A 72,089-nucleotide genomic window follows, 5' to 3' on the forward strand; every position below is an offset into this window, starting at 1 on the left:
TTTTTTTTTTTTTATACATTCAGTATAGTTTTACACAATCATTGGGCTGGAAAACATCAAAATAATCTGACAACACTGTTTCCACGTGAGTTTGTGATCGGATTGGATCAGATTGACTGGAAATCTGATCAAATCTGATCCAATGAGATCTGATCCAATGAGTCTTGTAGTGTATGATCCCCAGAGTGTGATGCCCAGTTTTTGTCTGTAGTGATTTTCAAAGTCAGTTAGTGTGTGATGCTTAATATTTTAAAACCTGTTCAGATTTTAAAAGTCGTGTAGTGGAATCCAGCCTTAAGCCATTTGTAGGTTGATTTCCAAAACAGCATAAACACTGTAGCTCTATGGTGCTATAAAAAAAAATTGTGTTTGTATGAGCAGCCCAGCATAGCGACAATGGAACTCAATAGAACATTCTTATTAAAACAGTTTGGAGAAAATTTTAGTCAACTTCAGCACCACTCAGAGGACATTTTACCTTGGAGCTGCCTTGATGGTGTAATGAATCATGAAATGTCATTTTGCAGAAATGTCGCCAGTCACGTAATTTTCATCAGGCTGGCAGAAAGGGGGAGTATTTAGGAAATTTTATTGAAAACCAATTTTTTTTTTTTTAGAAATTCTGTTTGACTTATTAAAAAGTATGCACTTCATCGTTTTAAAAAAAATCAAAAAAATATTTTGTTTATTAAATTGATAGGCATGTCATGCCTAGCTTTTGCTGATTTGTCATTTTGACAAATTTGAAATCTTCTGAAATTCTTGGAATCCATCTCACAAGTAAATGCTTCACTTCCACACATGCACATTTGGGAGTTGAAATAACAGGAACAAACTGTATATGTATATATGCATAAGGGATAGTGTTGATTTTATTTTGGACTTTTTAACTTTTTTTTTTTTTTTTTTAGCTTTTTGTCAGTTCACTGTAAATAGTCCTGTGGTGTTACAAATGAATTTTTAAAATATTCCATATAGTCTCTCAAATAATATATAAATATACTATATATATATATATATATATACACTCACCGACCACTTTATTAGGTACACCTGTACACCGACTTATGCATGTGATTATTTAATCAGACAATCATGTGGCAGCAGTGCAATGTATAAAATCATGCAGATATGGGCCAGGGGCTTCAGTTAATGTTCACATCAACCATCACAATGGGCACAAAGTGATTTCAACCGTGGCATGATTGTTTGTGCCAGACGGGCTGGTTTGAGTATTTCTGTAACTGCTGATCTCCTGGGATTTTCACGCACAACAGCCTCTAGAGCAGGGGTGTCAAACTCGGTTCCTGGAGGGCCACAGTCCAGCAGAATTTAGCTCCAACCCTAACTAAACACACCTGAAGCAGCTAATCAAGGTCTTCAGGAGTGCTTGAAGATTACAAGGAGGCATTCTGGAGCAGGGCTGGAACTAAACTCTGCAGGGCTGTGGCCCTCCAGGAACTGAGTTTGACACCCCTGCTCTAGAGTGTATAGAGAATGGTGCGAAAAACAAAAAAACATCCAGTGAGTGGCAGTTCTGCAGACGGAAATGACTTGTTGATGAAAGAGGTCACCAGAGAATGCCCAGACTCTCTAAAACAGTACAATTAGGCAATATCGGCTGTCAATTTCCTTTAGTTATGTGATTGTGAAAATTGTGTTGGTGCTTTGTATTTTAATCTTTAAAATATTCTTTGTGTTAGATTCACTAATCACTCCATCACTCTATCACTTTTTGCTATGAATGTCATAAAACATAGGTTGTATGTTAATATTTTTCTAGTATTTGATACTACAGAAATGTCTCAAACTGAATCATAATTTGAGTGCATAAAAATATTATTCTTGCTGAATGTTTGTTTGTGAGCTGTTGTCTGTGAGCTTTATTGTCTATGTAAGCAGAGTAAAAGATAGCCTGAGTTTTGGGTTCGGGACAGAGGGCTTCTGGGTGGCTGGATTCAAAGCATGGGGTGGGTTATCAACTTACATTTTCCCCTGGGACAGCCACAAAAGATGTTAGAAAAGATGTTAGGCGATGGACTGGGCTCTCTCAATGAGAACCACATGCAGAAAAAAAAAAAAAAAAAAAGCAAAGGGAGGAGGAGAAGAGGAGGAGGGGAGAGTGTGTGACTAAAGACCCGTCTCAGAGACAGGAGTGAGCACCGCGTGGATCTCTCCTCAAAAGTTGAGCGTTCAAGAAAGAGTGTGAGCATTTGTGTGGGAGTCTTTGTGAGTCAGATTCAACGGAATACAAAACTTCCCAGAATTCCACAACAAAAAGCCTGAAAAGAAAAGAAGGAACAATGTCAAGTGCAATCATGAGACGAAGCTCCAGCAAACAGGGTTTGCAGAATCTTCTGAGGTGAGGAATGATTTTGTATACCAGCCTACTTTTGTATTGAGGAATTTCAGGTTTAAAGCTCTCTGGTGTGATGATTGGTATAGCTTGTTTTTCCTTTGTCCTTGTTATCTTGTCATTTTCAGGGTCAATCATTCATAAAAATGCTCAATTAATATGGGTTATTTATGTTTGAAATGAAAGCTTATTTGATATTACAGCTTATTGCAATACTATTATTTATTTTTTTAAGAATTCTTTGTTGTGGAGGGCATTCACTTTTTGTCTATGTTTACATATATCTTAACTTTTATGGTTTTGGCAGAGGCTTTCTCAACAAAGCTAATTACAGGACAATGCATTGTGTTTGTTATGATTACTTAAATAGTCAAATAGAGGTCGAGACCTAAGACAAAACCACGTAAAGTACAATTAGGGTGAATCTCATGAAGCCTGTGAAGAACATGTTTGGGTCATGTTTTAGCCCAAAATCAAAAGAAAAAATTAGTCATTATAATGTGCTTAAAGCAACTAATTAAGATTTTAGATTGTTTTTTAAGCACAATTAAGCACATTTCACCCCACAAATTCGCATTACTGTAATGCAAAAAAAAAAAAAAAAAAAAAAAAAAAAACAATATATATATATATATATTGAATTAAGTATTTATACATTATGGTAGCATTTGTTGTACTACCTTTAATTTATTAATTCATTTTCAGTAACATACAGTAGGAAAAAGAAAATACTCTATTACATAAGTGAGTGAAAGAACACAAAATAAAACGTCCACACACCTTACAGTAATACGAATTTGGGGAGAAATTGTTGTGAAAATGAAATAGGCTTTATTTTCTCTATGCAAATTTCTCGTTTTTCTTCTATGGATTTTGGGGTGAAATATGACCCGGACACATTTTCTTGAGATTACAGTCTCAATAAAGATTAAATAGAATTTAAATCACATTAATTAGTCTGAGTGATGGGGAAATGCATTATATTTTATGGTTGTAGCTTTGATGTTTCCACAACAGCCAAATGTTTATTATACCTTCACACCTTGTTGTCTTTATAGAGAAGAGTGTCATGTAGTTTATTGAGGCTTTTATAAGCAGGAAATTTGTGAGTTCCAGACAAGAGTTATTGAGGTGCTACTAGATTGTGGAGAGAAAAGTGAAGAAGGGGCATTGTGTTCACTCAGGCCCCATAATTAAAGTTAAGGGGATCCGTCTTGCTGACCTGCATTAGGAGTGACATACAGTGATATGACTGGCTGTAAATGTCTATAAATCTGCTGTAAATGTGATGTAAACCAACTATTAATTAGTAAACTACAGTTTTGTTTACCAAAAACAAGCCATTTCAAAATGTCACAATGTACAAGTTCAAATACAGACAGCTTCAACTGCCAACAACCCAACTCATTTGAGAGTCAAAATAGGAGTCAAAAAACATTTGATGTAACATTTTGGGAGTTTACTATCAAATGTTAAGTAATACATTTACTATCAAACATGTACTAACATGTAATTAAGGTGTCTGTTATTCATGCATGAATCCATATGACTTCAGTCATAGTTAAAGTTAGCTCTTCATTAGTTCTTGATTAGTCTATGCCTTAACTTATCATTAATTCATGCTGAAGTAAGAATTAAATCAGGTATTAATACATGATTATTCATGTACCCTTATTGTAAAGTGTTACCCCATTTTAAATATTGCATTATTTATCGCAAAACTGCATGCTGTTAAACACAATGTCCACGTACGTGGACAATAGGACAAACTTTCCATAAAAATCCCATATTCACTGTGCATTATCACATTGAGAATCAATGGATGCATCCAAAAGCTGGAAATTGTTGCTTCCAGAGAATGTATACGGAGTTAGGTTGAAAATAAGATGCATTTCAAACTATTCTGAGACCAGTGAAGACAGACAGCACACTGGAGGTTAAGTCATTCACTAATTAGGGAGCAAAGTAGCATCCTTTAGCTTTCCTATGCAGCCAAGTGCATTCACTTCTAACATCTGGTAAAATGTTCAGTTTCATGCTGCAGATGATGTTTGCACACATCAACATGGTTGGCAGACATGGGACACTGATAATCAGTACATGGGTTTAATAATTGTTCATGCAATTTTTTTTTTAACATGGTGTGCAGTGATTTGGACAATGTTGACCATTACTTTGAATTAGAATTAAATATGCTAATTTCTGATTGGTAAAATGCTTCAGCACTGGCTATTACTAGTTTGTTTGATGTGCAAAGAGAGAACATTGAGATTTTGTTGCCAAACAACCATTTTTGTTGTAACATAAAAGTAAAGTCAAATAATTTTTATTTGTACAGATTTTTTATTTGTGCTTTTCCCAATAGACATTCATCCAAAGCAGCTTTACAGAAAATCAGCTGTAACATCTGTAATGTCTCAAAAACATGAATGATCAACACTCCTGGAAACAGAATAAACAATTTGATAAAAAATAATCAGACTTTCCATAGCTTGGTATTATTTAAAATTTCACAACTTAGTCCCGCTGTCCACATATGTGGACATACATTTTTAGGAAAACTATTTGGTCTAAATTATATATATATATATATATATATATATATATATATATATATATATATATATATATATATATATATATATTTTTTTTTTTTTTTTTTTTTTTTACATGTTTCTTAGGGGCTACTACTTACAAATCAAAAAAGGGAATAGAAATTGTAAACAGCAGTCAGGCTCGCATATCAGGAGATTAAAGTATCTGACTAAAATTGCTGTACACCATTATTGCAGGTAGAGCTGTAAAGGTGATTGACTTTGCCTTCTCAAAGAAATTCCTCATTCTTGAAAGAAACGAATCTGTTAAAGTTTCAGGACTCAAAACCTGGAATCAAAACTGTATTTGGTAAAATTAGCAGTCTCCTCTATCAAAAGAAAATTTTATACAAGTTAATACAGGGGAAAAAAGATAAAACTGGAGTAGAAAATCAGTGATGTTTCATTGGTTTTAACTGGCATGAGAAGTCTCTCTCATTGTGGTCAAAGCCGTGACCCCCTGATCCGGGGACCTTACGCAAACCACCCTTCTGTTTACGATACTCTGATAAGAGCTGCAGGAATGCAGAGGGCTTAGCTGTTTGACTGAAAGGGGGAATAAACTTTACCATCCCCGTGACAGTGTGCTTTTCTGAAGGTTCACCATTTTAGAGTAGAATAAACACGGCAGGGCACCTCTGGGCTGCGTTATGTTTAGCTAAGCATTACGAGAATTATTTTGTTTCTTTCTTGATGTTGTCTCAACCAGACGTCAGCCAACGCACTGTGATGGAGTCACTGAAATGGTACAAAATCCAAAAATTGTATGTGAAAACAAGGTCTTATGGCATATTTGAACAAACCCCCCATGTAATTACGCAAACAGAACACGGTGTGGCTTTTAGAAATAGGTCGTGTTCCATTTGGAATTAATAAGGTTCCAGATACTCAGATATCATATGGTGACTAGCTGTTGCAGAGTAATGGATTGGAATGTGTGTAAATATGTCCCAGCCATATATTAATAGGATTATATGAGTAAATACTGTGCAAATACATCAGCTCTTTCTATTTTTTTATTTTATTTGATTTTTTTATTTTTTTGTGAGAAAGTTGCATTTGTCTAAACTTTCATGTGTAGTAACTCAGGAATCTATCCTCTCTTTTTTAAGTTTGCTAAGAAATAAATCTATTCTAGCACTCTCTGATTAAATTACATTATTACAGATGTCGCAGTATTCATGATTCAACACATCCCACGGCTTAGATGACTCGTTTGAAATTCCTTCAGTTCTGGATACGTTGGAAAACATGAATGTGATGTTGTGACCACACACTAGATGAAGATACTAAAGTTTGTCAATAACTCGCCTTTACTCCTATGCTATGATGACATCATCTGACTCAGAGGGTCAATAAACCTCCCAGCAGTCACTGCAGATACAAAAGGCCAGAGGAAGAAATACTTGCATCCATCACTCAGATCTCAAATAGCAGAATTTGTTTCCCTGTAAACAAGCACAAAGGAGAACACTGAGAACAATGATTTGTTCTTTCATAAAAAGAGGATCAGAAAACAGTACAGTTGAAGGATCAAGGTGATACGGTAGAATTTTTTCATGGGCAGAATTACTTTCCCACTCTCCAGATTTTCATCTGATAATGTGTACATGTTAAAGTGTACAGTATGTTAACATGTTTTGTTTGCATATGGCTCAATCTGTAAAAGATCTATATTAGGGTATTTCTCAGAACAGAGGCAGAATTGGGCTGCTGGCATTTTGGGTGTCGTCATTGCCACCACAACCCGTAATCACTATCATAAGCTGTTACGTGCTGGTGATGACTATGCTTGTGATGACATCTTTGCAAAAAAAAAAAAAAAAAAAAAAAAACTCACCTCATGGTGCCTAGCAAGTCTAGTTGGATAGCTACATGTAAACTACAGTAAATTAAATAGTAAAGAAGGAAAAAGTAATCAAAATTAATTAAGTTAACATAAATATTGCTTGTTTGGTGTTGACACATAGTAAGTGTACATGCCTATCACTAAGAATAAAGAGTAAATTTTCTTACCTTTCTGGACATCAGAACACCAGTCTTCTTTCTTGACAGACATGTGCTCCACTAGGATCTCAAGTTACTATAGCTACTGAATAAACATAATGTTGAAAAACTTTATTTCAGTGCATTATGAAAAGTGTGTTGGTAATGACGGATACATTAAGGGACAGGTATAAATGAAAGGAAATAAAGAACAAAATCCAGATGTACAGTACACCTAAAATTTGCTTATAATCTTAAACAATGTTTAATTAAAATAAACAAATGAATTGCAAAATTTTGTAGGAAATCTTTAATTTAAATATGGCATTATATTTGAAACTCAGGGTTGGGAACAACACCAAAACATGCATTTTCTATCATAATGTACTAAAATTATTATCTTGAGACACAATAAAAAAGTCTAGATCTGTCTTTGTCTAAACTGACTATGAACATTTAAAATAGTTGTGTGAAATGTGTTTTTCCTAGAAATACATCCCAGGTACACAAATATGCCTGTAATCTGAGATAGTAGTAGTAATGCAGTTCCTAGTCCTGTCTTTGTTTGATCAATTGGCAGATTTTACTGTTTGAGAGCCAAATTGTTTACACTTTTTGAGGAAATCAAATTACAAATGGCTTACTTATACTTGTCTATGCATTTTAAGATAGGATAGTAGTGTTTAACTTCGACAAAATGACACATTTCCGCTTTAAAAATTAGGGTTTAGAGTTGGAAAGGGAAACCCGAGTCAGAGGTCAACCTCCAGGTGACCTATTTGTGACTGACCCATCTAACTCAACCTGTCCACTGCAAGACCAGTCTTGGCTGGGGTAAATAAGGTCAGGCAACAATGGCGAAAAACATTACCCAATCTGCCAACCCCTCCAAATTCTTCCTGCTCTGAGCACTCAAAGGAGGTGATACATGTCGAATGTTAGCCAGGGTCTTTTCTTTTCCCTTTCTCTTTCACTTTGTCTTTCCTATTTTATTCAGAAATAGCTCTGAGATACATTTTGTCAATCTGTGTTTGACATACACTTAGAACGACTGAAAATTTGTTTTAACTTTCATGAATTTTGGAAGACGGTATTTCCAGACAAGATGAAGGAAAAAGAAAAGTAGGCAGGTTGATAGTGGTAAATAAATCAGATGTTGAATGACATCATTGGCAGGACTGACATCATTCAAATTACTCTTGCCAAAAAATGAAGTAATCTCTGTTGAGTGATTAACAGCATATAATAATCAGAGGCACTGGAAATGTGTGTGACACATCAGATCCTGCCGTAAGCCCTTTGTGAAAGTGCACCGGTAGTTTCAATATGTGGTTTGCTCTCCACTAGTTGAAACTGGACTTTCCTTTGTCTAAATCCACCCAGCTATCACTAGATTTTAATACAGATGACTGCAGAAGAAATGAAAGAAAGGAAAAGTAAAGAGGTAACCGGAGGAAAGAAGTCCTTGGCTATTATCACACTGCGACCAATTTAGATTTGTTTTTCAGATCTGATATTTAGGGCTGACTTTTCACACTGTCATTTTGTAAGTTATGAAATTGGATCAAAGTGTTTTGGAATCTACCACCTTAACTTTTTTTCTTGATCATATATGGTACTAAATCTAATCTCAGCACCTTTATTGAATGTCTGAGCTCCTCTTAATCTTGATATTTCATCTGAATATCAACATTTGTTAGAAGAATTCCATCGAAACATTTTTGAGGTTAAATGATCAAATGTTTTGTCATTGGAAAATAGTGATCTCTGACATTCTATTATGCTGGATATTAAAAGTTTTATGTCTATTTGTTAATGGGAGATCTGAGGACACAGTAAAGTATTTAGATTTTTGAAATAAAAAAATATTGTTTTTATTTTGATCTGACAAGATAAAATTAGACCCTTGGGGTAAGATTGCCCCCCTTAAGTACTAAGGTTTGTTACCACCACAGTAACACAGAACATGCGTTAGTATGTTCAGCCAGACTGCACGTTGGTAATGCGTTGGCCAAACGCTCGCAACTGCATATGTGGACTTGCTTAAAGTTTGTTTCTTGCCTAACAAATCAGAGTCAGTACCCATCATATACTACGTGATATTCTGTAAAACTCTGATTGGTCCAATATCTGTAGACTGGAGCTGACAAGCACAGACTCGGCTCGATTGCAAATAGGGGCTAAAATTTTTGTTAAAGTCGATTCATGTAATCAAACTAAGAACCCTCTTCAAAGAGCTATTTTTCGTATATAAGGTTCTTGAGTCAGCTACATGTTTTTTTAGCAATTAAAAAGATCTTCAGATCAGTGTATGTACCAGTACATTGATGTTTTCTAAAGAATTACAGCATAAAAAATATCTCTGTGGAATTTAAAAAGGTTATCCTATGGCTTCAGGCTATAAAACCTTAACATTTTTTTGAGTGTTGATGAAGCACTGTTGATCTGTCAACATATGCTTTTATGGCTAGTTGTAAAACCATTTTAACAGTCTGCGACCTCAATGGTAATCTGGCCTGAAATTCTTTTGATGGTCATTAGTGACCTGTGTGCACCCTTAATTGATGCAGAAGCCAGACTAAGACTTTAAGCCCTGACTCAAGATCCATTATGCTCTAGGACAAGCCAAGTTACTGCTTCCTGCCTTTTACATTTGTAAGAAATTAGCAGGACTAAGCACTAGCAAATACATCTTCATGCACCAATGAAATCAGTTTGTTTTGCTTGCTTTTCCAGTTTGGTGTAAGCACAGATTCTCTGGCCAAGCGTAGAAAGTTTACACATGCATCTTCACACAAGCACAGACTTGAAGAGGGTGTACTTGTGTATGCATCCATGTTAGAGTTTGCATTTGTTTACAGGTTACATAAACATAGAGATTCCTCAACGTCTTGAGGGTGAGTTTGCATGGGTCTCCATTCTCCATCACTCAACCACCGGTGGTGGTGAAAGCCAAAGCAGATGTTCCTCTGGCTCCTAATCTCCACCAAGGGACTAAACAAACTGTTGTTGGAGACATCTTTTAAGAAGTCCATATATCATTGTCAGTAACGCTTTTCTGGGCTATGGGTCGTTCATCATATTGGTCGACAAAGAAAAATGGTTGTAACGAGGGGGTCATTCTCATTTCTATTCCTGCAGAGTGACAGCCCAGCGGAGTATCGAAGATGCAGAAGAGATCGAGAGAGAGAGACGGCGTAGGATCCGGGAGGCCTTCCGAAATCAACACAGCCTGTCTGGATCTACAGGGTCTCCTCAGGACAGTACGAGCCCACCTGAGGCTAGCCTGTAAGTGTAAAACAAGCTTCATGTTTCTATCCTTCACACTTCACCTGGTTTTTGTTTGGCTTGTTCTATTGCAGATTTCCATCTAAAATACAGAGAACAATGTAGCCTTTCATGCTAGGAAGCATGTTGTCTGACTTTAGTCTGCTTGCTATTGAACAAGGAGGAGGTATATAGAGTAATGCCTGGAGAGAGCTATCTGTTAGCAACTTATCATAGCCATTTATCTCAATGGTAGTTGCTTGGCTGGTACATGCAAATTTCGCTGTTGGTCAGTTCTGGGCACATTTTTTTGAGCCAATCACCTGATATGTTAATGCCATGTGACTAATAACTCTGGAGTCACTGGAAAAAGGGGACTTCAAGCAACAGATGCAAACAGGTTGGCTACAACGATTACAAGGCCATAGCCAAGAAAACCTAGATTTACTCTTTGAACAATATTCGCCTATCAGTGTTGATGACTGCAGTTAACTATGAACTTCTGTGGTTATAGCACCACTTAGCGGTTTTGTGCTGCAAATGCAACATATGAGTTTTGAGGAGGATGTTCAGGCTACTTAATGTGCTCGCCACGTGTCATCTCTTGTAACGCTAACGTTAATGCTACCAAAACAGTAAAAATCGTGCATGCACACAGAATGCCTACAGCTGTCACTTAAAGTCCCTAATGATGTCTTGACAATGCTGATTTGCTGTTGGAACTCACAAAGTTTCAAGACTTCACGAGTGACAATTTGACAATTTTCACTTTTATGAGCCCTCCAAAAATCTGTCACTGGTAAGTATTTAAAATAATGACATATTTTAGATTTATAATATGTTGCTTGAAAAATGTCATATTCTTTAGAATATGTGGCTACAAAAGATGATTTTTGCCCACATAATGGTGTAGTTACGGCATCTACCAGCAGGGGCTAACTGTCGATGCTAACCAGTTAAACCTTCCTGACCCTGTTCTATTGACCCTTAGCAAAACGCTGCATACCTTGGTTACTGTTGCTCAGATTTCAGCGAAGAGTGCTATTATCAATTAATCTAGTGCTTATAATGTGATCAAATTGAATGGATATTTTCCTTACATGGGCTGGAAATGCCCAATGCAATTGACATTGCAAAGCATGTTATTTCCTATTTTTCCGTAAGGAAATGGGTATTAATGAGTAACATGATTAAAAACTTCAGAGACTGTGAATCAGAAAAGATTTGTTTAAAGATTTGGAAAAAGGGGAAAATATACTTCAGTATGTGCCCTGGCAACAATGTTTTACCATATTTTTACAGGATTGGTCAGTAACATTTATAAGGCAAGGCTTAGCAAAGGGTCAGTTTAGTTCTATTTCTGTCTCCTTTTCCCTCAGCCACACACACATGGACGGGGTACAGCTGCCCTCACATCATTACCTAATCTCTGAAGAATTTTCAGCTGGGCAAGCCTTTAGAAAAGGGTTTATGTCATATCCCACACCATAGGGCTTTGCTTTTAATCAAAGCAACATTATGGAATGTCTGTCCCTCATATTTTATTGGCGTAGAATTAAACACATCTCTCTGAGCTCTCTGATTAAACTTGTTTACAGTAGAAATAGGTTGTCTAGTACCACTCTGTAATTATGCTTAATTATAAAAAAGACTAAGTTTCGCTCTTGGCTTGGAGACATGTGAATCATTTTAAGAACTTGTTAGATCTTTCTGACATAGAAAGAGGTTTATAATAATGCAGGGGAGTTTTCAAACTGGTCTCACACAAATTACACCTTGGTGTTGTAAATAATCTTTCACATTTAACTGGAAAATTTTGTATTGAATTCTATTGACTGATTGTTGAGGTTAAGTCGTTATGCTTTCCTGAACTTCGGCTTAAATAATCTTGTGGAATGTGCTCTGCATTCCTTTCAAGCAGCTACTGGGAAGATGAAATAGACTTTAAATCAGGGCTTTTCAATGAACAGCAAACAGTGACAGTGCAGCTGGTTGCATTAAAAATAGCTTGATCCTTTATTATCCCTATTTTGAGTTTTTCAGGTGCGTGTGTAGTTTAAATGCTTTGTGAACCTTTTGAGTAATCCCTTAAAATTATTTACCATGGTAACAATAGTTTCCACCAAAAACCTCATAGTTACTAAATTATTGTTCCTGCAGTAAAACCAGAATAAAATTACGTGGGATTTTCTTCATATAATCTTAGAGGGGCACATACTGTACGTGGGGTTCATTCTTGCATTTAGATTATGCTATTTTTTAATAGAGCGCAACAGGCTATTCATAAAATCCTCCATAAAAGAGCCATTAACCAAACTAACCAGCTCCGAGGTGAATCACAACATTACAGACTTTGTTTTGAGGCAATAAAATATTTGAAAATTGGACAAAAGTACAAGGCTATGTGTAACGAGACTGGCGAGGATGGAGGATTTAAGTGCAGCTTTTAATGGAAACAAAAGATGAACAAAGTAACTCAAAAATGAAAACAAAACACAGGGAACCAGATACAGAACATGACAAAACATGTGAAGACTGACAAAGGAAACAGGGAAAACTAGGGCTTAAATACACAGGGGCAAACAAGGGAACGAGGAACACCTGAGGAAACAATGAGGAGAAAACCAATCATAAAATGAAACTAAGGACTACAAACTAACAGGAAACAGGAACTAAACAAGAATTTCAACATAAGTAAATGCAAACACAGGGAAAACGTGACAGAGCCCCCCTTTTAAAGAGAGGATTCCAGACGCTTCAAAAAAAAAAAAAAAATTGTCCATGGGGTGTGGGGGAAAACAGGTAGTTCAGGGGGGCACAAGGGGCAAGGGGAGCAGAGGAACAAGGCAAAGTCAGGGAGGCTTGAAACTAAGGTGGAGCCGGAGGGATGGAGAGCCAGGGCGATGCTGCAGGCTGAGAGGACCAAGTAGACCAGAGCAGATCAGGCAGGCAGCCAGGAGACCAGAGCAGATCAGGTGGACAGCCAGGAGACCAGGGAGACCAGAGCATATCAGGCGGACGGCCAGGAGACCAGGGAGACCAGAGCAGATCAGGCGGACGGCCAGGAGACCAGGGAGACCAGAGCAGATCAGGCGGACGGCCAGGAGACCAGGGAGACCAGAGCAGATCAGGCGGACGGCCAGGAGACCAAGAAGATGACCTCAAGGTGGATACTGGGTCAGGAGTCCTGGGAGGCGGCCGCAGGGCCGAGACTGGGTCAGGAGGCCTGGGAGGCGGCCGCAGGGCCGAGACTGGGTCAGGAGGCCTGGGAGGCGGCCGCAGGGCCGAGACTGGGTCAGGAGGCCTGGGAGGCGGCCGCAGGGCCGAGACTGGGTCAGGAGGCCTGGGAGGCGGCCGCAGGGCAGGGACTGGGTCAGGAGGCCTGGGAGGCGGCCGCAGGGCAGGGACTGGGTCAGGAGGCCTGGGAGGCGGCCTCAGGGCAGGGACTGGGTCAGGCAGCAGAGCCGCTGGAGGAATAGTCTGTGGGGGAGCAGACGGAGCCGCTGGAGAAATAGATCATACAACTTGGAGACAGGGGCTGTGGAAGGCTTCGACAAGGGAGCCAAGGACGCAGGTTTTGGCCTGGGTTTCCTGCCATAATCCACTGTATAAAGGGAACTGCAACGTTCCAGAGCCTTCTCCACATATTCGCCGAGCATCCAGTGAGAATCAGCCGGAGGCATCAGTTCCCTCAGTGCACTATTCAGACCGGCCTGGAAGAAAACCACCAGAGAGCGGTCTGGATAGTGCACTACATTTGCCAGCTCTAAAAACTCACAGACGTGATCCTCAACTGGACGGTCCCCTTGTTGAAGGAGCAGAATTCTGAGAGCCGCTAGATCCATTTTTTGGTCAGTCTTTCTGTAACAAGGCTGGCGAGGATGGAGGATCTAAGTGCAGCTTTTAATGGAAACAAAAGATGAACAAAGTAACTCAGAATAAAAATGAAAACAAAACACAGGGAACCAGGTACAAAACATGACACAACATGTGAAGACTGACAAAGGAAACAAGGAAAATAAGGGCTTAAATACACAGGGGCAAACAAGGGAACGAGGAACACCTGAGGAAACAATCAGGGGAAAACCAATCATAAAATGAAACTACAAGAGGACTACAAACTAATAGGAAACAGGAACATGGGAACTAAACAAGAATTTCAACATAGAATTCAATGCAAACACAGGGAAAATGTGACACTATGTACTTAATGTCTTTCACAAAGGTAAAACTACAATCCCATGAAGCATTGCGAAAGATGTAAATGAATAAAAAATGACAGGAATATATCAAACTATTGATTTTAGGTTGTTGATAATAAGTATAGAAACAACATATTTTATGTTTATTGCTAAATATTCCGATGTGTATGATTAGAGAAGTTGTTTAAGGGTAAAGGGAGACTGACTCGATTTCATCACTCACAGTGCGTCATGGGAGTGCGCGATTGCTCCGAGGCAGAATTTGTGGGCTTCGTTGGCCGCAGTTCTCTGATTGATAAACCGTTCTCTACTGTACCATGGGTAATGTAGTTGTTTACCATTAATTCCGCTAGCAATTTCGATTTTTCAACAATGAAGTCGAAATAACACAGACGAATGGCTTCAACAGAAGCATATACCATTGATAAACAACTTCAGAGCTCAAGGTAGGTCTGTCTTGAAATATTTATAAGTTATTGTTGAAAATCAATTAGTCTATGGAAAAATAGAGTGGGATTTTTACTTCAGAAACCAGACTATTGCACTATACAGTTAAGCTTTTCAGAGACAGTTTAGCTGAGACGGACGCTGGAACGCTCAATGGGGCAGATCTAGAAAAATCCCTCCTTACAGATAAAAGAGCCAATCATCTTTTCATAGAGACATTGAATGACAGTTAACTCGAGAATGTGGACGTGTATTAGCTGGACCAGCCTGAAAACTAGCATTTTTTTTAACATGATCTAAGCTAAATAAGTGCAATTTATGATACTTGTATCTGTACATACAAGCTGTACTTGCCGCTTGTTTCAATAGAAAATAGCTGCTCGGGAGTATTCCCAAGGTGGCCGCCGAGTGGACTGACTTGCCTTGAAAGGGACTTTGTTCAGAACATAGTACCAACTTAATGCTTACTGTGCAGTGCACACTGTATTTTTTTTAACAGATTATTATATGAAACAGAATGCAGCAAAAAACGTTTCAACTCTTGGCAGTCAAGAAATAATGAGTCAAATAAAACATTTTAAAAATTGCAGATTACTGAATTTGTCACTCCGTAGGTATACTATTCAATTAAATGTGCTCCCATGCACATTTTGGCAAATGTAAGAGTCTGTCTGGGTACTCCAAACATACGTAAAATTTGCATACTGTGCAAGTATACATACTTTGTACTGCAGAATCTGCAAATGTTGTATGTTAGTAGTTATGTGATGCTGTTTCGAACATACTCTTAAAGCACACAATCGCATCTGACGGATCTCATTCTTCCAGCACCTCGCACCTCAAGCGTTCATTATTAAGGCGCAATGTGAAGTTAAAAATGATTCAACATTAAAAATGCGCTTCAAGACCTTTGCATTCAGTTCCAATCCATTGTGCTCCATCTAACTACAGTATTTTTGAGAGTGTTCAAAAACTTTGCCATTTTTATATATTTTTTTATTTTATGACATCGGTGGCTAATATCACATTTTATTGTAACAGTAACTCTGACTATCCAGATGTGTATCAAAAAATATAATTTTCTATTTTGTATTTGTTTTTGTTTTTAGCATTTATGAAGTGGAGTAAGTTACAGTATATATGAACATAGCCCATATTATCTTGATTTCACTCATTTCGTCTCTGTGTATAGTAGGCTACCATCGTCTGGTTGTCCCTGGCAAATGAAAGAAAACAACAAACAGCACCTTTCAAAATCCTCACACGCACCTCAGACATCTGTTTTTGAAGTAGCGTGTTTGAAGTTGGTCTTTCGTGCTAATGGCTTGGCACAGTGACTTCAGAGCATAGTTTCTCTCGTCAAAGTAACACCAGTACAGGTGTGTGGGCCATGAGCTGCTTTCACTGACTGGAGCCGTTCATGCCTGAGTGAATGTTAACTTGCCCAGACCCCTGATAAATGTGATTAAATAGGTCTGTCTTTCATTCTTGTAAAAGGGTCCAGAGCCTCACCCCAAAATAATGGAGTCTAGGATGCCCTAAAGAAGAATGAAAAGTTCAGTGTTTTTGTTCATTTTGTGACAGGATGATCAATTGTACTTTACCTACTTTGCTCTGTTAAATTATTTGGATTAATCTCTGTTCTTAGTAGGGAAAATATTTTTCTTCAATTAATCTTCAATTTTCTTCAATAAATGGGTGTTCTAATAGTATTGGATGCAGGTGTCTCCTGAAATGAAAAAGACCCACTCACAACCAAACAACTTGTGTGTTATGTTTCCATATGATAGCTTTGCATAAGGAAAAGACCAAAATTTTAGTTATTGCTCACTAATAATCTAATTTGACTTCATTTTACTTAAAATTTAATTTGCACTTGTGCAAATTTAAACTTGCTGCTTCAATTCGTGTCCCACCAGATTTGACTTCAAACTCCATCTGTCACGATGCGTTATTGAACTCATTGGTGTAAAACATTGGTGAGCAAACCTGAGGTGTCAAGTTTGAATATAATGTAAGTCGAATGAGATACTGGATGAGAGCTATGGTGAAAGCCAAGTGTTTCTATCAAATAATGACTTAAATGCTCTTACAAAAAAAGAGTTGCTGAAATGTTGCCACAAATTTGCCACTCATTATTTCCACATGCAAATGAGCTTTGCGGTAAACTCTTCATTGTCGCCAAATGTTTGCTGCTATTTCACCACTACCAGTGAAGAGCTGTAAATTTCTGCCAAATATTTTTTTTCCAGAATAATTTGTAAGGGTTAAGAGCTGGAATAAAGCACACAAAATGAATGGACTACTTTTATGGAACTCTTTTGTTGCTTTACTGCCTTGTTTAGATCTTAACAGTCGCTGGTCAAAAATATTAGTGAGAGAGAGGGAAAATGGGGCTAGGACCTGACACAAACTGAATTCAAACCAACATCTCCCACATGAGCACCACAGCACATGCACTAAACAATAGACAACACCACAAAAATAATCTGTTAAATTTAGCTGTTTTTTTTATTTATTTATTTTTTATGCAGCTATGAAGGTGACCTCAGCACCTTCAAACCCAGCAGCCCTATGACTCTGGATGAGGATGAAGGCTTCAGCGACTGGACCCAGAGGCTGGAAAGAGGAACACGTCCTAGACCAGAACAGAACGGTCATGCGGAAGAGCTGCATGAGGAGGATAAAAGAGCGAATGCAAGATCTAGACAAAAGGAGAAGACCAGTTTCACCACCTCAATGCAGCATCACCAAACTCAAAACACAAACCAAGAGGATGAGGTAGAGGGACAACGACCAGCGAGGAAGAGCAATGAGAGGGTGAACAGTCAGAGTCCAGAGGAATGGCATGAAGACATCAGACACATCAAAAGAACTCAAGAGGAAACAAAACCACCAATGGTGAACAAGGTACCATGAGAAGTGTCATTATATTAGAAGTACTGTACATGTTGCCTTTTATTATTGTGTCTAAATCAATGCCCTCATTCACAGATGAAAGAGGAGAGAAAGGAGGTGAAGGTGTCATACACTTCTAAAGTCTTCCTACAGCAGGATAGACTGCCTAATGGTAATGGAGTAGCAGCTGTTGAGGAAGTGACATCACATTTGGTCAAAACCAAAAGATCTCCAAGGTAATGTGCTTATACTGTATTAATTATTGTGTTTTTTTTTACAACTGTGTAAACTTTGTACAATTGTGTATTGCGATTAATTGTATATTTTGAAAGACTTTATACATACTTCTTTTCCTGTCAAAATGCATTTATTTCCTTTTTAGAAAAGAAAACAACAAAAAATATGTAACAATAATGCTTTATTAATTTTTTTTCAAACAAAGCATTCCACAGTATAAAGACAGAAATGCACTAAAAATGTATAGTTCAGAGGTTCTTTTCTCCATCACTTGATCACTGTTGATAAACCACACGGAATCGCTGTTTTATGTGTTTGTGGTGTATGCCAGTCTAACGCCCCTTGACACCTTGCAAAGGTTTTGCCCTATTCCAACCAGTGTTCAGAACTCACACGGAGCTGATTAAAATGTTAGAATCTAACCTGTTAAAATAATTGCAAGCATTGACGTGTTAATTTCGACAATTCTTGTTTCTACACACATTTTCACCACTCTTTGGATGAATCTCACAAAACCACGTCTAGGTCACATTTCACCTAAAAATAAATAAATAAATCTCCGACCGTAATGCATCTAAACATTTACTTTTGAGTATTTTTGTAATTCTCATTATTCTTAATGCCAATTGCCATTAAAGGGATAGTTCACCCAAAATTACAATTCTCTAATCCTTTACTCTCCTTCATGCCATCCCAGATGTGAATGACTTTCTTTATTCTGCAGAACACAAACAAAGATTTTTAGAAGAATATCTCAGCTCTGTAGGTCCATATGATGCAAGTGAATGGTGATCATTCCTTTGTAGCTCCAAAAATCCCAGAGGCAGAATTGTGTGGGTGAGAAACAGAACAATATTTAAGTCCTTTTTTCCCTCTAAATCTCCCCTTTAACTTTCAGATGTGAAAGTGAAACTAAACATGCACCACATGAAAGTGGAGATTTAGAGTAAAAAAAGGACTTAAATTCTGTTTCTCCCCCACACCTATTTTATCGCTTCTGAATATATGGATATAAACACTGGAGACATATGGATTACTTTTATGTTTCCTTTATGTGATTTTTGTAGCTACAAATGTCAGATCACCATTCACTTGCATTGTATGGACCTACAGAGCTCAAATATTCTCTAAAAACCTTTATTTGTGTTAAGCAGAAGAAAAAAAGTCATACACATCTGGGATGGCTTGAGGGTGAGGAAATGATGAGAGAATTTTCATTATTGGGTGAACTATCCCTTTAATGCATAATTCTTCATCTAAATCAGCATAAAGGTGGTATTACAACTAATAATACCAGGACGTAGACAATGCATTACAAGTCTAAACAAGTTTCAGGAATGAGAACAATATTCTTTTTTATTTATCATTTTTTTCCCCCCTTTTCTCCCAATTTGGAATGCCCAATTCCCACTTCTTAGTAGGTCCTTGTGGTGGCGCGGTTACCTCAGTCTGGGTGGCGGAGGACAAGTATCAGTTACCTCCGCTTCTGAGGCCGTCAATCCACAGATCTTATCACATGGCTCGCTGTGCATGACACCGCGGAGACTCCGCATGTGGAGGCTCATGCCACTCTCCGCGATCCATGCGCAACTTACCACACGCCCCATTGAGAGTAAGAACCACTAATCGTGACCACAAGGAGGTTACCCCATGTGACTCTACCCTCCCTAGCAACCGGGCCAATTTGATTGCTTAGGAGACTTGGCTGGAGTCACTCAGCACACCCTTTTTTCCATAAAATGTCTTTTATATAAAAAATGTTCCCAAAAAAAGAAAAGGAATATAAGTTACATCAAAGGTTAAAAGGCTGAATCTCACAAAACCTGTGAAAACATGTCCAGGTTGTATTTCATGGCTCTTTTGAAATAAAAGACCTTGTTGCTCAAGGCTATTGCAACTTATTTTACATGCGAAAAGGTTAGCAAATCATAACAGAGGTCATTAACATATAGCTACAAAAAGTGTAGAATATGGCCCTGTTAAATTTAGGGGCTTACATCATACTGTAGCTGCCAAAAATGTGTTGCCAGAGAATTTCCAGAAAGGCTATAAAGAGAGTTAGTTACTATGTAATTCTTTTTTCCCTTTCACTTAAAGGGATAGTTCACCAAAAAATGAAAATTCTGTCATTATATACATACACCTTTGTCATTGTAAACCCACATGACTTTCTATCTTCTGTGGAACTCAAAAGATGATGTGTAGCAGAATGTTCAAACTGCTGTTATCTTCTCCTCTCCTGCAGGATCGTAGGAACAGATCAAGCCCGTGAGACAAAGAAAGAGATGGACACAGATCTGGAGGCAGAGCTGAAGCTCGAGAAGATTCGTCATAGCCACCAGGAGAAAGAGAGTCAGAAGCTGGAGCATTTTCAGCAACGTCATGCCGAGGCTGAACTGGAGTTTGAGGAACTGAAGAAGAAGAGAGAGGAACGCCACAAAGCCCGTGAAGAGGATGAGCGTAGGAAAGAGGAAGAGGAAAAGCAGAAACAGGCCAAAAAAGAGGTGGCTGAGCATGGAAATTTGCAAACACAAAAATGTTGTTCCATTTTGGTTGCTGGAACGTTTACATCTCCAATGTTATTTAGAAAAATATTTAAAGGTTGACACAACATTCCTGAAATTTCTCTCATTATTTATTCACCTTCATGATATCCAAGGTGTGTATGACTTTCTTTCTTCACCAGAACACATTTGAAGAAAAATAGAAAAATATCTAATATAAGCTCAGTAGGTCCTTAAAATTTCTCTTTTGAAGCTCCAAAAATCATAGACAAGCAGCTAAATCATCATCCATAGGACTCCACTGGTTAAATTAATGTCTTCTAAAGTGATACGGTTGCTTTTGGTGTGAAAAAATATAAATATTTAATATTAAATACACGGTCTCTCGTGTAAAATATTCACGTTGCCATGATACCAATGTAATCTCATTTTCTCCACTCGGTTGAGACTTCCAGGATAAGCACACAAACGCACCAATGTGAGTAAAGAAACAGATGAACACAGATCTAAACCAAAACTAATGAAGCTTCTATACAGCATTCCTCCTTCTCACTTGTAAACAGCGCTGATCTTCCGACTGTGTCGCACGTGCATCAGTTCTTGCGTGTTTCAAATGCCAATGCGATTATGTCACATGTGCTTAATGCTGAAGACCGGAAGCATGATGATCTTTTTCACACCAAAATTGATTGTGTCGCTTTAGAAGACATTAATTTAACAGCTGGACTTGTATGGATGATGTTTATGCTGACTGTCTGTGATGTCTGGAGCTTCAAAAGAGAAATCTCCATTCACTTGCATTTTAAGGACCTACTGAGCTAAGATCATTTCTGTTTTTCTTCAAATGTGTTCTGGTGAAGAAAGAAAGTCATACACACCTGGGATATCATGAGGGTGAGTAAATAATGAGAGAATTTTCATTTTTGGGTGAACTTTCCCTTTACCATTCTAAAAATATTGATTTGTAATGTTACAATAGTGAGTCATCTTGTTAAATATTTCTAAAACACTGCTTTATACTCAAAAATCTAATGTTTAAAGGACGATGAAACAATGCGACGAGAACATTTTCAAATTTTACTCCTTGTAAGTTTGATCAAATACTAATATAATAATAAGGATGTTCCATTGACATTATTTAAAGAATGTTTGTTCCTAACATTTACACAACCTTTATAAAATAAAAGCCAATATTTTTGGAACGTTACCTCTTAGCTGTGAGGATTCACACACTTTCATTCTTTATAAATATCTGAATTTCCTGACAAACAGATCTGCTTTATACTACAGTACTGGAGTGCCAAGATAAATGTGCTATTATTAGATTATAAGTGCCCAGTTGGAGCTGTGTTCATAATGCAAAACTCTGTGGCATGTTGTACAGGGGGAGAAGAGACAAATGAAGGAGATCGAGAGGAGGAGGATGGAGGCGACAGAGAAGAGAATGAAGAATCTCAACACTTCTTCCACAGATGGCGATGACCCATATAACACTCTAAACCCCATAAATCCAACTTTCAAAGTAAATATACATATTTTTAATGTTGCAAAGTCTGCTCAATCTAGATATCTTTTTGTAACCGCCACAACTGAAATGATCCCAGTAAGTGAACATAACAGTCATGATAATAAATAAACCTGTTCTTTTTATAGATTTCCATTTTATTGAGTAAGTTGCTTTTGCTTTGATGTGCAGTGATCATAAACACAAGTTTGCATTGTTTATAAGTGTTTGAATATTTTTTTCACTCAAGTGACAGGCATGCATATTCACAGGCCTTGACCTTTGGTTTAAAGATTTAATGGCTTTAGTTTATTTTAGAAGGTTTTTTTTTTCTCTAGCTAAATTTTAACACTAGAGCTTTTGGTGCAAAACTCGGGTGCCCACTAAGGATGTCTGTTTAAAAATGGATGTCTAGTATATGGTTCACTTATACTCTTAGACTCTAGTACAGTTCATAATTTACTGTATATGAGAAAAATGTGGACTAATTTGCAAAATCTTTCATGCATAATCTTTATTGATGACATATAACTTATCTATTATAATATCATGGATTTCTCATAGTAACTTGACTCCACAGAAATGGCATACTTTGCATTTTTTGCAATTAATTTGCTTAAGAGGGATGCAAGTGCCATGTCAAGTTTTAGTAGTAAAACCAAATAGACAAAGAAATGGGAAAAAAGCAAAGTGAACAATGCTTTTCCATTTTTGGCACCATCTCCTCCTGAGTCGTTACTTAGTTACAGTGGTAAACAGCTGCGGCCTGTACTCATAGTGGTACTCGCATTTTGATGACACAAATGTAGCAAGCTTCAGAGCCAAATAATATTAATGTGAAATGACTGGGGATAGGGGGAGGGGGATAGAATCAAACTCGGGTTTGGACCAAGCAATTCAACTAAGTGTGAAAACAGCCCTAATCTACATGCACCAAGCTCTAAATCTATTTGAAGAGTGTAATTTGTTTAATTTCTAAACTTTGCTTGGAAATGATGGGCTTTTAAAAATACTTTTCTGTGATTTTCATTAATGGAAGTCATGTTGAATTTATTATGAAGTCTTTTGAGATGTTTTATTTTTTATTTTATTTTTTAAATTTTCATGTATTAAAGATGTTTCGTCACTCATTTGGGTGACTTCATTGGTTCTGACACAACTGATGAGGCACCTTTGATGAATGAAGAAACACTTCCAGATGGCTCCAGAAAATATTTTGCAAGATGGACTGTGATGACCTGCATGATTGAGTATCTTCATAAACATATTTACTACTGGACTTGCCTTGATTTTTAAATACAGTTTCAAACATAGAGTGGGTAGACAAAAAAGTGGAAGCATAAAAAATGAAGGTAGTTTAACTGAAGCAACTAAATCATAATTAGTGGCACTTGCTAAGATTTATACTTTGGGGACTTGAGGATTTGAAGTGGTTTTGAACTAACCCCTGAATTTAAGTTTTAGATTCTTGTTGAGGAAAGGTGTACTATTACTTTTATAAGTGATCTGACTTACGATTTTGTCCTTGTATGTAAGACCTGAAAAAGGAACTTTAGCCCTGTCTAGAGACTAGAATACAATAAAGACTTTGGTCGGGCTCTTTTGACTTGGGTCAGTAAGCATTCACTTAGAAACCACCAAGAAATGCCCAAGCAACCACCCAGAACACTCTATCAATCACACAGCAACATGCTAAAAAAAAACATGTTAGCATAGCATAGTTCCGGCAAGTTTTGTACAGGGATGAACCACTCACATTTTCTTCAGAAAATGCTAAATCTAGTTACAAATATAGCGTGAAAGCCACTTTGGTTGATTTGCCCAGAAGTTTGCGACGTCTGTAAAAAAGGTCTGACAATTAGCCCTTGTATATGTGAGTTTTCAAAGCAACATTACTTAACTAACATAGTTCTAAAGAGACCAATAGTCATTCTCTGAATTCATGTCTGAAATACTAACATCTACAAACTCATTAGTGTGTCAAGGGGACCAGTCTAAACATTTAAATCCAACCTACAGTAAGAGGAAAATGACTCGGGCCCTCAGTGAGCCAGTCTAAACATCAACTTTAGGTCATGAGCTTAACAAAGTTGGGATTTATAGCTGGGTTAGTTTTTTTTCACTTGTACCCTTGGTCAACCCACAAAGATGCATAACATGGTGTGAAGCACTAAACTTGGATCCCTGAGGAATGGAAAACAAGTAATATAGCCCGTTGAGCCATTTTGAACCTGCTTCCTTCAACAGGTTTATATTTCCTATGGTGGAAACTTGGCTCTCTAATGATCCCTGATAGCACACACACATCACCCAGATGTCTATTTGATGTGTGTTTGGAAGACATATTTTTTAGGTTGTTTGCTCTTCTGCAAAACTTCTATAAGTGGTCTCCTCTCGGATGTCAATAAGATATACAATACATCCGTCTCTGAGATGTTTATGATTAAAAAAAAAACATCTTTTTAAGATGTTCAGCAGATGTTCATTAGAATGTGATACTTTCCAGATGAATTGCTCTTAAACAGATATCTCAGAGATGTAGGTGTGCTTTCTGGGCTGCTCCCATGTACCAAAATAATAAAAAACCTAAAAGCACTGTTAAACAAATGCAAGATTTATTTAATAGAAAACAAAGACAAATCAAACATCTTTTATAGCCTCTCTAGGTCTGAATATCTTTGAACATTTATGGCAAGTTCTATAAGACAGTGTGTCTTTCAAGCAACTAGATACGTTTCTTTTTGAATAATGCAATATCTCATAAATTGATTTCAAACATAACACCAATGTTATTAACTGTATAAGATGACGTAAATGTACATCCATCGAGAGTCAAATTATATTCTAGCATCTTATGTTTAGAGGTTCTTGGTCCAATAATTAGTAACCCTGTTTTGTCAGAATTGAGTAGAAGGAAATTTCTATCCATCCAGTCTTAAAATAGCTAAATTTAATCAGGTCTTGCGGAAATTTAAAGCTAAGTATCATCAGCGTAACAGTGAAAACTAATTCAATAATTCCTGATAAAGTCTCCCAGGGGAAACATATAAGGAGAAAAGCAGGGGACCTAAGACTGAGCCCTGTGGCACGCCACACTTCTACTTGATCTGAAAACTCCTCATTTACACAAACAAAGTGGTAGCGGTCAGATAAATAGGACCAATCTAATACCTAATACCTGGGGAGAAAAGGGGGAGAGAGAAAAAAAAATATAGCCCTAGTTCCTATAGGTTTGCTATATCTGTACAGTATATACAGTATATATATATATATATATATATATATATATATATATATATACACATGCATATAAATTAAACTATAGATATTCTGTGCAAAATTAAGACACATTTTAAAGTATAGTATTTAGACATGTTAGACAACGTTAGTGGAACATGTGATGAACTACATCCGTGGTTCCTCTGCTAGTACACCTTTGTGACCCTGAGGGGAATTGACTTCATACATCCATTAAATATTACCACTAACCACTAACCTATTTGTCCAACCAATGGAAGTCAGGGGGAGTGTTCAGGAAACCTGCTAGAAAACATTCATCTTTTTTGCAATTTGGTTTAGTAACACTGGCGCAGAAATGACACTACATATAATAATAAAAATAATAATGAATAATGAAATAGTGAAATGTCACCTTCTCACCTCTACCCAACTGTTTGATTGTTCTAAACTCTTCTAAACATTTTTATTCCAGATCACAGAGAGGACAGTGTCTTTGAATCGATCTTTAAAGAAAAGGTAAGTTCATTCAGCAACATAAAATCTTAATAGGTGAGCATGTCCACATTTTACTGGACATTCTTGGCCTCTAAGCTCATTGACTATGTGCTAGAAATGGCAGATTCTTGAGTGAAAAAAATTACAAGTATGTTGGCAAAAATGGCTGCTGTCTTAAAGTAAATATTGACATAGGTGGCATAGGTCATCCCAATACTTTGTAAGTCCATCGCCTTGTCAGTGATGATTTATGGGTTGGCTACCTTTAACCAGATGTGAAGTTTGCGTTTTTTCTTTTTTTTTTTTTTTTTCTGATGGCTGGTTAGATTTTATAAAGGATTAAAACAAGACTGCAACCAGAGACTATCAGCAAATAAACAGATAATTAAGGACACTGTGTTAATAAAAGCCTTAAAGCTGTCTAAGGTTAGGACAAGGGTGCAACACTGCAACATATACTGTAGTATAAAGGAACTGGACCACTTCCTCCATTTTAACACCAGTACAGTCATGATGACTGGTACAGTTTAACCGTTTTTCTAATTAAATTAAATAAAATTTTCTTGGACTAATAGAAGCACTGGTAAACTATAATGAAGACTGCTCTTACTTGATAATAAAAGATGATCTAGTGTGTGGGATCCCCCTTAAGACATTCGGTGATTTATCCCAAAAGCGCTTTTTAAGTGCTAAATGCGCTTCCCATTTGTAAAGCGCGGTACACGTACATGATTTTAAGTGTTTTAAGTGTGATTTTATGATTTTTAATGCATCATATGCACCAACCAAGAATCTTTTTTTTTTAAAAACAGTAACAGCTTTAAGAAGACTCAGAGACCTGTACTGCTACCCAAGATTGATGACAAACTGGAGCAATACACACATGCAGTAGAGGTGAATTTCACATGATTTAAAGTGTGTTGTCATGCCTGGCTTATGGGGAGACTCTCAGTTAAACCATTATTTAGAGAAACAAAAGGACTTTCTGAGAAAATGTAAACTAATGGATCAAATCTTTGTTATTAGCAACATTAGTTGATATTAGATTAAATGGGATATCTTTCATTACCTCCCCTTGAGAAAGTTTATGGTTACATCTGTTATTACACTTTTGTAGAAGCAATTTATTGCTCTGATTTACTTTAAGAGACAAATCGCCATAATACTGTATGCATGACCATTGCAAGATATTCTGGGCCCCCTGACTGTATATTGGTCAGGACCCCTTTCCTATTTAAAAAATAAAATGTAGAATTTGTTTTGGGGCCCCCTGGACCTGTGGGCCCCTAGAATCGTTACCACCTTTCACCCCACTCCACTACAGCCCTGATTGTATGTTTCAGAGCTCCTTCAAAGAACCAAAGATGACTAAGTCAGTGGTGGTGGATGTGCCCTGCGTCTCTGCACCAGTGGCCTCTAAAAAAAACTTGTTTGAAGCCGGAGAGGCCTGGATTCAAACCACCCCAAAAGGCACGCCTTCAAAGGTCAGAGACACTCATTTATTGACTCACAGCACAACTAACTTGACAGAAAGATTATTGGTTCTCATTTCTTACCTCTTTAATTCAAATAAATAGCAAGTAATAGTTGGTCTGCATGATGGAAACTTTCAAGTACATTTCAAACTAAAGATAAATTGGCTATTATAATCATGCCTTTAAAAATAATGAAGGAAAACAGTGATGTCAGAACAGTGGACGGCACTTCTAATATTACTTTGTAGGAGTATTAGATTGTGCAATTTTGTGGGTCATAAAGTGGCCCCAGTGTTGCAGCAGCAGCGTGAGATAGGTCATGTAGTCATGTAACATGGAACAACATCTATTCTATACACTTTCACAATCAAATACACTCACACCCACTGGGTGTCAGAGCTTGACACACTTGGAACATCAACATCCAGCAACACTCTATGGAATTTTTGGGAAACATTAGCTGAATTAATCACATTTAGCTGCCACTAACTGTATGATAAGGAAATAGTGGATGTCTCTCAAAACATACTCGCACAGGAAAACTGCGTATTCATTTCAAATGTTTTGCCACCAATATTCAGACCCAATGTGCTGAATTCTAAACAAGAAAGCTGTTTTGTTCTTAGGACCGTTATGGTTATTGTTAGGTTTAAGGTTAAGGAAAACCACTGTTGTGACTCACTTTCTAGTGCCTAAATGGGCAGCTGTTTACATAAAACTAAGTTCTATCTGAAATTAAACCTCATAAGTAATTGAGATGCTCTGCATACAGTTTAACAAAGTTGCTATTTCGTGCGCTATGCGCATTGCAATCCTCATGAGCCACTACTAGTCTCGATTACACACACTCACAGCTAGTTTATAATGTTAACATAGCTAACAAGTACAAAACTACATGCTACAAATGTTTCAGTACTGAACAAGAATATACTTACAATATTGATATTTCATGTCCACCATTTCGGATGAAAATTTCTCTGAACTTGTTTCAGGGCATCATGGGATTTCCTAATTCATGAAGGATATATGCAATGTTGCATATATTTTATGGTGGCCAGAATAAGCTGTTTTAAATTTCAGTACCTACAATCTGAGACTGCTTTTCACTATGATGCCTAAATAAGCTAGGCATTTTTGCTTGGTTTGGAGCCACCACAAGTTAATCTGTCAGAAATAGCCTTGAGTGAAGGCAGCTATTACAGAAATAATAACACTGTGGAAAAATTTTAAACGAAGTTGAATATTTCAATATTTGAAGAAGATTCACACCTCACATGAAACTGGCCTGACAATAGCCATAATGTAGACTGTTTGACAGGGCACACAATGAACATTCAGTGCTACAAGGCTAAGAAGAGCTAAATATTCCATGCAAACCCTTGAAATTTACAGTTAAACTCCCATTGACCTTATACACAGATGCCACTTCCACAATATAACTTTACACTTTTCCATTTCAAAAGAAACTAAGTGTAACTTTATGCACTGTTATACATTTAGGATACTGACTGTGTGAAAATGGGAGTGGCAAACCTGATCAATCATTGGGTGAAAGGAAGTCCGGAGGGCGGGAACAGACACTCCCCCTCCACACCATCTGTAAGTTTATTAATGAACCTGTTCACTGCCCTTAGTGTCTTATGTAGTGGGCAAAGTTTTGCCTGAAAATAAATACATAGCTAACTAAACAATAACTTAGTACATGTCTTTTCACCTCTGTTCTTAATTTCTGTCCTTTTTTTTTTTTCATTTCATTCATTAAATGTTTCTTGTTTACAGTGTATTTAAAATGTATTTGTATATGCCATGGTTTAATAGAAATGCTAATTCTATTAAAAATGGGTTCGAGCAAAACAATGACTGTGTGAACAGACGTTCATCAAATATACAGTCAAATCATAACAGTATACATTCATAGTGCCCCCTTGTGGGAGAATGAGCTACACCTCTTCAACATTTTTCATAAAATCCAGTTTATCAATCATCAAGTTGTAAAAAACTTTTCTTTGATGTGGGTTTGTGTTTTATAATGTTGGTTTAGGCCTAAAGAAAAAAATATTCAGGTCATTAAAGCAAAGATTTAAAGAACATCAAACGTAACTTTAGGCCACACAATTGCATAATCAGGCTTTTAATTAGGGTGATTTAACATGACAATTCAGTGCGATTAATTATTTTCAGCAGGGGGCAGCAAGCGAAACTCCAGCTGGATGGATCGCAATTCTGAATGCAGGGATCTCAAGATATGTTTTTTTTTTTTTTTACATTTTAGACTGCATTTAACTTGGCACAGCGACCTAAAACACTGTTTATGACATGACACAACCAAAGTGAGATGCTACAAAACGTCTGTCTGATGCATGTGTACATTGACTTGTCCTTAGAAAAGCCCTTATAATAAATCTGTTTCAGACAGATTGACTAATGTAATTGCTAAATAGATTGCTGTGAATATTGCCTTCTAAAGCCACTTTTTCATGGTCTTATCAATGCTTTACTTGTCTGCCACAATAATGCAATGTAAGATCATGCACTGTCCTTCTGAGTTTACCATGACTGTTTTTTGTTTTGTTTTTTTCATAGTGGCTAGATACTGTATGTCTATGAAGATATTAAGTCTATCAGGCTATCTCAACTTGCTTATCCATTGTTGAGGATTCATCTTGGCAAACCCATCAATTGTATAATTGTGGGGATGATATTTTATCACACACCACATCATTACTACAAAAATGTTACAGCAGAAATAGCTGACAAATGGTGATCTGTTGGCTTAACTGGACCTTTTAATTGTTTTATTCATAATTGGGTATCCGTATACTTTTAACTATCTTACATATTTGCCTTCCCTCAGCATGGGATCCAAATACCTGGCTGACCCTTGTACTACTCGGAGATTTAGCATTTTGACAATTCCTGGTTTATGTTACAGGGGGTGATGGGGGTCAAACAGCAGGTTTAAGAGTATAAAGGTAATCTTAATGCTGCTTTCTAATACTAATTATCAGGATGTTAAACATGGAGATGTTCTGCAGAAGAAGAACATGTGGGAAATCATTGGAGAGGGTTCTGCAGCTGAGAGGTCAGGGCTCGGAGGAAAGGTAAATATTCAGATAAGAACACTAATGCTAAACCTCGAACTGATAAGAGAACGAATCCCTCTCTTATAACCTCTCTCTCTAACTGTTACTCACTTTTATATTTTCAGGGCTCCTTTATGGGTAAACGGTACAAGTTTGTTGTGACAGGCCATGGCAAATACGAGAAGATTTCAACTGATGATGATTACAGTGTCTACCCAAATGGGAAATCAAGTGAGACATGTTTTTATATCATACATGATCACTAATTTCAAAACTTTTCAAATTAATTCTGTGCAAAGTATTTTGCTTGTAGGGGGGCAACTGTATTATACCTTAAATGTCCCCTGTATACAAGAGTTTGTTTTGCTATTTTAATATTTGCGGATATGCCGTTTTTTTGCAGACAACCAAAGATTCACCAAATTTGAGTACAAATTTTAAAATTGTAAAATATATAAACAAACAGGCTCATGACAAACGTTTCAATTAGTCAATAAACCCTAACATTTCTGGTTTTGCCCATAAACTTTAAGCCATGTTGCCATGCTGTTCTTTAGAATGACTAATGTAGTCAAATTCTTGGGTAAAATGAATGATAGGCTACATCAAGATTTTATGTTACAATTTAATCAGTAGGCTATAATCAGCATGTACAGGTCTTGTAAATGGTTACCATTTCCTTTAAAATTCTTCTAAGAATTAAGCACATTTTCAAATTCACTAGTAAATTTTAAACGGTCCAGTGTAACAAGTAAATTGTAAATGCATGTATCTATCTAAGTTACTGAGTTTTAAAAAAGTTGCACGCATCGTATTTATAAGTGACCAATAAGATGCCTTTAATGTTTAAAAAAAAAATTATTCTCATTATGTCTGTCAGTGCCTATGTGCATTCCTTACTGAGTGCGCTTGATGTGTGCCTCTTATTAGAGAATGCTGTTGCTAATATTAAGCTCAGTTCTCCGTTATTTAGCACATGTGTGCCTCTCCTTTGTGACTGGTGCACAACGTGTTAAGTATTTGATTGATGGTGTTCATGAAGAGGACATTGTGTTTGTTATCTTCCCTGTAATCTCAGGGGTGGCACCAGAAAATTTTGGCCGCAGGTGCTATGAGGGTGCATCACTATTAAGAGGGAGTGCTAATTTCCTGACACAACTAGACTCCATGACAACACATTTCACGGTCACTAAACAACCCGACACCATATGCATCATTGCATCACGAACATGCCTACAACATTTTTCTACAATAACTAAAAACTTTGTTTTAACACTAACATTGCCATTTAGTGTGTGTGTGTGTGTGTGTGTGTGTGTGTGTGTGTGTGTGTGTGTGGTTATAAAGGTAACACTGATACCACGAATGAAAAGCAGCATGCACAACATCACCAACTACCTACTCAGCAAGTGCACTTTCTAAATGCAGCATAACAAAGTGTTAACACAGACATAAAAAGCCTACTCACCTTCAGTTGCTTTCACAGCAGGATTATGCGACTGTTCTTATGGTTAACCATGAAGATGTTAATGATCTTTTCAACATCAAGAGCCCTTGCCCTTGTTGAGTTTATGGCCAACACCACTAAATTGCTGGTCCGGGTATCCCCGCTACTGTTCCTGAAGTATTTTTTAAGACACCGGAGACAAGAGAAACTACTCTCTCAGCTTGCGCTTGTAAGGGGAAGCATGACCGATATGCATAACAGTTTATATAGATCCATAAAGGCATTTTTGTATGGCCTCATGAGCATGAGAAAGTCAAGGGTGCTGCTAATGGTGTGTCCTTGCTCTTCTTTTCTTTTAAAAAGCCGTCAAACCTGGTGCAACTGTGCATCCAGGTTCTTCTCATTTACCTCATAATAGCAGGCCATTGGCAATAAACACTGCTTGTCGAGAAATGTCTTGTGTTTAGGATTGAGTGTTGAGACACCAGTCAGCACATATTTCACCTCTTTTGATAAACGTCTATTCATTTCGTTTAGCAGTCTGTCAATGTCGGGATAAAATGTGTGTTTTCGTGCGTTATCCAAGTCATCGGTTTCTTGCATCCTTTATGTATTTGCTTCCACAACAAAGTCCTGTAAGTGACATGGAAACTGGGGCCATCTCTTCTCATACCAAGGGCTAACTGCAGTGATTCTCTTATTTGTGCATATATCTTGAGCACGGTCTTTTATTTCTTCCCATGAACTTTCTGAAAGTTTCTCAGAAATAGTAGTGATAACAGACTGAGCTAAATCTCCTGCTGATGAACGTTAAAGGTCAGGTGGCTGTAGGTGATCTGACATGAACTTGGTCACTTTATAAAGATCCTCAAAACAGTGTCAGGTGCAAGACAAATTGTGTATCAATGAGTCCATTCAGAGACCTTTCCTCAAGTTTCCTGCATGGGTTTTCCTGGCTGATTACATCAAGTAGTGTAGCACGTATGGCTGTGGGCTCTTTCTTTATGGCCCATAGTGCAGAATACTGACATGCCCAGCTATAATTCGATAATTTCTTAAGCTCGACAGGCTTCTCTGTTGGTGTTAGTTCTTTCTGTTTTGTTTTTTTTAATAAAAATGTCATGAATGACTGATCTGGAAAAGAAGTTATACACTAAATTCGTGTGATATTGTACTACTGCACTTGTATGAATTTGTGTGACTTTCACTACAGCTAATGACGTCGCTGGACATCGTTTCCATCTAATACGTGACAATTACTTGCTTCTGTCACACACAACAGCTTCCTATCATGTTTACACACTTTAGTGATTGGTTAGCTTTAGATAAGTGGTTTGGGTAAGGGCATAATATTAATAAGCATGTCGTTAACTCCTCATGTGCGAAACTCGCACTTCTGCATTAGACATCCGGGCATTTGCACGTGATGAAATCGTAAACATTTTATGAACTAGCCAACTCGTAAAATATGTACGAATTTTCATGAGACTGGATTATAACATGAAGCAACTCAATAAAATTGCCACAGATTGACTTTTCATCACCCTCCTTATTCTCCCTATGTTCTCGCTGTGCAATTCCTTGGTATGCAGTGTAGCGTAAGCTCTCAATAACTGCCTTCATGTACTGCCTATTCTGTTGTACCTTTGCTAAATGTCCCTTATCCTGTAAGTTTTCTATCTTTGAGCCAGTTTCTGTGGTCTGTTTGAATTCGCTCCATGCCACGATCGTGTTCTTGTGTTCTGCAGTTTCACCGTGAGATTTTAGTGTCTTTGTAGCTTTCCGCCAATTATGAAAGCCAGCGAAGGTTAGTGCTGGTTCACAGTGGTATCTCTGTGCATGTTTAAAAAAAATGCCTGCATGCAAAGCAAAACACTTTGTCCTCTGAAATGGAATACTCCAACCAAGAAAACTATTCATACCTGCCTTTGTTGAAACTTCTTTGCTGTGGCCCAAACATTCTAGCAGGACATTTTTGAAGCATCGAGTTTGACTGATATCTGCCGGTCCTGGCGGCGCAGCGATGGCGCTAATTGAAAAGGTCGCTGAATGCTCTTCAAATTCGCACTCCGTATCACTACTTTCAGGATTAGGTCTATTTGAAGTTGCTTCTGCGCTGACATTAACATCGCACTCGGACATTCTGTACTGACATTAATACCTTATAACCATGGACGTTTGCTGAGAAACCTGTCAATTTTACACGACCTGGTCGAACTGAGCAGGTAACGTAATTGGATTTTTTGCTTTTATATACGTACGTACGCAAGTACTGAGGTCAATACGTATGTAAGTTGTGTGGATGTTTTTACCAGAACCCTTTTAATAAGGGGAACCTACAAGCTTAGCATAAAATAGCATAATGCAGCACCCCATAGATATTCTATGGTGATACACTGGCGAGGTGACAAGTGGCTGTTTTTTTTTTTGTTTTTTTTTATGGATGTCTATGGAGAAGGTGCTTCATTGTGCTGAACAAACTGCTTTATTGAGGACACAGCTCATCATCACTTAATAAATTGACCATCACTTTTTGGGTGAAATATGTTTATATATATATATAATTATTATTATTATTATTATTATTATTTGGCCTTTAAAATCATAATATCACATTAAATAGGTTACAATAATATAATGTATTATATCTAGGGCTGCACGATTTCGACAAATTTGGTAATGTTTTGCCCATGTTCTTAGACTTAAGCCACTTAGGGTGCACACAAAAGTCCTCTTAAAAAAGAACCAAACTCTGACTCTTATTCACTGTAGCCACAAAAAAAAAAAAATAAAACATATGCACATTGCACCTGTCAACTGTGTAATCCACTTTGTGAAAGGGCTCAGCCAAATATTCATCATCATAATCATTTTTTGGAACCCAGTCAGTACATGGGGCATTGCTATGCAGTCCAGTTCAGCCAAAGACTTCTAAACCGTCGAGCTTTTATTTTGGCGAAACTGCATGAAGAGTAGTAGCTTAATTCACAACAGCTGTATAATGTCCTCCTTATTTTAATTTCTTCTCCTCTGTCCACAAATACCTGGTGCCACAGGGTGTATTATTTGTATTTAACTTGTAGCAGACAAGCATATTTGGAATTACGTAAAAGTGAAATTAAAGTGAATCTGGAATGCTTTAAATGTGACCCGCTCAGCACATGTAAGCAAACGGAAGCGAACTCTGAGCACGAAATAGAGTTGTGGAGCACAGAACTGCACTGTAACCACTGAAAACACTTTAACAATGCACTAACACAATACAGACAGGACAGAGCAGCATGAGCAGACTATTTATTTAATTAAATCGCAGCACTTTGTGGTTTAATAAGGTAGGTCATATGGCGATTTTGATTTAATATTGATTAATTGTGCAGCTCTAATTATACCTAGTGTTGTTGATTTTATTATGTTAAATAATTTCATTACAGTTCTTGTGAATCCCTTAACAAACAATGGAGAGCTCATACAATGCATCATATAATGAAAATAGGCTATGTGTGGAAATATGCAGGGTTTGTGTATGCCCTTTTGATAAAATATTTGACTTTCTCATAATATATTTCAATCAATTCACAACAAGCTGCCAACACGATGCAGATTTTTTCATTCAACAGCTTTCATGTGTTTTCACAATAATAATAATAATAATGATACCCTCTCTCAAAATCAGGTATTTTATTACAAAAATATATAAAATAACATTAAATCTAGTACAGTGCACCTTAGAATGCAAAGCATATTACACATCACCATCAGTACAGAAAAAAAAAAAAAATAAAATATTCTCAGTCTGATGGGTTTTGCAGCATAAGACAAACATGCAAGAAAAGGCCAAGCCTGCAATTTACCATTATTTAAGCCTGAAACAAGAACATGCATGAGTTGACAGTCAGTATTCACTGTTGTCATCTACAGTATTCACAATGATGGAACCCGAACATTTTTATTTGTGGTTTGGTGAAGCCAATTTTAGGGCTTCATCAGTGAAACTATTTGTCAACTCTGAGCACCAAGTACACCGTTCCCCGCAGGCATGCTCTGGTCTGCAGAGTATGTCATGCCTTGCATTCAGTACTTATGAGGCTTAGCACAAGTTCCAGTACTTAGCATACTTACTTTTTACATTCCTCGCATATACAATTTCTGATTCTTGCTTCTGTGGTTACCCAGTTCCACTTGCCCACACTCCTAAAACTCTCACTCAATTGTTCCTGCACTTTGAAATCATACATTTAGGGCTTTGTCCCTCAACACCCTTATCAGCATGTTATCTTTAAAAGCAAAAAGCAAAATTACTAAAATTATTTTATTAATTAAACTTTTTTTTCTTAATCTCTCTCTGTCTATTTTTTCTTTAGTATTGTATATAGAGAGAGAGACAGAGAATTCCAAGAGACTTTTTATGCCACTTTACCTAAATTGTATTATTCATTAAGAATAGAACAGTGGCTTTAGAAAATTCTAGCTGAGATAAAGATGTGTGTATTTTATTGTAGTGTTACAGACCAAGAAATGTAAGGAAAAGTGTCATGAGGGTAAACTGAATATTCTTAAATGCCTAACAACTGCATGTATTGAACCATTATATACCTAATTTCCACTTGATTTGCTTAGTTTTCGTGTGACTTGAATGAATTTCCTTTTTATTAAATTATGTAAATGAATTATAGTTGTTTGACTAAGATGTTTTTTTTTGACTGGGATGTAATGAATATCAAAATATTAACATTTATCATGCTTACAAAAAATAATGCCATTGAAGGATGAGCTTTGGAAATCTCTTCAGTAAACTCTTTAATCTAAAAGTGATGTCTGTTATAAAACCACATGTTTTTCTAATTAGAAAAAAGCTTAAATGGCTAATTCCAATTGACAAATGGGTAATTATTTTTTGTTACTACAAATTTGTTGATGTGTATTTGAAAGAAAATATCTATTTAGTTTCCTTGCCAATTGATCTGTTATGAAGTTATACAATTATAAAGAAAATTAGATTGGATGGTTTTCAGAACTCTACCATCATAATAAAAGCTTACAATATCCTTGCCCATCAATTAGATATTATCCAGTTACACGTCAGTGGTTTTAGAAGCATTGAAACCTTTGGCTGTTCTATTAAAGTCTTTTGGCTCTTCATCTTTATTTTTGCGGCCTATGAGCCCCATTTCGAAAACTGTTGCAATCTTTGTCGCTGGTCGTGAAACTGCTTCTCTTAGTCGCCTGGCATCGAACCGAGGGCTGTAAAGGAGAACTGGCAAGCGATGTGCGAATGCAGGAATTTCTTTTGGTGTCTTCTGTTCTGCCTCCATTTTCTTCTGCTCTTCGGTTTTATTGGCTTCAATTTGTTGCATTATGCTCTCCTTGGTGGAGAACATTTGGAAGAGAACAGCATCCCACATTTTGGCTGCTCTAGGGGAGTCTTTGCCATCCTGGCTCTTACTAATCTTAGCTTCACCTTCAGACTTATTTTGTGTGTCACTTGCATTTTGATCAGCACTAGCAGGCACTTCTGTTTTTGACCCAGGCTCAGTCTCTGGAAACTTGGGCTCCTCTACTTCAACCACCATATGTTTCTTGAGGCGAGACCAGCCACTAAGCTTTGACTTCATGCCTTTTGGTTTCTGGATCACCTTCAAGAGAGGCTCTTTAGAAAGGGAGGAGCTGTCGCCCTCCTCTTTATCCTCTGTAGGCTTGATCTCCTTTTGGGTTTTCACTTTTGTGTCTGCTCTATCTATTTTTTCAGGTTCATCATCCTTTGTTTCAAGGTCCTTTTGGTCTTCTATTGGTTTAGCCAGAGGTGTATCCCCAGCCTTTTCCTCTCCGTGTTTTTCAGGAGCTTTTTCGTAAGAAGCAGATGCAAGATTCTGCTTTTTAATTCTCTCCAACAAAGACACTTTAGTCTCTGTTGGCTTCTCTGGCACCTTTGTTGGTTGGCCATTTATCTGACTTTCTGAAAACTTTGGCAGTGCTGGCTTTCCCACATATTGGTCAGATAATGACATAGCCTTAACTTCAGGTTTCACAGTTTCATTCACAATTTGAGGGATTGGTGCCATTTCAGTGACCCTGGGAGATCCGTAGGTTGGAGTTCTGACTCTTGGTGTCACAGTTTTTGCTGCCTTTGCTTTTGTTGCTTCTGGAGGTGGTATGTCAGCTACAGACACCACAATGGTTGGAATTTTAACATTAGGTAATCCAGGAATTTTTGCTTTTGATTCGGTTTCCTCTGGCACAGATGCCTTGGGAATGTCCCCCACAGACTTAGCTTTTGTCTCAGCTGTTGCCTTTGGAACCTCAGAAAGTGGAGCAATAACATTAGCAGTGGTTTCATCTTTAACATCAATCTGAGATGGTTTGATTTCAGGTAGTTCTTTGGGTTTTACCTCAGGCTTTGCATCCTCTTTTACTGTCACATCAGGTTGAAGTACTACTGGTTCCTGTTTTGGAAGTTGAGATGCCTCTACAGCTGGTGTAGAAATGCTAAACGAGGGTGAATAACTTTTTATTCCTCCATGGGCAACATATTCAGCAGGGGTCAATCCATAATATGTGGATTTGGATGTTGGTGTTTTAGGTCTTTGGCCGGCAAATGGAGAGATTCTAGGTATAGGTCTTGGATGCCCACCTGTAGATAAAACAGACTGTGCAAGTTCTTTGATTGATGTTGTTAGAGTGTCAACTTTTGGCTGATCATTTGCAGTAAGCTTTGAGATTTCAGGGGTTTGAGTGTCCTGTATTTGAGGTTTAGTCTTTGGTGGTTCAAGTTTTGAAAAGTTTTCAGAAGTGGTTTTATCTACTTTAAAGGGTTCGGTTGATTTGACATATATGTCACCATTTTGAAGACTGGTCTCATTCACCTGAATTACATCATGTGGACCAGCCAAGCTTGAGGTTGGCGTTTTTGATCTTCTGCCCTCCATGTGCACAGGAGATACAGCAAATAAAAGTGGATTTGGTCTTGAAATCTCAATCACAGGTGCTCTAACACGTGACACATGATCTGAGGGTGTCTTGGGCCGCCCTGTAGGTGTTTTTGATAAGGTAATGTCATTTGTTGGTGTCCTTGCTCTCGTTGGTGTTGTAGCCACTTTTGTCTCAAGTAACGGCGTTGTAACCTTTTTTGTCTCAAGTGTTGGAGTTACATCTTGTTTAATCTCTGTGTCTGGAGCACTGGCCCTCTTGACCACAGAAGATGGCATTGACTCTTTCTTGATTTTGGCAGTTGGAGTTATGGTTTTCTTAATTTCTGAAGTTGGCGTTGTAATCCTCTTGATTTCAAATGTTGGTGTTGTATCCCTTCTGATTTCTCTGGTGGGTGTCCTATCTCTTCTTATTTCAGATGTTATAATCTTTCTAACCTCAAATGTTGGTGTTGGGCCTCTCATTAACTCTGCAGTAGGTGTTCTGCTCCTTGTTGGTGAAGATGCATAATAAGATGTTCTTAAACCTGCTGACTTTGCAGTGTAATTGGTAATTTGAGGAACTTCAAACAATGACTTTGCTGTTCTGGAGACATTAAAAATGGTTGGCTGAGGGCTTGGAACTTTTTGTGATGTTTGTAGAGTAGTTTCCTTGGAATCAGGTTTCATAGCTGAGTGTGTGGTTTCTTCAGTCACTAAAATCCTGATTGGAACCGTAACATGTGTGCCAAGTCCAGGTGCTGGTGAGGGTATGTATGGAAATGCTGGAGGTGTGTGTTGGGGGAAAGCGTGGCTTGGAGACAAATATGGTTGGGGTGAAAACCTTGCTGTCTTGCCATACGTGAATTCTCTGTGATGAGGGTAAGGGGATGATACATGCTGATACAATGGTCGAACATTGAAACGTGGGTGTACCGTGCCAATGTAGATAGATGTTTCTGGAGTCTTGGGGGGAGTTGAGTGATCACTGTATTCCAGATCAGGGCTTGCTTCATTGACTGGGGAGAGGCTTGAGCGGAAGGGGCCTGATGGTTGTGATGTCTGGGCAGCAGCCTTTTTCTTTGCTGTTTTCTTGAGTAGTTTCTGGAGCCGGACATTTTCTTTCCCAGGTTTGGGGAACAGAGGAGGTGGGTACTGCTGGGAAAGCAGGCCTGCCTGGGCAGTATTGCTGATATTGACAGCCATGAAATATATAGCCCCCTAAAACAGATAAAGAACAGACATTGACATATATATTAAAAGACAAAAATGATTGTTCCTGATATTATTGTTGGAAAAGTGTAAACTATTCTAAAAGCTGACAAAAGACAGGCATCTTTATTGTTCACTAATAATATTGTTTTCTGTTTCAGGTGAATTTTCCAATGATGACTTGTGAGGAATTTAATTTAGCAGCAAATTATATCCATGACTGGGGTGATTCACCAAGATCTCTTTGTTTATTTTTGGCATTAAATGACCTATAAATACCACAGTACATCAAACAACTTATACTTAAAGAAGTAACAAATAACATTACATTTTATGTACTTTTCTGTCTTAAATTTTGATCAATTTCTATCGTTCTATTTTTGACTGTTCTGTTTTCTTCCTAATAGAAAACTCAGTTTGTTACATATACAATGTTTGAAGCAAACAAATTCTCAGAAATGTGACCAATTAATTGCCATACATTTTAAAGACTTTTATTTTGCCTAAGTACTTTTCCTTAGTATTAATGTTGATATTATGCCCTCTTTTAACAGTTGTGAATGTTAAAGATAGTCCTAGATGTTTGCTACCTAAATTTTAATGTTGATTATCGATGCTGGATTTTTTTATATTCTGAAACATTGTTACATTTATTTAAATAACATAAAATAAAATAAATAAAAAAATAAAAACTTTCTTACCACCATTAAGATTAAATTGAAATAAATTTAAGAGTAAGGCATTCTTTAATTTCCAGAACCACTTCTAATAGAGAGGAAATTAATGAAGCTAATTTGTATGACTTTTGAGTGATAACCAATCTTTGCCTTATCAATCTTACTTCCTTGGTGTATGTTATATTGTATTACAAATATTTCATTTTGTTACCTCTCTTGTCATGTTTTTTGTAGTTCTGTATAATGACTACACTCTCTTTTGTTTTCAGGAAAACACTGGATTTAGTCAATTTATCATATTTATGATATTAATATAAACATGTTTGTTTAGTTACAAGCATTTTGTGACCCATTGGTATACTGAACAGGGTGGTTAAAATGGGAATGTGACTTGTAATCCAATAACAGTTTTAGTTTCAATAAAAGTGATATTTTGTTTGATTCTTAATTTTGATTCTGGCTTCTTATTCAATGTATTTGAAAGTAAAATATTTAGTAGTACTTTTCAGTTTATGACACATTGAACCTCCACAACTAATCTAGAATGCCGTCTTGGCCTAATTTTAGGCTGAAAGCAAATGAGAATGTCATCTGCTCCATGTCACAGAGAGTGGTGCCACTCTCCACCCTCACTGTAAACTAATGCCAAGTGATCTGGGGCAGTCACAGCTCAACCCAAAAGAGGGTCAGCTACATTAAATGACATAATAAATCACTGCAACTTTACTACCAATCAGATTCAATGGTGTCTGTTGATGCACAAACTAAGGTCATATATCATAGAGCTGCTGTTCAGTTCAGCAATTATCTGTCTATAAAACATTACGATAATAATAATTGTTTCTATTTTAACCACAGATTTGTGAAACACCTATTTTGGCTCATTTATGCACAGGTATAGAGTACAATTATATTAATTCTAATCTGAACCAATGGGTTATACAGCCAGTTGTTCAAAATACATATAACTGTGTACATAATTCAACCATTATTTCAAACATTTATCAAACATATTATTATTATTATTATCTTTTTTTTATTATTATTATTATTTTGCCATGGTTCAAATGCAGGCCACCTGTAAGAGAATGTAAAAGAAGCCTTTCGCCCACAGAGTGACATACAGAACCATATGAGAGAGGAGGTCCTCCTTTTAAGGCCTTGGTAAGCTGGGCAGTTTGGAGAACTTCTAAGATAGAATTTCAAAAGAGGAAAGGGCAAGAATAGCCAAGCAGTAAAACCATGCACTGCATAATTAATTCTTAGCAACCACCTATGTTGAAAAAAAAAAAAAATGAAAAAAACTTGTACATGTAAAGATATGTGTGCATACCTATATGACACACACACACACACACACACACATATCTGCTTGTAAAAGATGACTTACCAAGATTTGACTAACAGAAGACAGTTAAAGACACTTCAGGCAAGGTCCCCTATAAATATAAACAAGTATGAATTCAGGCAGAACATTTAATAATGTATACCTTTGAAAATATGAAAATACATTGTAAAATATTTGACATCTATAAGATAAAACAATGACAGTTATGATATATGGTTACATTGGAGCACATGCTACATTTATAGTAATAATCCTAGTTTGACTGCACTCCCTACTTGCAGCAACCTTCAACGACTGTCAAGTTAGGTTGCTACTATACTGCTAAAGTCTTTTTCCAAAGGACAGACATGACACTTACTCAAGACTGCCCAACACAAGAGACATATACATGTTAACAACTAGATGACAAAAAATATCAAATTTGAAGGTTTTGCTGTTGTTTTGTACCTGCGTGTCTGTTGTTTATGCTGTCCGGTGGCTGCCTGCTTGTCCCAGCCTGGACTGTCAGAAAGGGAGACTCATGTTCAACTATTCCCCCTTCCTTCAAATGGAAGGCACAGGCTCCATAGCAGTCCAAAAATAAAACCCAGAGTCCGTTACTCAGAATGCACATTGAATGGTGACGGTGTGGAGGGAACCGTCAGCAAAGCAGGCGGGATCCAGGTCACCTTAGATATCACCAAGTGCACCTCCCCCCCCCCCGTAACTGAGGGTGTGCAATCTATAAGCACAGCGCCCCATGCAGATAAACAACAGTTGTTCCTTTTGGATGGTTGCCATTATAGGCCTGCTCTTGAAGAGTCCAGCTGCAACAGATGTGAATAAGTTTAGGCTTGCTGTAGTGTAAATTGGCACTAAGTTACAATTTACCTATTTCTAAATATGTGTGAGTTTAAGCTGAAATGTAACCCCATGTATGAACTTAATATTTTTGGACACCTCTGACCATAATGGTTGGAATAAAATGGCAGCATGATTCGATTGCATTAATGAACTCATGCTTTACGTGGCAGACTTTCACCTTTTAGACATATGATGTTAACATTTACCAACATCAACACAAATAAAATTGACAGGTTGCTGCAGAATATTCATGTACCCTGAAATTGATTCCATTTGGCCAAATTACTGACAAGCGGCATCCCCCTTAAGTCATTTTTGCACAATTTCAAGTGTGTCTTATCTTTCCTTGTTGCTCTTGATACCTGTGTTCACACAACAGCAGAATACGTTGCTCAGTCCTGTATTTGAGTGCTTAATATGGTTACGTTCACACACAGTGCGGTTATTTTCGAAAGTGACAACCGCATTCTGTAACCGAATTGACACTTGCAAATTTTCAGGACTCACAACCACATTCTCGGCAAACCTGTGCTGTGTGAATTGAACCATACTGGACAACACAAGCAGTGCCACACAAATGCTGAGTGCACTCATTAAAAAATATTTCAAAGCCGCTGTCGGTTAATTGGGATCTGATGGATGAACTCGCGCCTCAATTGGACCTGTTTATTTAATAACGCGGCGTCAATTGTGATAAGACAGTGTTATGGACGTAGCCATTTTTTAGTCAACGTAAATATGGTTACAGCTGTTAACATACGGTTGTGACTTTGGTTGTTTGTTCATACAGACAGTATTCATGCCACTACTGTAAGCTGTTGTACGAACAGGACATTTCAAGAATTACACCTGTAAGTAAACACTGTTGTCAATCCCAAACACTGACTGTGTGAACGTAGCCTATGAGACACAGTTCCTGGTCCCATGGGAGCCAGGACAATAATCATGTTCATATAAACAATGGTGAACACAAGTCTGAATTATTTACATATATTATTGAAATATTATATTTTTACTCCTCTCAAGGTGTGGTTTAAGGTTGGGCTTTGGCTTGGGGATAAGGTTAGTAAAATATGCATTCCTGTTGACTGTTACATCATTTATGACTTAAAGGGACAGTTCACCCAGAAATGAAAATTCTCTCATCATTTACTCACCCTCATGCCATCCCAGATGTGTATGACTTTCTTTCTCCTGCAAAACACAAATTAAAATTTTTAGAAGAATTTATCAGCTCTGGTGGTCCATACAATGCAAGTGAATGGGTGCCAACATTTTGAAGCTCCAAAATCCACATAAAGGGAGCATAAAAGTAATCCATCAGACTCCAGTGGTTAAATCCATGTGTTCAGACATGACATGATAGGTGTGGGTGAGAAATGGATCAATATTCAAGTCCTTTTTTATCATAAATTATCTTCCCTGCCCAGTAGGGGGCGATATGCTCGAAGAATGTGAATCACCAAAAACAATAGAAGAATGTGAAAGTTAAAGTGGAGATTTACTGAGCAGGGAGGAGAATTTATAGTAAAAAAAGGACTTAAATATTGAACTGTTTCTCACCCATGTCTATGAAATTGCTTCAGAAGACATGGATTTAACCAATGGAGTCATCTGGAGTACTTTTATGTTGCCTTTATGTGGATTTTGGAGCTTCAAAATGTTGGCACCCATTCACTTGCAATGTATGGACCTACAGAGCTGAGATATTCTTCTAAAAATCTTTATTTGTGTTCAGCAGATGAAAGAAAGTCATACACATCTGGGATGGCATGAGGGTGAGTAAATGATGAGAGAATTTTCATTTTTGGGTGAACTAACCCTTTAAAGCTAGAGCTGTCAATTTAATGTATTAAGTTTAATTTAGTGTGATTATCTAAAAAATAAGGTGTTAAAAAAATTAACACAATTAATCATGCCCCTGACCTGTACGTAAATTCCACAATAAGGAATGTGCCCGCCATAGGGGCAAATCAACCTTGATGTACCACCTTGAAATTTGTGGCAGTAGGGGGCAGTCAGATACAGCTGTACAGGCAACACGACTCGTCAGTCCAATGAGAGCAACAGGCAGCACAGCCTTCCACAAACGCACTCTTGCGCTCGACAACTGGACTGAGCACAACAGAATGCTCACACATGCCGATATGTTTAACAACACTTCCAGATTCCAGCAAGCACCGACCAATTTCAGCTGAAGAACTTTCAACCAACTGTAGCAAAATTTACAGTGTGATCAGTCTGCAACAAACACTTGTTGTGTTTAAGAGAAAGGACATCATGTGACTGACTTCTACTGCGGTTTTCCAGTAGTGCACTTTCCTCAAGCCTCCATGTGTTTTCTCTGCAAAATGTAATTGGTGATAAAAAATCATCAATCCACTATATGTAGAGCAGTACACTGGTCGTTCCATGAGAGGTTTCACTAGTTTCACTTCCTGTGCATGCCAGAAAAATATACATTTATATTCATGTCAATTTTTTCAGTTGTATTAGTATGTATTTTTTGTCCCAGATTAATTTTTGATGAAGCTTCTTTACATATATAAATATACTATTTATCATATTTAATTATAATGTATCATAAACTCAGCAAAAAAAGAAACATCCTCTCACTTTCAGCTGCTTTTATTTTCAGCAAACTTAACATGTGTAAATATTTGTATGAACATAAAAAGATTCAACAACTAAGACATAAACTGAACAAGTTTCACAGACATGTGACTAACAGAAATTGAATAATGTGTCCCTGAACAAAGGGAGGGTCAAAATCAAAAGTAACAGTCAGTATCTGGTGTGGCCACCAGCTGCATTAAGTACTGCAGTGCAGCTCCGCCTCATGGACTGCACCAGATTTGCCTGTGAGATGTTACTCCACCCTTCCACCAAGGCACTTGCAAGTTTCCGGACATTTCTGGGGGGATGTCTTGCAGGAAATCATGCACAGAACGAGCAGTATGGCTGGTGGCATTATCAGGCTGGAGGGTCATGTCAGGATGACGTTGCCTCTTTTTCCCGCATGTGAGTAGACATGAGGTGCTACATAAGTCAGCGTGGTTCCAGAGCACCTTTAGACCATAACGTTTTTCCTTTTAAATTTAGCTTTATTAGTCAGCATATTACAACACTTTAATAATAAACAAACATATTTCTGTTCTAATGTTGTGAGAATTAATCAGATTGACAAGGAAAGAAAAGAAAATAACTAGTTGGTAGCACTAGTCTTTCTCACTTTAATGAAAATATAAAAATTGGTCGATTAAGACTGTTACATTTTCTAAATTTTCTCTCAGGGGGTACCCCTGAACCTCCATACAGTATCATTCAGTCACAAGGGCTTCTAGGCCCCCATACTTGTGTGTCTGAATTTGAAGAAATATAAAAATATATAATCTGAATGTAAAAATATTCAAACAAATACGGTACTGCCATCATTATGCTTCAGAACTAACAGATGATCTTTTAACATTTATATCCAATGGCACTCAATCGATAGACTCGACCGAGAGACTATTTTGCCTGTTTAGGATTAAAAAAAAAATTATTCTTTTCTTCTGCCAACTTGAAAATTTAAAAAAAAAATGTGCAATGTGCAAATGTGAATGTATATCGTGTTAAATATAGATATCGAACAATATAAAAAAGAATATCGTGAACATATTTTTGGCCATATCGCCTAGCCCTACTGAGAACTACTGAATTACATAATATTTTTGTGCCAACTACTAAATGTAATTCACATTCAATTATAGCCATTTATTGATGCATTAGGGACTTCTAAACATTCACAGTGAAAAGAAAACAACCAAATCTGTGTGAAACACTTATTTATTAGTTATGTTAGTTAAACTCATATCAGCTGTCAAACAGTTCATATCACCATGGTGTTACACTTACACATCACATGAGGACTTGAGGGACACCTCAACTCCACAGCCAAAACATTCATTCATTAACTCCAAATGCCAAACTCATCACACTAACATTCATCCCATTCATAAAGAAGGGTTCATTTTGCTTGCGTAGTTCAACAGCAAATATAGCAACAGTGTCTTGACTGGTTCTTAAGAAACGTATGCTTCTGTCACACTCCCTTAAACCGACATTCATCTCCTTATTCGGTGCCCGGAACCAAGATCTGGACTTCCCTCCTTAACTCTTCCCACTTTGCCATCTGCACCAATAGGAGATATCCACGTATCAGGTGTCACTATAACAGAAAGACTTATTCAGGCCTAGATGTTTGTAGGAATTTACAGCCAGTCTCCGCCAGCAGGGAGCTCACTTCTTTCAGCTTTTCTGAGGTAAGGGTGAGAGAGGGCATGAGAACAAGCAGGTGAGGGAACAGTGAGGGCAGGAAAGAGTTGAGTGGGTGAGGTCAGAGACCCCCACCTCATCTGAGGACCAGTAGATTAGACATGTGCAAAAAAAAAAGCATCGCAAGAAAACTTTAAGAAAATGTAGGTTCTTAAATGGAATGTGGTCCACGTTTTAACCAGGGCCTGTACCTGAATACATTGAAAAATTAATTACTTTTGAGTGCAAAGGAAACATAGATGTGGAAGTCTAAAATTTCAAAGCTGAACTATTCTGCACGTTTTATCCAATGCACAAGGCTGCTTGTAGGTATCAGTTGGCCAATAGTAAATGTGCCTGTAATTTGTACTTCCTATTTTTTTTAACTTCCTATATTCTTTGGTGCTGCGTCGTGTTGCTGTGGAAAGGACTGTTATAGATTTTTGAAGTCACCTTGAGAATAAGATAGAGAGGAGTGAAAGGGCAAAAATTGTAAGACAATGAATGTGTGATGTAAGAGGGAAAAACACAGATAAACCTGTGGTTTGAGGTAGACTGATCTGTTCACATGTCACTTGATTTGTCTGTCTATCTGACTGCCACTGCCCCTTGACATCTCTAAACAGATACATTGTGTGCTCTGATGCCACTAACATAAAAAGCTTAGACAATGACAGAAGCATGCTGTTGATTATCACAGAACATAGAAACTCAAATCTCAGTTTGTAAAAAAAAAAAAAAAAAAAACAATGTGTTGATCAAAATCTATGAGGTAACGATAGCCCCACACTATATTGCAAGTGCACAACTGTCAACACAATGTATTTAAGTACTAGTCAGAGTTATTTTCTGTTCTAATCAACAACATTTTACAGATGCTGTTGAAGCAGCTTAATTTGCATTTAACTCAGAATATTCCTTTTAAGTATTCTGCACTACAAAACCAAAATACAGTAAATACGGCAACACTGAAACTGAGTTAAAAATGGCTCCAACATTTTTATTTATTTATTTATTTTTTATTGCCAAATCAAATGTGGATTATCTCATTCTGATTTCTCTGAATCTGAGCTTAGCTGAGCCAACCCCATCTGTTACATGACTTACATGACTAATTATCAATTAACAATTATTTTCTGTTGGCACTTACTGTTGTCTGAATGATAAGAAATAATCTATCCAATCTAAATCTATCCAAAGTCTCTAGGATCTATGCCCAGATATGGAAGGTAAATGTACATTATAGATACTATTTCAATAGAAAGAACTTGAGCTGGAACTTGGAAACTGGATCCTGAACAATGTTTGGGCCTGTTATTTGCAGCTGTCCAAGTCAAATTCTTAGGCCTGAGATGGCACACATCAAAATGTTTGCTTGATTAAACAATAAAATAAAATTCCTGAGCATAACAGTTCATTGTGTTAATTTATACCTTAAGTCATCAAACCCTTTCATTTTTCCATATCATGTAACATTTTGTATTTGTGCATCAAAAATTTGAATAAACATATATCGTTAGTTGTAAAAAATAAAATAAAAAAATAGGTCTGAAATTGGGAAACACCACAAAGTAATGAAATAACTTAATTAAAAAACCAAGATTCTTAGTATTTTTAAGTATTTTTTTAAATGCTTTCATCCATTCAAGAACGTGATCTGAAAGAAAGTGCCTTTTGATCATCTCATTGACCTTTACTGTCTTGACAAGCCCATGAATCTTTCAGACAGAGTGGAAAGCAAACATTCACATAAATCTATGTATGGGTAAGGGGACATCTCACTTATCCTGTGTCAGCCAGTTCTTCAGTCAGCTTACATTTCAGCTGATTTAAAGCTTATAATAAAACATTTTGGTCAATGCTTAGCTAAAAGAGTCTCGTATCGAAACATTGGAACTGTCATAAAAAAAGTACCAGACTATTACACAAAATAGGTTTGTTGCCTTAAAACGTAATTCGTTTTTAAACCTCTTTCACTCTCAGACATTTTGTGAACCTTAAAGTTAGCCAGAATTCCTACATATTCTATAAAACTAACTCATTTAAAAATTAAATTGGATAATTCTGGAGTATTTGCAGTCTTGATTACTGTTTTTCATTTAGCAAGAAATCCAACAGCACTGGGGTAGGGTAAAGGGGTCAACTTGGAAGGGGAGGAGACAATTTCATGACAGTTTTATGAATCACCATTCCAAGGAGGTCTCTCCATAAATTTAGTGCTTGAATTTGCAAGTGTTCACTAGACTCTTGTCTGGTCTAGAAGTTCTGATTTGTCCATTATTTTTTTATTTCCTCTTAGTCTCAAAGTCCACTATCATCATGTCTGACACAGAGGATGTGTAAGTATAAGAAACTTCAGCATTTCATTTTACAACAGTTCTGACAGAATTGTAAACCAATCTTCTCATAATCCACTGGATTTGTATGAATTGCATTAACAGGCCATAATCAGGATTTTGTTTACTGGTTTTTTTTTTGTTTGTTTGTTTTTTTGGCTTTCACAGTGATCAAGTCGAGGGTGAGTATATTTTTAGATGTTTTCTTCTAGCATTTTATTTCTGTTGTTATTGTTCATCTCTTTTTCCCCATGGTCCTTATGCATGAAAGAATTTGGTGAAAGTAGGAATTCACAAGCATTTTAGTACACAGGAAATAGAGTGCAGGAGTATTCTGCAATGCATGGTACTGCAGCAAATATCATTCCTAAAATCACTATTGCTTGGGTGCAACATTCGTCTTGTAGTAAAAGTAAGATGGCAGCTGAGTGAACTGACTTGCTTTACAAAAGGGCTCTGAAAGTTATTAACTCCCTCGTAAGTCCTCCTCTATCGGTTAACCCTCCTAAATGAACCCCACGCAAATTCCCTCACTCCCTGCATGCAACAGCTATAGAGGTGGAGGTTGAGGTGGCACCTGAGGCTGCCCCAAAACCAGAGCCTGACCCTGAACCAGAGACTGAGCCTGAGCCAGAACCTGAGCCTGTAGAAGGTATGTGGCGTAAACTATTCTCTCATCCTTAGCCCCGGACCCAATCCCCTCCCCAACCTTTTAACAGTGCACTCCACCTTCTTATTGGCTGGTTAGCCCTGAGAAATTGTGCCCACGTGTTACACTGTAGCCAAGGGTCACACACAACCTCCACTTCTTACCTGATATTACCACAGTAACCATATCTTATTGCAAATTTTCTATTCTGCTCTTGATTTCTGTTTTTGTTCAATGCTTGCTGCATGCAGATGTCTTTGAAGAGGAAGGTATGTTGACTACAGATGTCTCCCCTTTTTTCATGTTGAAGGGACTGTTATGTTCCTTTGTTTCAGTTATCTGTAGTCTCCTCGTAGTGGAGAATATCTGTGATGCTGTCCCTTGCTAAGGGTTGAATATCAGAGCAAAGAATTACGATAACTGGGTATAATATATGTGTATTATATTACATTACACAGTAAATTAAGCCATTGTTAATAAAAACTTGGACAATAATCTATACAGAGATTAGGTTATGTGACGGAAAGGGTGATAGAATATTAAATGCTAACAACTGCTAACAATTACGCAGTGACCCGCTGTTTGACTTTGCTATGCATGGCATGTACCAAAAACTGACCCAATCATTAAAAAAAAAACAGTGGCACTTTCCTCGAAATTGGTGTGAAGTCCATGCTAACATTCTTCTAGAAATAAAAGTGAATTAGATTAGCTTTTTACTGGAGTGAAAATCTTTTGAACTGGACCCATTTAGCTCTCGGTTATTTAAATCTCTAATAAAATGTTTATCATTAAATTTTGGTTTATTAAATCCACAATTTAATCTCAAGAAACTTTGGTGGTTGGATTTGTGAGCATTTATTGTTGCATTTGTGTGTTCTTTTGTACTTTCATAAATGTTGTATAATTTCAAAAAGAAAAACCACTGAAAAATCTTTAAAAACAAAGATTATTTAATTGAATTAATTATAAATCTATTAATCAATTATATTTATTTTCCTTCTAATCTTTTAGACATAAAATTACAAATTTTGTGAAATTATATATGAAAGTGCTATGCATAAGTTTTAATATTGTCATGTAATAAGTTTGCCATGTGTACTGCCTGGTTATTGGGTTATTGGGAAATCCACACATGTACTTGTCCCTTCTTCATTCTTAAAACAGATGAGAAGCCAAAGTTCAAGTAAGTTGTCATTTTCTCACAGAGACATCATTAGGAACTATGCTTATACACATGACTACAAATTGATTGAAACTGTTAATTTTATAATATATAATGATTTTATAGCTCATTTAAATTCTTTTATAAAGGCCATCAGGACCCAAGATCCCAGATGGTGAGAAAGTGGACTTTGATGTAAGTATTGTTGCATTAACATTGTGTCTGAATTACTGTACAAATTACGAGATGACTTGGAGATTTTACTTGGAGCTGTTCACGTCTTTGAATTCACAACTAGGGCTGCAATAAAATTTTGATAATCAATTCATCTAACAAGGTTAAGAATAATTTATTGACTATTCAAGCGATTATTGCAGTGATAAATCAACAGCTGTTTAAGGTGCACTCAGTGATTTTTACTTTATTAAAAAAGTTTTACTCCTAAAGAAATTAATTGTGATTTTGTAATATATCTATAAAATCATGAGCACTCACATGAGATGAAAACTCAAGTCAAATCACTAACCTTATAAAAGCTATTTTATTCTACATGGAGAGGGTCTCCTCATGGAGGCTGCCATGCTGGAATCACATGATCAGCCGAATGCTACTCGCTTAATCTCATTAACCAACATGTTATTGAATGCCTCCACTCATGGATTAAATCAGTCAAGGCTTACTCTGAATAATGAATTGCTACAATGGCATCAGTAACTGAAAACTCTTGGGTTTAAATGATTCTGCATCCAGGCCCCTGTGTGTCAGCGAAGTCCAAGATGACAAATAAATAAATAAAAAATACTAACAATAAATAAATGAGGATAAAAGTAGCCTATTGTAATAAAAAATAAAAAAATAAAAAACAATAATGTATTAGTGTTTTTTTTTTTTTTTTATCTTGTTTTCTAGTAAAATATATATAAAAATCCATTTAACAAGATAAATGTATTTGAGAAGCTACACTGCATTAGATATTATGACTTGTTTTCATAGAATACAGTATATATTTAATATAAGTGTTTTGTTTTATTGCATTGGCCAAAAATGTATTACATTGGCCTTGTTTTCACTCGTTTATACTTAAAATATAGCTGCAAGCAGCAATTATCGGGGTCCAAGCGCATGTGAAGAGAAGATGGCCAAAACAGCCAAATCTGACAAAATACATCCTGTAGATGTTGAGACTTGTTTTGTTGTCAAATTTCACCTGCTTTGATCACAGCTGTACAATTAGGATTTTTCACGGCTGCACAATTAGAAGGTTATAGCGTTTCCAAGCAGTGGAATGTTCTGAATGTTCTGAATTTGATGTGTGCAACATTTTTTTAACTTTTAATATTGTGCTCACAAGATATATCAGGCCAATTAGTCATTATGGGCCACATATCTTCCGAATGACTTATGGAATCAAATTTTTTTTTGAGAACTTTTTGTTCAAATAACTTTTTGTAAACATTCTCTAGATAATACATACCAAATTCCATGCAAATCAGACAAGTGGCCAAGGACAAGATCGAAAAAGTAGGTTTTTCAAAACCAAATCCAAATGGTAGAAAAAATGTATTGTGGAAATGTAAAGCCAAATTTCATCATGATCAGCCTTTCACACCTGAAGTTATTAGCTGCTGAAATTTGATTGGCTGTTGGCGGTCATATTTGGTGAATTGTATATATACTCTTGATAGCTCTTGAACCAAAGAAGATCATTGCCAAATTCCTCAATCAAATGGCTGCAGAGTTATAAGTGGTTTTAAGTTTTAGTGCACCCTTTGGGCAGACCTGGAAGAAATTTGGTTTGAATCCACAAAATGTCTTTGTGTTAAAGTTTACCAAGTTTTGTTAAGATCGGAGTTTGCATTCAGAAGATATACTGTAGGTCAATAAGTGAATTTGGACCTAGATCAAAAATTAATTGGCTTATCCTATATCTTAGAAGCGATTTGACAGATACATTTTTTGTCATAATTAAATGACAAAAATGACACGCACCAAATTTCATGTGAACTGGACCTACAACCTACTAGGAGGAGATCGAAAAAAGTAGTGGAAAAAAAAGATATAGATAAAATTAGACATATACATTTTGTTTGGCTTGACTCATAGGGACTCTAACCGCACAGTAAATGACAGTTTCAGAGTTTGTGCTTATATTACCTGCTTTCTTTTATTTGAATTATAATACAAGATGCATTACAGACGAAAAGAAGTAATAATCATTAGAGTTTAAGCAGATCTTGTTACTTCCCGTGAGATCAAATGACCATTCGACAACATACATTTTTGTCAACAATTTTTTATTGTTGACATTGTCTGTAATGAAGACTAATTGTTTCAGCCCTATTCGCAAAGCTTATTACGTAAAAACGTATTCACTCTGTTTGTTATTGACAGTAAAATAATCAATCACCTCTATATGTGCTTGAAAATATTTTTAAGAAAAGAGGAAGCGCTCCAGGTAACAGTTGCTTTAATAAAATGGTATAGTAAATATTTATAAACTAACATACCTTATAACTTTCATTAAGCTTTCATTAAATTTGAGTTTGTAACTTTTACGAGCTCTGTAAAGGTGTGAACAGATGTGAACAGTTTTTACAATTCGGGAAATTTCTGACATGAAGTGAATGTTTGACTCCATGTCTTTGAAACTCTTTTAAAAACAAATATTTATGTGTCAGTGCGATGAGGACAGTGACCATATTTTATATTATGTACTTACGGAAACTCACCATGTTGTCTGAACACAGGACATCCAGAAGAAACGTCAGAACAAAGATCTGATTGAGCTGCAGACCCTCATCGATGCTCACTTTGAGGACAGGAAGAAGGAAGAGGAGGAGCTCATCGCCCTCAAAGAGAGAATTGTGAGTGAATGTCACCCAAGAAGTAAAATTGTTATGAAATTTTTAGTTTGAACTTTTTGAGAAGTATTTTTGTAGTATTTTGCCTTGGCCACACAAACCCTGGTAGCAATGTCTCCAAATGGTGAAAGAACATCTTAGAACGTGGGAACAAGGACTTGTGAAAGCAAAATGTGGATGTGTTTTTGGTGGTCCTCCAACAGGAGAAGCGCAGATCTGAGAGGGCAGAGCAGCAGAGGATCCGGACTGAAAAAGAGAAGGAGCGCCAGGCGAGACGTGAGGTGTGTATTAGAGGTAGACTGATATATTTATAGTCTATAGTTGCTTTTTGGAACTATTGTTATCGGCAAAAATCTATTGCGATAGTTGCCGATAGTTTTTTTATCATTTCATAATAAGAGGTGATCCCTGGTGTGTTTAGGCCTTGTTTATACTTTAAAGTCCTGCGTTATGCACCAAATCTTCATTTCTTTCTGGTTATTTTGGGCATTTTGGTTGAACAATAAACTGCATCTGGGATTTCATTAATTTTGGACTCTTTGTTTGTGCCTGTCACAGTAAGGAAAGAATAAGAAATTTTTTGACATTCTAGAAATCATTTTGAAAAACTATTAGCCGATTAATCAGTTATTGGCCTTTGCCACCACCTTAGTTATCGGTATCGCAACATCCACTATCGGTCGACCTCTAGTGTGTATCACTGACCTTCTCAAAAGACATCCTACCTGTATTGTGTCCATCCTCTATTAAAGCACTTACATGTTCTGTTATCCATGTGTACGGCAACAGGAGGAGAGGCTGAGGAAAGAGGAGGCAGATGCTAAGAAGAAAGCAGATGAAGATGCCAAGAAAAAGTCAGCTCTTTCCAGCATGGGCTCCAACTACAGCAGCTATCTTCAGAAGGTCATTAGGTCTTAGTGGCTGAAAGGGAGAATGAATGACTGATATGAATGTGGCTGAAATGTTTTGCCTCTGTTGCTCTTCAGGCTGACTCCAAGAGAGGTGGCAAAAAACAGACAGAAAGAGAGAAGAAGAAGAAGATCCTGGCTGAGAGACGCAAGCCACTCAACACTGACCATCTCAGTGAGGACAAACTCAGGTCAGTTATATCCCATTCTATCGTAATAAATTAAAGCAGATGTGTATATGCAGTCAGATCTCGCTTACTTGTGTCTTGTGTCCTGGACTTCAGGGAAAAGGCAAAGGAGTTGTTTGAATGGATGAAGACCCTTGAGTCAGAGAAGTTTGACCACATGGAGAGGCTGAAGAAACAGAAATACGAGGTGAGAAAACAATTACTGAAATGGACAAGAGGACCAAAAATAGTCATCAGAACAAGCACATCCCAGTGTTTTTCACTATTATTTTATACTTTGAAGTAATGTCCAGTTATAAGTCATTTTACAAAGGTGAGTCTCTGCAGTTAGGAGCTACAAAGGGTTTGTTGGTCAATTATGTCTATTACACTGCTTTGATTTGATGAGATCTGAACACAACTCTGATCTTCTTCAGGTTACCACATTGCACAAGAGAGTGGAGGAGTTGAGCAAATTGTAAGTCAAGTTGTTGGTTTTAATGCATGGCACCCTCTGCTGTGCAAGCCCAGTATGTGGCTGCTTCAGTGAATTTAACAGATTTGCTGTGGTGGGGAAAAGGTGGTGATGCTCTCACTTTAGCAAGAGATTTGTAAATATGAGGGTACATTTATGGCAATTTTTTAGGGATGATTTTGAGTGAAATTCTGATTCAATACGAATTTAATAACTAGTCTATATGAAGGACATATAAAGTAAAATAACAAAGTATTTTACCATTTGTGACTGTTGGAACATGCTCATAGCACCTTGCTTATGTTGACCAGACAGAAACTAATGTAAGGATCCATATATCCCAATTGTGGTATTTTTTTAAATTTCCAGTATTAAGGCTGATGTCTGTACACAGACAAACAATAGATTTATAAGTTAAATTCTCGATTAAATTCAAAAAGTATCAAAAGCATTTCATTATGACCACAGTGATGGTAAGTAAATCCTGTTATGTACATTATTGTGTGATAAATATGAATTAATTCACTTTAAGTCCTTCATTTTCGATGGATGGATGGATGGATGGATGGACACATGGATTGATGGATGGAGAAATGGACAGATGGATGGATGGATGGATGGATGGATGGACACATGGATTGATGGATGGAGAAATGGACAGATGGATGGATGGATGGATGGATGGATGGACACATGGATTGATGGATGGAGAAATGGACAGATGGATGGATGGATGGATGGATGGATGGATGGATGGATGGACACATGGACTGATGGATGGAGAAATGGACAGATGGATGGATGGATGAATGGATGGACACATGGATTGATGGATGGAGAAATGGACAGATGGATGGATGGATGGATGGATGGATGGACACATGGACTGATGGAAGGAGAAATGGACAGATGGATGGATGGATGGATGGATGGATGGATGGATTTAACAGTGACAGTGAAAGTACATTTGCTCACCTGGTTTCTTTTCACTGTCATTTTCGTATTACAGCAGCAAGAAGGGAGCCGCCGCTCGTCGCAGGAAGTAAACGCATCTACTTGCAGGCCAAGACCAACACAAAGAAGATGGACAAGAATTACATTCATCCTTCCCTTTCAATCTGTGCTGCTTACACTCCAAACTCAGTAGCTGCTGTAGGTCAAATACCAATGAACTCTTTCTCGCTTTGAACTCTTATTTGCTTCCAGTTTATGTCATGTAAATAAAGTGTAACTATAAAGCCTAAGTCAGTAGATCTGTTCTTATTCAAACATCAATAAAATCCTTGTTTTTAGACATGTTATCCAAGACCATTGTGTTCAAAACTTCACCACTGCATAGGCATTCAATACATGTTAAGTAAAAACCACGTGAAGCAGTGCGATTAATTATGGGACATTTAACATAGCCTTCACACTATTTTGTCATTATATCAACAACAACAAAATGATTACACATGTTACATCCATGAAACTAGTGTCATTCATTCGCTCACTAACCTTGTCTGTGCAAGTTATATCCAATTTTCAACTCCAGTCATGATGACCACCTCAATCTCACATTCAACCATAACCAGAAATCCATCCGCCTTGAGAAGTAGTCCCACAAAACTGAGCATTTACACATCTTTACAGTTCAAACAACACCTTTATTTTTTTTTTATGCATGGAAATATTAAAATAGGAGATTTAATAAAATTATGAGCTACATGTTTCTGCTTTTAAACCACTAGAATGCATTGGCTCCTGTGTTTTCAATGAAGTGCCTTACTGTAATTTTAAAGTAGCCTACAGTGCATACACAAATTTAGCTCGTTTTTACAAACTAATAAAGGGTCGAACTTACTTTTTTGAGGTATTGGACGGATGATGTCAACAGATCTTAACCTGTATTGAAGCCAGAACATTAATTTTAAATTAATAAATGTGGCTTCTGCATGTGCCATACATCTTCTCTACTCTTGTGAATGAATGACTTTTTGGAATAATCTATAAAAATAAAAAGTGGTAACCTGCAATTACCATTAAAAAAACTAATTCTACCTGATTACTACCTTTTTAACTCTTGACATTAGTTTTGTTGTCGAAACCAGTGGAAAAAAAAAATAAATATAAATAAAAATAAATAAATAAATAAATAATTTATTCAAGTAATCTATTTATTTTTTATTTATTTTTTATCGGTGTAAACTCCACATTGAGCATAAGCAAGCTGTGTGGGTTACAACACTACATTAAAATATGAAATGTGTACATGGTCGAACACAGTGCATTTAGCCACTGGTCAAAACCAATGTAGGAAAACATAGGAGGCAGAAAAAAATAAATAAATAAACAAAAATAATAAGGTTCAGGCTACATAAGATGGTGCTGTTGTTATGTTTCCATCAGCCCCGAAGTTTTCCCTTTTTCACGCTTTTCATTTAATTCATACACAGATAAAACTGCATGAGAGGGGATTATTATTCCTAAATTATTCCAGAAATATTTGAGAACCCACAATAAATCAAGCAAACTAATCTGCTGTAAAAGTGAAGCAAATGACATCTTTTATTCAAACTTATACTTAAACTTTGAAAATGCTGTCATTACAAGTTCATTAAAAACATTTTTAGCCTACATTATATAGACCTATAACATACAAATAGTAAACTATATTTTTATTCCATGTGCCAGAAACTGTTAAATGGCATGTTTATAGCAATTATTAGCTGTGTTCCTATCATTATATATATATATATATATATATATATATATATATATATATATATATATATATATATATTTAGCCTTGAATTTAGCAGCACTAAATTGCTAGCTTGGAGTCTGTGGAACTGGACAAAATTTAAAACTCAATAGCATATTTTTATTGTTATTATTACTAATAATATTGGTAATTGGGATAATTAGTTTTGTATCCTTCCCACTAAATTAACTACAAAATAATAATAATAATAATAATAATAATAATAATAATAATAATAATAAAATAAAATACAAATCACACTATGGAATAAATCACAAAACTGCTTCAGAAATGGTTCAGTATAAATAGTTATATTTTTATTAATCCGACATTCACTCGTTTAAGAAGTATAAATATAAAGTTTAACACAAGACACAACAAGCTAATGTTTCAAACAGGCATAATTAAATACATTAAATGTTCGTTCATTTTCCTTGCTTTAACAAAACAGATCTTATTTACACATGTACAAAAGTGGTCCTACTTTTTCTGAAATACGATTCTCTCGTAAATAATTAGGAAATAAAAGGTGATGGTGACAAAACATACTCACAAAGGGAAACATATGGTCACGTGGATACAATTATATAAATAAGCATAGTGAAGAAACTCACTTCTGCTGATCTGCTGACAAATTTTTCATAATGGAATTTGATGTTTTCCACAGCATATAAATAAAATAAAGAATAAAAAAGCGCGAGCGAAAGAAAGAAAGAAAGAAAGAAAGAAAGAAAGAAAGAAAGAAAGAAAGAAAGAAAGAAAGATCATTCGTTCCTAGTTTTCCAGCAGTGGATCGAAAAGGTCTTACTTTAGTCGTTAAGATCGGAATTGCCATTTTTATTCTGCTGAATGTTTCTTTCAGATTGTCTTTTTAAATTTGCTGAAATGTTGTGAATCTTTATAGCACTTGGTAGATGGGATCCTGAGTCTTCTGTTGGGGGCAGTTGGTCGGGGAGGGTGCAGGGACCCCGGTCTCACTCAGGACAGACCCTTCCTGGGGAGAACACGGGCTTCCGTCGGGCCCCTCCGGCAAAGACAACACGGGACACGCGGGGGTCTCCTTGGAAATTCTCTCCACGATGCTGGATAGGCAATCCAAACTCGACACCACTGCGTTTTTATTATTCCGTGCATCAGCTGTAATAAATAAATAAATAAGAATGGATTTGAACTTTTGAGTTACTCAATGTCACAACAAACACAAACTACATTTACGCTTTTTTTTTTTGGATAATGACATTGGATTTTTCTGGGTATATGACGTACCATTTGGCGTCTCGTTGAAGTAAGAGCTGTCATAACTGTTCCTTCTTCTCGACTGACATGCGGGACCCATGAAATCCATCTAGAAAAGAAAAATATATATATTTAACCTGAATAAAAAATAAATAAATAAATAAATAATAATAATAATAATAATAATAATAATAAAAACGACAAAGAATACGAAAAATGAACGTAATTATAAAGCTGTATTTCCCTGAATGCTGAACATGACGCGATGCCATGGTAATATCATGATAATTATTTAGGCTAAGTGCATTTTCCTTTTTAAACATTTGTCTTAAATACTTAAAATATATCAGTTAAATTCATTTAATCTCGTTGGAAAATTACTCAATCAAATTTGATGGTAATTTGTTATGAAATCAAATGCTTAAATCTAAAAAGAAAAATAGTTTTTTCGAGTGTGAATTTTTCCCTATTCCAAAAAATAACATGATATTAATGAATAAATACAGCAAACAATTTAATGCAATAAAGAAAAACTGGCTATAATAAGCAGCCTATAAATAGGCTATAATATGCAATATAGTTTATTTTATTGTAGTTTCGGTTACTGTATTCAATCTTTAACAAAATTAAATGAATAAAACGTTAAATATCTAAGGATTTTTAATTCAATTTGATGGAAATTCATTGTCAAATGGAAATGCGTCAATCTTACAAATAGGCTTAACGTTTTTTTATTTTTTTATTTTTTTATTTATATTTTTTTAATTATTATTATCACTAATATTTAATATAAAACAGGCCTATAATGTTACATAAACATGTAATAAAACCTCTTACCATGCCATCAGAGCAGTTGGATCTCGGGCTGGAGGCGTCTGAGTCTCCACTGTAATGTTCCAGAACTGGGTAATAGTTTTCTTCTTGACCCCTGAGCAGCGCCTGCAGAGACTCAATGTAACTGATCGCGTTTCTCAGAATCTCCACCTTTGGCAGCCTCTGGTTCGGGTTGGTGGACGTGCATCTCTTGAGGGTCTCGAAAGCGTCGTTCACTTTACTCAGTCGCCTCCTCTCCCGCATGGTCGCGGCTTTGCGGCGGTCAGCATTAGTGGTTTTTCTCTTGCAGGCTTTGCATGCCCACAGCAGACACCTGCCGGCCTGGTGATGCCCGCTGGGCGCCCGGACGTGCTCGTCCTCGATATGGTGATGCTCGTCGGGCTTGAGCAGGCTCACATGGACGAGCCTGGGGTCCAGGTCTTCGAAGAAATGCATGTCGTTGGTGTTGAAGCAAGGGTCATCGTAGAAATCATCAGCTGAAGGGATGGGGAACGGAATATCCGACAACTCCATCAAAATTGTTTAGGGGGAAAAAAAAGACCTACTTGGAGTAATCTTGAATGATTCCCAAGCAGTATTATAGATCTAGAAAGGTTTTTAAGGATATAGGAATATTAAGACAAGTTCCTTTCAATCTTGAAACAAGTTAATGCTCAAGACAACTGTTAGAAGTCGCAGGTCCTTTAAAAGTTACTTCACTTGTACCCTTCAGGTACTTGTTGCTGGTAAGGGAGCATGGCCAGTTTATATAGCAGCTTAGCCGGGCCGGGGGCGTGTTCTGGATGTGACTGTTTGACCAATGAACGTGTGCACCGAGAAAGAGGGCGGGGTTTTCAGGGCCCAGGACTGCAGCTAACACAGTGTCATAAAAATGTTAAAATGATAAATGCGTTTATAAATAATCGTTAAAGTTGTTCTCATCACATTGGTTCTGTTGTAAACTGAACTCAAATACAAGTTTCAATGAGATGGAACTGACAGCAAATCCCAGTTGTCAGCTTATCATAAGTTAAAATCCAATTTCCTAAATTTTCCCATGCAGGCCTACAGAGTACAATAGTGACGTAAGTTTCGATTGCAAAAGCCAAAACACTGGAACACTTGTAATAAATGTATTAAATCTGAAATACTTTATACACTCACACACATACAAGAACAGCATTGAAAGAACACAAATAGTCTACAAATAGCCTAATATATATATATATATATATATATATATAATGCAAATTCTGCCAGTGAAAGTTAATTTGGTTCATGATGTATTTATGACGAGGCCCATTTTATTGAGCGTTCCTTACAATAGCCGACACACACACACACACACACACACACACACACATACACACATAAACACACACACACACACACACACACACACACACACACACACACACACACACACCGACATCACAGCTCAACAAAAGGGGGCGTTATTGAGCCAAATGAGAGTTCAAAGCTCTCCATTTTCTGAAGAAGGCATTTTCTGCAGTTTGGCTTATTCTTTTTTTTTTTTTTTTTTTGCCAGAATCACCCACTTTTTATTTTTTCATTTTTACGTTTTTAATCACACACACATTTTATTTTTAGAGGAACAACTATAATTACACAATTACCCTGATAATTAAGCGTCAAAAATAAATATATAAGGATACATTTATTTATTGAGGTACTTTTGTACAGTAAATAGAACAAGACTGTAAAAAGGTTCTTTGTGGGACAGATAAAGGAGGAAGCGGGAGCCGGTTTCCACAGTCCAGTGAGTCACTCTTTATTATCAATAAAACAGAAATTGCTTTTCAGCTTACACCAACCAAAAGACTGCTTTTCAGCAACAATCAAACCAGAGTGAATCAATTCAGGGGTGGACCGGGGTGGGCCTGGGCCAACCCAAATTAGACCTAGGCCCACCCAGAATATTAGAGATTATTCTTTGACTTCAAATATATATTTATAAAATAGTAAAAAAAAAAAAAAGAATCCAAAATTCTGATTTCTGCAAGTGTGAAAGAACCGTTTGATTGTGCCACTTCTATGTTGTTAAGGAAAATTTGGTAAAAAACATTTAGGCGAAAACTTGTCCCATCCATTTTTACTGAGGCCCACCCAAAAGTAATTTCCTGGCTACGCCCTTGAATCAAACACCCTTTATAACAGCCACGCAGTCTCTGGTAGGTATCTCTCTCCTCTCTCTGTGGACTAGGCCGCTTTTATCTCCCCTGTCTCTCACTGCAAACACAGAACAAGTCATTAGCCACAATTCACCCCAGGTGGAAACCCTTACTGCTTCCTCTCTCCCTCAGGCAAGACCTCTACCGTGCCCCCACCTCCACAAAGACTTAAAAAATATGGGCAGTGCTGGATAATATTCAATGGTCAAAGATTTCAAAATGAACACCAAACATGGATTGTAAATTATTTTATTAAAACAAAATCCACACACAAAATACAGAAATAATTACAAATAACACTTATAAATTGGTGCAACACACTCTGCGAGCATTGGTCAAGAGGTCACCTACGAGCTTGAACTTTGGGACGAGGGGCTGAAGGAACTGACTTTTGATTATACTGGCAGTATGAGGATCTCCACACTCAAGCACCAATTGACTCAGCTCCGCCAAAATGAACAGCTCCTCATTCCATTGGTTCAGCATGAACTCCAGAGCAGGAAGAACAGCACTCACCTGTTCAGTGCCTGGCCTCTACACACACACACACACATACACACACACACACACACACACACACACACACATACACACATACATGTTGGTCTACCTATCATTATGAGGACTTTCCATAGACATAATGTTTTTTATACTGTATGAACTATAGATTCTATCCCCTAACCCTAACCCTAAACCTAACCCTCACAAAAACTTTCTGCATTTTTACATTTTCAAAAAAACGTAGTTTAGTGTGTTTTTTAAGTGATTTAAATTATTGGGACACCAGAAATGTCCTCATAAACCACATTTATAGCATAATACCCTAGTAATTACCAGTTTGTAACATAAAAAAATTGTCCTCGTAAACCACTTAAACCTGCCCACACACACACACACACACACACACACACACACACACACACACACACACACACAGGGTTATTTCAATAATAAAAAGTGAGGATATCTCATAGACTTCCATTGATTTCATAGCAGGTTAATGATATTTTATATCCCCTAACCCTACACCTAAACCTAACTCTCACAGAAACCTGTGCACATCAGTAGATTTAAAGTAAGATTTGGCCGATTTATGGGCCTTTTTTTACCAGTGAGGACCACCTAAAATGTCCTCACTACTGGGTTTTGAACAAGTTTCTCTATATTAGTGAGGACATTTTAAAAAATTTGGCACTCAGAAATATAGTAAAACCTGTACACAAACACACACACACACACACACACACACACACACACACACACACACACACACACACACACACACACACATCGACATCACAGCTCAATTAGTCAGCAAACAAGTGTTAACACTCATAAGAGCTGCTGTTTTTATTAAGAACAATTAAACAAAAGAACATTGTACATTATAGAATGGATAGTTCTAGTCCTGAATTCTGATTAGTCAATATAGTGTTCCAGCTGTGCTAAAATACCATGATATAGTAAGTCACAACATAAAACACTGGCTTAACATATCACTGGTGAATCATTATTTTTATTGTATAGCAATGGGATTGTCTTTTAGCAGGAAGTTACAAAAAATTTGCTTTATAAAACAATGTTTTAATGAAAATTTGTGTGTATAATCATTTTTTATATGTACTAACCATTTAAAAAAGCAGTGAGGCACTTGAGGCCATGCTATTTTGTCAATATTGGGCTTTGAAGTCATCCATTAGGCCCAAACCAACCTAGTCTCATAGAATGAACGTTACAGTTTTGCAAACTGACTTTTACGTGCTGAATTCTATGTTTTACTGCAGTTTCTTGGTGAAATTAACACTAGAAGTGCTACAACAACTGTGCGTTTTATTCACTTTCACACAAATCATGACTATTACGGCTGATAATGACTTTATAAACATTTATTTATCACACACTGATATGTTTTGATATTGAAACATTTTTACTCTAACGCATCATTTGAAAAACTATACATTTTAACGCTTGTATTACAGACTCACCTACATTTACACATTTATTCCAAAGTGATTAGCTTCTGCGGAAGCTCACCTGATAGAGTATTGGACTTTAGACTCGGAAAAACGCGGTTTGAGCCTAGGTAAACAAGCAAGCTGACACAAAATAATGTGGTTGCTTCAGGAAATGTGCTTTAATTTCGCATTTTGTTTTTGGACACTATGGGTTAGGTTTAGGTATTGGTTAAGGGTAAGGATGTCTGTTTTGTGTCAACCTCTCATTTGATTTTAGATCACTATTTGTTAGGTTTAGGTTAAAGATTTAGGTTAGGTTTTACTCATTAAAACCTCCATCTAACTTTCACCTTAAAACCTCGACTGATTACGACACCATTTCACTCACTTTTGGCACCACCCCCCCCAAACTGGACATTTGGGAAACTGCAGCGCAATGTGTCATTACTAATGTAATTTCGTTTTGCAAAAATATTTGTGATATATGTAATATTTATGTCATCAGGCTGGCCCAAACTGTGTAAATGAACAAAAAGAGCATGCAGTTGTTTCACAGTGTGCACAACCATCACCCAGCACGGTTGGACGATAACAAGGTGTTCAAAATGGACTGATGGACCCTCACCAGTCCTAGTCCGGATCAGTTTTACACAAATCATAAAAAGCAGGGATGGGTGGATGGTAAAATAAATAGAAAGTACAGAAAAAAGATGAGAGGACGCAGTGTAAAGTGACTGCAATGCTAGTGCCAATCCATCTGGAACTACAATTAATGCACTGTCCTTCTGCCTTCTCACATTAATCTCCCCAATTTTCCAGAACTCGAGGGAAACATATACCATGAAAGGCATTAAATGGGAGATCTCTGCAAAGCACCCCCTGTGGGTTCACCCCCATCTCTCCGTGTTCTGCCCTCTATCCCCACCCCAAAAGCTGCTGCCCCATCCAGCCAGCCAGGAGCCCTTATCAGAAGTGATATCTTTAATTTTTGGAGGAAAATAATTTTTTTATTCTTATTATTTGTATTATTCTTATTATTATAACAACCATTTAATGTTTTGAAAGTCTGCATGTGAACGCTGACAGAAGTAACTTCAAGCCAAACCCTGCAGCATAAGTAGGTGCTGTTTCCTTTAAGAAACATCATGGTCAACAAGTTTGATCATATAGCTTTGTCTTATAGTATATAGTGGCCTTTATTTTTATTTTTATTTTTACAAGTTGGTTTGAGAGTTACTGTACCTGGAGGTTCTTTCAGCAGAACATTCCTCCACGCTGGGACAGGTAATGCAGCATTGCCTCTGCCCATTCTTGTTCTTTCACAGATTCCAAATGGAAAAATGCTGCTACTCTCGGTAAAGCCAAATCATTATGCTAAATATGTTGGCCTATAAGACAACAAGAAGAGAGGACAGCTCTGATTTTAAAGCATAATAACAGGAAAACAGAGTTGTGGTTTTGCAAACCACAATTTCCTCAGATGTTTCCTGTAGCAAAAGGGTTGAGTTGTATTGAGTATTGAATTAAAATAGAAAAACTGTTTTTTATCAAAGCAACAAATCAATATCATTACATAATATTTACAGAAAAATATATCATATGTACAGAAAAATGTTTGCAACATTGAAAAGAAATGCAACTCTGCAATACAGTCTAATACTTTAAAATAAGGTGCATTAGGTATCATATGAACTAACAATGAATAATATATTTCTACTGCATTGTTAATCTTGGTTAATGTTTATTTATTAAAGCACAATTGTTTATTGTTCATTCATGTTAGTTTAATAATGCATAAACTAATGTTAACACAAACTTATTTAAATAAATATTTATGCTTTTAAATTAACATTAATGAAAATAAATAAGTGCTGAAAAAGTATTGTTCATTGTTATTTTATATTAACTTATGCAATAAACTAATGTCAAGTAATACAACTTTATTGCAAAGTGTTACCAAATATATAAATGATTTGGGGCTGTTCGTTACATTAGTACTCTGCAATGCAATGCAACTGTGCATGTTTACTGCAAAGTTTTCATCTACCAGCGCCTCCAGTCTGTAAGAGACCTCCAGAAGTAAGGTGGAAACACTCAATAGACTTTCCAACCCGATCTCATGAAAAGTCGTACATAATTTACGAGTTGGCTATTTTGTATGGTCTCGCACGATGTTGTTCGCATAAACTCTTACGAATTCACCACGTACAAATTCCCGGATGTCTAAAGCAGAAGTAAGCGTGAGTTCCGCGCATGAGGCGTTAAGGACATACTTATTAATATTATGCCCTTACTCAAACCCCTTATCTAAACTTAACCAATCAATAGAGTTTGTAAACATGACAGGAAGCTGTTGTGTGTGACAGAAGCAATGATGTCCAGCAGCGTCATTGGCTGTAGTGAAAGTCGTAGGAGTTCAAATGAGTGCAGTTGCATGATATCATATGAATTACTCAAATTGAGAAAAGTTGTACGAATACTGACGTTTTCGCCGTGAGAGTGTGTTGGACTTTCCTTCACAACAGACGGAAGGTTTTGCTTCGCCTGACTCCCGACAACAGAAACATGTGTTTCACAGAGAGGGAGATTGGTTTTTATTTTCTTGATTTTCGGTTCAGACATGTTTACGAGGTAACGGTGCATGAAATCTTAGTCAATACTGTCCTAGACGAATGTGTTGAATCTGCCTTAATATTATTCTTTACACCGCAGTAAAGATAGTTTGCCATTTGAAACTCAGACGTTGGCTATAATCCCGCTATACGCTGTCATAGACATGCAAATAATGTTGCATGTTATTCTTCAAGATTTGTGAATTCAGATGACATCATCCTCCGCTCTGCAATTGGTCGTTTAAATTCTAACACCTAGAAGACTGAAACCACTCTCATCTTGACCAGTCTGATTTGTGAATTTTTTTCACAGTAGTTTGTCTTCCTGTCAACCCTTTTTAAGTCCATGAGTCGGAACGGTGACAAATAAGCGCTCTTCACTTTTCACTCTTCACTTCCACGCAGTCTGGTTTCATGCAAATTTACTTGTTTTAGATAGAGCCTAATTTGTGAAAACTTTCACAATCACATTTGGTCACATTTGATTGTATCTTTGTTGTGTTTTAAGCCAATAGCAAAACAGTATTCTGCGCTTGCGCACCGAGGTGTTGAATGCGATAATGGCGATTGAGCAGTAAAGACGTGTTTGAGCATATCTCCGATCTGAGTGTTTTTCTTACCATCTGTGTAAGTGTTAAAATGCAATAGAATTGGCGACGAGATTTGAAAAGAAAGTGTAGTGCAGCAAAACCACAAAAGAGTGGAAATATTTGTGTCTGCCCTAAAACAAAAGAAGAATAAGGAAACGTCTGGGTGTGTCGGACAAATGGATGCTTTTGACAGTATGGTGGAAGACTGGGCAACGTATGTGGAAAGAGTTGAATAGTAGTGTTTAGCCAATGACATCGCGGATGAGAGAAAAGTGTCCGTTCTCTTGAGTGTAATGGGTGCGAAAACATACAACCTTTTGCGCAGCTTAACTGCACCAGTAAAGCCAGCGGAGAAACAATTTAAAGAAATTGTGGACGTGCTGCAAACGCATTTGAATCCAAAGCCCTTGATAATCGTGGAACGCTTTCGCTTCCATAAGCGTAACCAACAAAAGACAGAATCAGTATCTGAGTACATAGCTGAGCTCCGGAGGCTCGCAAAGCACTGCCAATTCAGAGATAGGTTGTCTGACGCGCTCAGGGATAGGCAGTGAGGGCACGCAAAAGAGGCTCCTGACTGAGAGAGATTTTACTCTGATCCGAGCACTAGAAATTGCCGTCTCTATGGAAACAGCTGTGAAAGACGCGCTGGAACTGCAAAGAAAGGCGACAGCTGAATGTCACATAAACAAATTTGCAACAAATGGAAGTGATAAATGGAAGTCCAATATGTTTCAGATGTGATAAAAAGTCACATGACCCTGCTGAATGCTGGTTTAAAGAGAAAGAGTGCAGACAATGTCACAGAAAAGGACACATACAGAAAATGTGTAAAGCAAAACAAACCGAGAAAAAGAGAAGGACATTTGCAAAAAGAAATATAAGTGTAAATTATGGCATTGGAAAAAAGATGGCATTGGAACACTGCAACACATCAAAGCAAAGCTTACTATTGAGTGTGATGTGCAGCCAAAATTTCACGAGGCATACCCTGTACCATATTCAGTATGCCCAAAAGTGGAGGCTGAGCTAAAATGACTAGAAGAACAAGGAATCCTGTCTAAAGTAAACTGGACGGACTGGGCTACACCTATAGTACCAAATGTCAAGAAAAGTGGTGATGTACGAATCTGTGGTGACTTTAAGGTCACAATTAACCCAGTCCTGCAGGCAGATCAGTATCCATTGCCTCGCATAGAGGAAATTTTTGCATCACTGTCAGGTGGGCGGCATTCTTCATAAATCGATCATGCCCAGGCATACTCACAAATGGGGATGGAAGAATCTTCACAGAAGTACCTGACGATAAACATGCACAAGGGTCTCTTTCACAATAACAGACTTGTCTTCAGGGTTTCATCAGCTCCAGCTGTGTGGCAAAGAGCCATGGATCAAGTTTTGCAAGGTATTCCAGGCACACAGTGCTATTTAGATGATATTATAGTCACTGGTTATGATGACGACACTCACCTGGCAAACTTGAATGCTGTTCTTGCAAGGCTTGCTGAGTATGGACTGAGAGCAAACAAAAGTACATGTGAATTCTTCAAAGATTCAGTTGAATACTGTGGACATAAAATTGACAAGGGCAGCCTTCACAAATCTCCAGACAAAACCAATGCAGTTTTTAAGGCACCAAGGCCAGAAAATGTGAACCAGCTTCATTCATTTCTTGGTCTTGTGAATTATTATCACAAAGTTTTGCCAAATCTTTCCACAGATGTATATCCATTGAGTGCATTGCTGCAACCGAAAAGCAAATGGATGTGGTCCAAAGAGTGCGACAAAGCTTTCAAAACAGCTAAACAATTAATCACGTCAGAGACTGTGTTAACACATTATGACCCCAGTCTCCCTTTGCGTCTAGCTTGCAATGCTTCGCCATACGGAATTGGTGTCATATTGTCTCACAAAATGACAGATGGATCTGAGAGGCCAATCACATTTGCATCTAGGTCCTTGACTGCTGCAGAACGCAAATATGCCCAGATTGATCAGGAAGGCTTAAGCTTCTAGTGAAACACTAGATTCACACTGTGACGAGGAGGAGGGCGTGGCCAGGCCAAGAGGATGCACACCTGGCCCTGAGTTGCCCAATCAGCGGGAGAGAGATAAAAGGAGAAGCCGGGGACGCCAGAGAGAGAGAGAGACGCACAGAGCAGTGTTCGTGTGTGTGCACTTTTTTTTATGTTAAGTCTTCGTCACTGTTTTATTAAAAGTCTGTTGATTGTTATCCAGTTCCTGCTTCCTCCTTTCCCAAACAAGTAGAGATCTGTTAAACTGGTGCCGAAACCCGGGAAAGGAGGAAGGGCAAACGATCCGGGAGAACTCGCCGGTGCCGTCCGGCAGGAGACGGAGGAGCCGCTGCCGTCTGCCAGGAGGAGCCGTTGCCATCCGCCAGGGGACGGAGAACCCTCTGCCATCCGCTGGGAGGTGGTGAAGCGGCTGTCGTCCGTCAGGGTGCGGAGCAGTGGCTGAGGAGCGGGTGGGCGGCATGCCTGCGGGAGCCAAAGAAGAGTGTTTTCTTTTCTCTCTCTCTCTCCTCTCTCTCTATCTTTCTCTCCTACTTGCTCTTTCTCTCTCCCCCTCCCTCCCTCCCTTCATCTCGCTCAGATTCTCAGGAGGCGGGGAGGACCATCGGGTGGCGGAACGGCCAGAAGGGCAGTGTCTCTCTTCCAGAGATGGTGGGGGAGTAAGCCAGTCCGGATGGCGCCCCGGCCTGAATCGGGTGGTAGAGGAGTGTGACAAGGAAGCTCCCGCTCCCTCCTTTCCCAGATGAACAGAGATCCATTACACACAAAACTGGATTTGTGAAAACTTTCACAGATTGATTTTACTCAGTTTGATGGCATTGGTTTTTTGTTGACAAATTACATTTTTATATGAATGATACGTCAACTAGCTAGTCATTTTTTTAACCCTTGTGCGGTGTTCGGGTAATTTCTGACCTATCTTGATTTAGTTTCTTTAATAAAAACTGTATCCTTCATCTCGGTAGGCCAAGTCTTTGTTACTTTTCCTACATTTGCCATCTGAACACACAAAAAATTGGACTGTATTCAATGAGTTTAGGCCACGCAACAAAAAAAAGTGACACTCGTGGTGTTCCAGTTCATTTTTGACCCATCGTAGGAAATGAATGGGAAAGACTAAAACACAGAGCAATTACAACACTAAGCCTATAACTCTGATTTTCAGGTAAACTGTTGACTCAAGAATTCAAAAAAGGGATAAATGACAAAAATTGATCTGTGAAAAAAATTCACAAATCAGGATGGTCTATTTAAGCTTAGTGTGACCCATCTAGTTGGTCATTTTGTTGAATGGTAAGAAGTTTATTGATTTTATGGCTTAGTTTATGAATGATAAATGCTAATAAATGCTAATATGCATGAAACCATCAAACTGAGTGAAATCAATCTGTGAAAGTTTTCACAAATCCAGTTTTGTGTGAAAATTGTGTTTTTCTATCATAAATTTCATGTGTTTCAAGAATGTGACCTTTCAAAGCCTTTAACAGATTTTTCAGGTAAACTGTTGACTCCAAAACTCAAAAAAGGGTTAAAAGACAAAAACTGATCTGTGAAAAAACTTCACAAATCATGAAGGTCAATTTGAGCCTACTATGACCCATCTAGATTGTCAGTTTTAGGCCTTCTATTACTTTTATGGCATATATCCTTAATTTTTCACAATGCCAATATGCATGAAGCCATTAAAATGACTAAAATCAATCTGTTAACATTTTCACAATCCAGGTTTTTGTGAAACTAGTGTTTTTCTATCATAATTATCATGTGTTTCAAGAATGTGACCTCTCAAATCCTATAACAGATTTTTCAGGTAAACTGTTTACTCCAGAACTAAAAAAAGTGTTAAGAGACAAAAACTGATCTGTGTAAAAAATTACAAATCAGGATGGTCGATTTAAGCTTAGTGTGACACATCTAGGTGCTCATTTTGTAAAATTATAAGACGTTTTATTGGTTTTATGGCTTCGTTTTTGAATTATTCAAAATGTCAATATGCGTGAAACCATCAAACTGAGTAAAAGCAATATGTTAAAGTTTTCACAAATCCAGTTTTGTGTGAAACTAGTGTTTTTCTATCATTATTATCATGTGTTTCAAGAATGTGACCTCTCAAAGTCTGTAACATTGATTTTTAAGGTAAACTGTTGACCCAAGAACTCAAAAAGTTGGTTAAATGAAAAAAAAATTATCTGTGAAAAAATTTACAAATCAAGATGGTCCATTTAAGCCTAGTGTGACACGTCTAGGTGCTCATTTTGTAGAATTATAAGACGTTTATTGGTTTTATGGAATAGAAAATTTATTTAATCACAATGCCAATATGCATGAAACCATCAAAATG

The 72,089-nt window shown here is 37.1% G+C and overlaps 4 protein-coding genes and 1 pseudogene across 5 annotated transcripts; 2 read left to right on the forward strand and 3 right to left on the reverse strand.

Annotated features, from left to right (window-relative positions):
- The first annotated feature begins 2,118 nt into the window (after positions 1–2,118).
- On the forward strand, positions 2,119–40,974 carry LOC127437604 (non-muscle caldesmon-like). Of its 2 annotated transcripts, XM_051692631.1 has the most exons (13): positions 2,121–2,362; positions 10,078–10,224; positions 17,387–17,762; positions 17,847–17,986; positions 20,233–20,491; positions 21,876–22,013; positions 25,708–25,751; positions 26,543–26,624; positions 27,074–27,214; positions 28,706–28,804; positions 30,214–30,306; positions 30,414–30,519; positions 40,011–40,974. In XM_051692631.1, the coding sequence occupies exons 1-13, from the start codon at positions 2,304–2,306 to the stop codon at positions 40,034–40,036; spliced, it is 1,710 nt and encodes a 569-aa protein (XP_051548591.1). In that variant the 5' UTR covers positions 2,121–2,303; the 3' UTR covers positions 40,037–40,974. The 2 variants fall into 2 exon arrangements, with proteins under 2 accessions (XP_051548593.1, XP_051548591.1); XM_051692633.1 differs by lacking the exons at positions 30,214–30,306; positions 30,414–30,519; positions 40,011–40,974 and adding an exon at positions 29,387–29,626 and having other exon boundaries at positions 2,119–2,362.
- LOC127437603 (periaxin-like) lies at positions 35,399–42,504 on the reverse strand. The gene is made up of 3 exons (XM_051692630.1): positions 42,322–42,504; positions 41,917–41,965; positions 35,399–39,858 (listed from the first exon to the last, which is right to left on the reverse strand). Exon 3 carries the CDS (start codon positions 39,841–39,843, stop codon positions 36,808–36,810), a length of 3,036 nt encoding a protein of 1,011 aa, XP_051548590.1. The 5' UTR covers positions 39,844–39,858; positions 41,917–41,965; positions 42,322–42,504; the 3' UTR covers positions 35,399–36,807.
- Positions 42,505–45,681: 3,177 nt separating this feature from the next.
- LOC127437714 (troponin T, fast skeletal muscle isoforms-like) lies at positions 45,682–56,806 on the forward strand. Its single transcript, XM_051692807.1, has 14 exons — positions 45,682–45,738; positions 49,313–49,352; positions 49,518–49,531; positions 49,900–50,001; positions 50,250–50,267; positions 51,166–51,184; positions 51,313–51,358; positions 53,911–54,027; positions 54,228–54,305; positions 54,814–54,927; positions 55,011–55,123; positions 55,217–55,307; positions 55,537–55,577; positions 56,584–56,806. The coding sequence occupies exons 1-14, from the start codon at positions 45,714–45,716 to the stop codon at positions 56,618–56,620; spliced, it is 855 nt and encodes a 284-aa protein (XP_051548767.1). The 5' UTR covers positions 45,682–45,713; the 3' UTR covers positions 56,621–56,806.
- Positions 56,807–58,622: 1,816 nt separating this feature from the next.
- Positions 58,623–61,082, reverse strand: LOC127437713 (myoblast determination protein 1 homolog). Its single transcript, XM_051692806.1, has 3 exons — positions 60,391–61,082; positions 59,584–59,662; positions 58,623–59,454 (listed from the first exon to the last, which is right to left on the reverse strand). The coding sequence occupies exons 1-3, from the start codon at positions 60,898–60,900 to the stop codon at positions 59,216–59,218; spliced, it is 828 nt and encodes a 275-aa protein (XP_051548766.1). The 5' UTR covers positions 60,901–61,082; the 3' UTR covers positions 58,623–59,215.
- A 61-nt stretch (positions 61,083–61,143) lies between these two features.
- LOC127437313 (ferritin, heavy subunit-like) lies at positions 61,144–67,135 on the reverse strand (annotated as a pseudogene).
- Positions 67,136–72,089: the final 4,954 nt, after the last annotated feature.

The sequence above is a fragment of the Myxocyprinus asiaticus genome, chromosome 48 (assembly GCF_019703515.2).
Source record: "Myxocyprinus asiaticus isolate MX2 ecotype Aquarium Trade chromosome 48, UBuf_Myxa_2, whole genome shotgun sequence".
Lineage (NCBI taxonomy): Eukaryota > Metazoa > Chordata > Actinopteri > Cypriniformes > Catostomidae > Myxocyprinus > Myxocyprinus asiaticus.

Coding starts and splice junctions, on each gene's coding strand:
- LOC127437604 (XM_051692631.1), top strand. CDS start 2,304: ATGTCAAGTGCAATCATGAGACGAAGCTCCAGCAAACAGGGTTTGCAG. Junction 17,763..17,846: donor AACCACCAATGGTGAACAAG/GTACCATGAGAA, acceptor CCTCATTCACAG/ATGAAAGAGGAGAGAAAGGA. Junction 20,492..21,875: donor AGAAACAGGCCAAAAAAGAG/GTGGCTGAGCAT, acceptor CATGTTGTACAG/GGGGAGAAGAGACAAATGAA.
- LOC127437714 (XM_051692807.1), top strand. CDS start 45,714: ATGACGTTGCCTCTTTTTCCCGCAT. Junction 51,359..53,910: donor GTGAGAAAGTGGACTTTGAT/GTAAGTATTGTT, acceptor GTCTGAACACAG/GACATCCAGAAGAAACGTCA. Junction 54,028..54,227: donor TCGCCCTCAAAGAGAGAATT/GTGAGTGAATGT, acceptor GTCCTCCAACAG/GAGAAGCGCAGATCTGAGAG.
- LOC127437603 (XM_051692630.1), bottom strand. CDS start 39,843: ATGGCTGTCAATATCAGCAATACTGCCCAGGCAGGCCTGCTTTCCCAG.
- LOC127437713 (XM_051692806.1), bottom strand. CDS start 60,900: ATGGAGTTGTCGGATATTCCGTTCCCCATCCCTTCAGCTGATGATTTC. Junction 59,663..60,390: donor CCAACTGCTCTGATGGCATG/GTAAGAGGTTTT, acceptor TTTCTTTTCTAG/ATGGATTTCATGGGTCCCGC. Junction 59,455..59,583: donor CTTCAACGAGACGCCAAATG/GTACGTCATATA, acceptor TATTTATTACAG/CTGATGCACGGAATAATAAA.